The 72,089-nt window shown below is 42.6% G+C and overlaps 1 protein-coding gene across 1 annotated transcript; it reads left to right on the top strand.

Annotated features, from left to right (window-relative positions):
- The first annotated feature begins 9,949 nt into the window (after positions 1-9,949).
- LOC134571259 (putative methyltransferase DDB_G0268948) lies at positions 9,950-28,543 on the top strand. The gene is made up of 8 exons (XM_063429432.1): positions 9,950-10,016; positions 14,510-14,582; positions 22,380-22,490; positions 23,709-23,869; positions 23,992-24,205; positions 24,742-24,842; positions 25,951-26,088; positions 28,170-28,543. The coding sequence occupies exons 2-8, from the start codon at positions 14,511-14,513 to the stop codon at positions 28,258-28,260; spliced, it is 888 nt and encodes a 295-aa protein (XP_063285502.1). The 5' UTR covers positions 9,950-10,016; position 14,510; the 3' UTR covers positions 28,261-28,543.
- The last annotated feature ends 43,546 nt before the right edge of the window (positions 28,544-72,089 follow it).

Here is a 72,089-nt window from a genome sequence, read left to right on the forward strand (position 1 = left end):
GACTTCAGCAAAATATATGTATCTTTAATCAGCACAATAGTTTTGAAACAGTTATCCTTTTCTGCTCCACCTTTAATCCTTTAGTTACAGAGTTAAATAATACTGTATGGGTATCCTGCAAGGCTGGATTTACATCCCAGGTAACTTCATGAATGTAGCTAGAGGGAGAACAGGAGCTTGATTAGTTTACTGGAAATATGGCATTGCTCGTAGATACCAGTGAATGTAAATCAATATTCTTTCAAGAATTCTCACTTGCTTTTATGTGTATCCTCTAATGTAAAATAATACATATCTTTTTCTCTGTATCTTTGTGTGTATACATATACACAGACATACAGACTTTTTCTAACCTCTAAAATCAGTATACTATGTAGTGTTCATGTGGAAGTGCATATTAAGTTGTCAGAAAGACAACATTTTGATACAAAACAGAATAGATGGATAAAATCACACATGTATAAATGTGCAAAGCTTTATACATAAGAAAATCGAGGGCAAAGAAAACAGGTAGTGATGTCGCGAACACGAAATTTTCGGTTCGCGAACGGCGAACGGGAACTTCTGCAAACGTTCGCGAACCGGCGAACCGTGCGAACCGCCATAGACTTCAATGGGCAGGCGAATTTTAAAACCCACAGGGACTGTTTCTGGCCACAAAAGTGATGGAAAAGTTGTTTCAAGGGGACTAACACCTTGACTGTGGCATGCCGGAGGGAGATCCATGGCAAAACTCCCATGGAAAATTACACAGTTGATGCAGAGTCTGGTTTTAATCCATAAAGGGCAGAAATCACCTAACATTCCTAAATTGTTTGGAATAACGTGCTTTAAAACATCAGGTATGATGTTGTATCGATCAGGTAGTGTAAGGGTTACGCCCGCTTCACAGTGACAGACCAAACTCCCCGATTAATGCACCGCAAACAACCGCAAACAGTCCATTTGCACAACCGCAAACTCCCCATTTGCACATGTTTTAGTGCAAACTAGTCTAACTACTAATATAGTTGAAACATGCTACTTTTATTCATGCCATACAACCATGCAGGCCAGACTAACAAACATTCCAGGGCCAATCATAGTTAACCACCTCAGATAGTAACATGGCTCCCTCTATATAAAGAGTAAACATGGCTCCCTCTATATACAGTGTAAACATGGCTCCTCTCTATATACAGAGTAACATGGCTTCCCTCCATATACAGTGTAAACATGGCTCCTCTCTAAATACAGAGTAACATGGCTCCCCTCTATATACAGTGTAAACATGGCTCCTCTCTACAGTGGCGTACACATGACCCATGGGGCCCCGGTGCGAAAATTGATCCGTGGGCCCCCCCAACCCCCCGCGCTTACTCTGGCGGACCGGGGCCGCAACACATTGCGGCGGGCACCTGGTCGCAGGGGTTGCAGGGCTGCGAACCCTGCGACCGCGGTATGTACGCCAGTGCATACAGATGCACACACACTTAAAGGACCACTACAGACACCCAGATCTACGCCGCTAGAGGCGCTTCCGCGATTCTAAGACACTGAACGTCCATAGAAAAGCATTGAGTAATGCTTTCCTATGGGCGGTTTGAATACGTATTCGGAGCTGAGAGGCGGAGGGATCCCCTGCGCCAAGGGAGTCCGGCGCTGGAGAAAGGTAAGTGCTGAAGACACACACACACACACTCTCACGAACAGACGCATACACGCTAGCTAACAGACACACACATTTACTGACAGAGACACACTCAGCGACAGACATACATACACACTTACAAAACATACACTCTCACTGACAAACACACACTCACTAACAGACATCAAACAGACTCACTAACACACACACAAACACACTCAGTAACAGACACACACAGTAACACAATCACTGACACTCACTAGCAGACACACACACACTCACTCACTGACACTAGCACACACACACACACAAACACACTCAGTAACAGACACACACAGTAACACACTCACTGACACTCACTAGCAGACACACACTCACTCACTGACACTAGCAGACACACACACACACTCAGTAACAGACACACACAGTAACACACTCACTGACACTCACTAGCAGACACAAACACTCTAACACACACACTCACACACTAACACTCACACTTACACACTTACACACTTACACACACACACACACTAACACACACTCACACACTAACGTGTTTTTTTTTTTTATTTAATCCCCCCAGCCTCCTTACCTTTTGGAGTGCTGAGGGGATTCCCTGGGGTCCAGTGGTGCTGCTGGGCTCCTGGGGGGCCGGTCACCCGGCGGGCAGTCAGGCTGGCGGGCGCGCGAGGGAGCACTCTCCCCTGAGTGCTTCCTCTTCAGCTCCCTCGCGCGCCGCGTACTGATACCGGCGCCGGAAGATGACGTCATCTTCCGGCTCCGGTATCAGTGCGGTGCGCGAGGGAGCTGAAGAGGAAGCACTCACGGGAGAGTGCTCCCTCGCGCGCCCGCAGGACCAGCCAGCCGGGTGACAGCAGGGCCAGCCTCGGGGGGCCCGGAGGTGGCCGGCTCCTGGGCCCCCCAGGAGAAGAAGCTGGCCCAGTGGCTACATACCGGGTCGCAGGGGCGGCCGGGCCCCCTGGTGGGCCGGGCCCGGTCGCAGCCGCGACCCCTGCGACCCTGGTATGTACGCCACTGCCTCTCTATATACAGAATAACATGGCTCCCTCTATATACAGTGTAAACATGGCTCCCTCTATATACAGAGTAACATGGCTTCCCTCTATATACCGTGTAAACATGGCTCCCTCTATATACAGAAAAACATGGCTCCCTCTATATACAGAGTAACATGGCTTCCCTCTATATACCGTGTAAACATGGCTCCCTCTATATACAGAATAACATGGCTCCCTCTATATACAGAGTAACATGGCTTCTCTCTTTATACAGAGTAACATGGCTTCCCTCTATATACCGTGTAAACATGGCTCCCTCTATATACAGTGTAAACATGGCTCCTCTCTATATACAGAGTAACATGGCTCCCCTCTATACAGGGGCGTACCTGGAGCATTTGGCACCCGGGGCGGATCCTTTATTTGGCACCCCCCTCCCCAACTTTGAAATGTAAAAAACAACTGCAATTTTTTTTAAATGTATGTTTATGCAGTGTGTGTATAGTGTGTACAGTGTGTGTATAGTGTGTGTGTGTATAGTGTGTGTATAGTGTGTGCAGTGTGTGTAGAGTGTGTGTAGTGTGTGCAGTGTGTGTATAGTGTGTGCATAGTGTGTACAGTGTGTGCATAGTGTGTACAGGGTGTGTATAGTGTGTACAGTGTGTGTGTATATTGTGTGTAGTGTGTGTATAGTGTGTGCAGTGTGTGTATAGTGTGTGCAGTGTGTATAGTGTGTATATAGTGTGTATGCAGTGTGTGTATAGGGTGTATGCAGTGTGTTTCTAGTGTGTGCAGTGTGTGTATAGTGTATGCAATGTGTGCAGTGTGTATTCAGTGTGTGTAGAGTGTGTATAGTGTGTGTATAGTGTGTGTATAGAGTGTGCAGTGTGTGCATAGTGTATGCAGTGTGTATGCAGTGTGTATAGAGTGTGCATAGTGTATGCAGTGCGTGTGCAGTGTGTGTAGAGTGTGTATAGTGTATGCAGTGTGTGTGCAGTGTGTGCAGTGTGTGTATAGTGTGTGCAGTGTGTGTATAGAGTGTGCAGTGTGTGCATAGTGTATGCAGTGTGTGTATAGTGTGTGCAGTGTGTGTATAGTGTGTATAGTGTGTGCAGTGTGTATAGTGTGTGCAGTGTGTATGCAGTGTGTGTAGTGTGTGTATATTGTGTGCAGTGTGTATGCAGTGTGTGTATTGTGTGTGTATAGTGTTTGCATAGTGTATGCAGTGTGTACAGTATGTGTATAGTGTGTACAGTGTGTGTTTATAGTGTGTGCAGTGTGTGTATAGTGTGCATGCAGTGTGTGTATAGTGTGTGCAGTGTGTATAGTGTGTATATAGTGTGTATGCAGTGTGTTTATAGTGTGTATGCAGTGTGTGTATAGTGTGTGCAGTGTGTGTATAGTGTGTGCAGTGTGTGTATAGTGTGTGCAGTGTGTGCATAGTTAGTGCAGTGTGTGTATAGTGTATGCAGTGTGTATGCAGTGTGTGTAGAGTGTGCATAGTGTATGCAGTGTGTGTGCAGTGTGTGCAGTGTGTTCGCTGGGAACTATTCGGACATCACTAAAAACAGGTCATGTTTTGTACATGTTTTATTTCTTCTATGCTCTCTATGCTTTCTCTATGCTGACTGCCAGGGGCTCCGCTTCAGAAAGACTGCCTGACAGCCCAGGCAGTCCTCCCATGTAGTGATGTCCCGAACAGTTCGCTGGGAACCTTTCGCTAGCGAACATAGCGTGTTCGCGGTCGCGAACACGCGCAATGTTCGGTCCGCCCCCTATTCGTCATCATTGAGTAAACTTTGACCCTGTACCTCACAGTCAGCAGACACATTCTAGCCAATCAGCAGCAGACCCTCCCTCCCAGACCCTCCCACCTCCATGACGAATAGGGGGGTGGACCGAACATCGCGCAGCTATGTTCGCTGGCGAACGGTTCCCGGAGAACTGTTCGGGACATCACTACTCCCATGCCAAATCAGGTTCCTGTAGGCTATGCGATTGCTCTCAAATAGCGATCACATGGCAGACATAGCTGCCTGCAGATCTGCCTGCAGAGGGACTGCCAGGGCTGTCAGGCAGTCCCTCTAATAGTGAAATAGGTGAAAAGATAATTAAAAAAAAATAATTACAACTATATATATATATATATATATATAATTTCATACTTGTATTTTAATATAAATACATATATGAATATTAAAATACACTTAGAATGAAGTTACATATACATAAGATATATATATATATATATATATATATATATATTTAATATACATATTTTGTATAGATATTTATACTTATAATTACAATAATAAATTAATAAAATAAATAAAATTATTAAAAAAAATTATATACACAATTTATTTAATATAATACATATGTAATTTCATTCTAACTGTCATTAATATATATTTATGACATAGTGAGCATGGGAGTGAGCGCATTACTTATCTTTCTGCATTTGTATCCATTTTTTGTATCACTCAGCCTTGTTACAATGCAGCCGCCCATCCCATGTGTTCCCTATTAAGGGTTAATAATATATAGGGGTGTATATAAAAAATACCCCTATTCTAGCATTTCCTGTTGCTTTCCACCCTAATCTTCTATGCCAGCTGTGTATGCATAAGTATTTATCATCCTTCTAAGCATTCCAGGTGTAGGTCTTTTTTTTTTTTTTTAAATTCTTTATTTTGACGTGCATGAGGGTAACAAGCATTCTCGCTATGCCACAACAGCACTTGCGAGTGAAAGGTAAACAATGAAGTTAACAATATAGGCACATTGATATGTCAGTGCACATTTTTTGTTTTTATAGAAAGACATAGGAGTAAGTTAGTTTATCATAACGAGTATATTGAGAAAAATTCTATAGGTCAGCATCACATCAGCCTGTTCTCATTTTTCGCTACAGTCCGACCTCGGCTTGATAGGTCGCATACTTTGAACATTATACCCGCTCCGTCAACTATGTGTATCATCTGGGTGATTAAAGTAGGACTAACATTGTCCCCAAGAAACTACCTGATATGGCATACATTCTGTCTAGCAATGTACAGTTAGTCACGTATGGGGTACGGCTAAACAGTAGACAGGTCTAAGAAACAAACATAACTAGAACATTGATATCCAGCTGCATAAACCTATTACTGTCCTGCAATTAGTCTAGCTTATGGGAGGCTATATTGGCTGTGGCTTTGAGGAGCCAACATGAACTATGTACATTTTAGCTGATATTTAACTTATTAAAGAGGAGTGTCACATGAACCCCAAACCATGGGTTAGCAAAAAAACAAAAACAAAAAACAAACAAAAATAAAGTACTTAGTGGGTGATGCCCCTTTGGAGCCTGGGTAGTCCTGCTTCGCCTCATGTTGTGACCACCGCATTGGTATCCAAGCGAGCCCTCTGAGGGACAAACGGGGCAACCCTAGAGGGGTCCCAAATGTGCGCGGTGGCGGTATAGCTCGAGCCAGATTGGGCTAGCGCATCTCGTGGGAGGCCGATGGTTTCCAGCATGGCCGCTGCTTCCTTAATGTCTCTGACCGCGTGCACGGAGTCTCCTTTCAGGATGTGGAGTAGCCGCTGTGGTCTCCAGCGATATGGGATAGCATGGGTGCGCAGCCGTGAGGTAAGTGGCTGGAGAGTCTTCCTCCATTTCAGAGTGTCCCCAGATAAATCTGAATAAAACGTGAGCGCCATGTTTTCAAAGGAGAGTGGCGAATTCCCTTTAGTTGCTGCCTGTACCGCTGCTTTCTCCCTGCCGTTGCTGAATCTGACCACCAGATCCCTGGATGCGGTCTCGGGGGCTTTTTTAGGCTTTGGTATGCGAAATATCCCGTCAGTCATAACGCTTTTTGCCTGCTTGGGCGTAAGTAGCGATCCTAGCAGCCTTCTCACCAGGTGCGGGAGTTCTGCGTCTGGGATAGCCTCTGGGACCCCACGTATCTTGAGGTTGTTTCGGCGCCTGCCGTCTTCCATCACAGCCAATCGTTGTTCCAAAGTGGCTTGTTGTGCCTGGAGAGTCTGGACTGCACCAGAGAGAGTGGTGATTGTCTGGGTATGTTCAGCTGCTGTCGTCTCCACCGTCCCCAAGCGGCCTACCAGGCCCGTTAGGTCTGCTCTGAGTGAGGCCATGTCGGCTTGCAGGGTGAGCTGGAGGCTGTGTAGTAGCTCCTTCAGGGTGGCATTTGTCACCGGAGCTGAATCAGTGGTCTTTGGAGCCGTCTGGGGCCGCGGTGGGAGAGGGGCCACGGCGGATCCCATCCCCAGTAGTGAGTCCTCTGAGGAGTCTGAGTACTCATCCATCTCGGCAGCCATCTTGGGCCTGCCTGAACCGTGGGCCTGCCGGAGTAGATCTCCTATATTCATGCCCGCTTTGGGCTTATCGGGCTTTTGCTTCTTCAGCTTGCGGCCCATGACCACTGTTAGCACCCGTGGTCCGTTTTGCCAGCGGAGGTAAGGGGTTAGATATTGCCAAAATGCGGCGGTAATTGTCGGAGCTCATCCGACATGCGTCCGTCTCGATCAGTAGCTTGGCTCCGCCCCCCCCAGGTGTAGGTCTTTTAATGTATGTCTTATATCTCCTGTCTTTTCCTATGTATTATATACATCCATCATGGCCTCTAGCCTGTTCAGCCACTGTGGCATTCTAGAGGCCTTTGTTCCCGTTTTGATTCTGTCTTCCAACAACTCGTTTAATTGGGCTCAGTTTTATAAGTGTTTATATACAGTTTCTGTTCTTTTCACCATTTCATAAACTAGATGATTATTCGTAACTATTGGGTTCTCTACCATCTCATCACCAACATGTCTTAGCTACATACACAAACTCCACAACCATTCTCCGATTCACATCCTACCTTAACCCACATTAATCCCAACACAGCCCACACAGCCACCCTGAAATTTGGGATACAAATCAGGATAGACATATTTCCTACTCCTAGCATCACTATGACTTTATAACATGTGTTCATATGCCCTGTAATGGGCAACCTGCCACAGGCTAATTCGGCACCTCGTTTGGGCATGTCATTGAAAACATTTATAGATTTTGGATTAAGAATATAATGTCTTGTTTTAGGTTCTGGGTAGTACACTTATAGGCACCTAGTATATGGATATCACTATTTTACAGTTATGTAGTGGTAATATTTCCTCAATCTTATTATCATAATGCCACAAACAGGTATTACCTTCGATGTGGAATATTAGATGAGTTATGATAGACGATACGCCTTGGGCCACACTGTCAAAACTCTTATACAAGTTCAGATATGATTTTAGCCAAGATGGCTCCACCGCAATATATACCTTTTTAGTGAGTAGGTTTTACTGGTGGCCAATAGATGTTAAGTTTTTGGCATCTCTGCCTTGGAGTTAGTGGTCCTGCGAGACCAACACCCATCCTCCATGCATGAGGTATTACACACCCCCCCACGGGCCAAAACATAGTTAGCCGCCTCACACAGTGGCATAGAGAGGGCCTCACTTGTCACACCCAATCTATCTCATGATTTAAATGTCACAGAGAGGCCAACACCCCGCCACAACGTTCAGTGGCCATGAATCCCCTTGCGCCAAAGCATAGACAGAGCCTCTCAAGCCACTTGGCAACTAGCAGGACCTCACCTGTCACCTACCTAGTTAATTGCTTTGCCACTTGGCACTAGCTAGCCAGCCAGTAAAATGATCCTGATCCAAGCTAAGTATTAATATATTGCAGTATGTCTCAGATCCCTGTAAGAAGGTGATGACATGTCAATCCCCAGTACTCCAGTCTGGTCCACTACACCTACACAAAAAGGTGACACCAATCAGGTTCCATCAGGTCATGGACCATTCCTCGTATTACGGCTGAGCTACACAGACACAACATTCTTTTCCCAGCAATGACCGGTAAAGTGGAACTGTTCAGGCTCATGCATACCAATATGGACAATGCTGATGTTGGAGAAGGCACGAGTTGCTCGAGCAACATCAACTTCCATGCAACATTCTCAGCACTCATGTCCTCTAAGGTGTAAATAAATGAGAGACTGGAAAGACTAGAAATACATTGTCGAACCATGCCATCAACTGGATGCTCCTCCGTATGCATACGATCATAACACAATTCAATATTGAGCATGTGCGCTAGTACGTTCAGATATCCAACGGGATATTGACTTTCTGTCATGCTATCTGACTTTCTGTCTAAAGTTTTTACACTAATAGGTGAATTAGGATATAGATAAGTTGTGATGCCACACCTATCAGACATATTGTAACATTATTATTATTATACTAAAACATGTCAACTTTAAGTTGAGCTGGCCCTACCTCATACTCATAGAAGTCGCCATGGTGGGCCTGCCACGGCTGATTTAATTGTTTTTTACTAACTGTATGTTTATTCTTTCAAGGTGAATTTCACTACTATCATATTCAGCATTTCATTAAAACGTAGCTTCACAGCAATGCCTTCTTCAGCTTCCGGTATAAGGCCCCTTACTGGAACATATTGACTTCTATTATATGTCTTGGCCCCCTACATTGCTAAGTGTTGCTATTGACTGGATCAGTCATGTCAAGCCCAACTTAGTTCACAAATATAAACTAACTTGTATATACATTCACTGTACTTACATTAACTACAACCCTCATTGGACTAATCAGCTAACAAAGGTTTACTTTGGTTTAGTTAAACTAATTACGGGTTGTTGGTTGGCTTCTCATACACTTGTTAGCTTGAATTGTCCACTGTTATGGTCCTTGTAGGTTCTTGTTGATACTGATACTAGTTACCTATGCAAATTTTTGTTGGGGTTTTCTTCAATATTTATACTTTTCCGATTCCCAACCCTTTCTACTCTATTATTTCCCCTATATAAGTTGGTTTGTCAACTTCGCCCTCGCTATATTAATCACTTATCTATGTTCATCACTACATTCACCTGTCTCCGGGCTATCCCATTATTTTCAGGCAACAGGGGCTTATACATGTGACAGGTTCACAATTCACTTACTTTCCAGAGTTTCTGCATTATTAAAATTTTGCCATATGCCTTAATGCTAGTAATTTAAGTTTGACGTCATATGCTGGTATTTTCATATTCATGCCACCTGGTTTAGTCTAAGTTCCTGGTTTAGTCTAAGTTGCTTGTGTTACCCCTCAATTGTTTGCAAGGTATAAATTGGTTGTCACTTACCTGTTTACAACTATTTCCTTAGCCCTCGTAGGGCTCACGTGTCTGGCAGATTCCGCTATTTCAATGTACACGGTATAACAACTCTAGGTTATAAGGTATTTCAAGTTGTGCCGTTAGTGGTCTCCCAGCAATTGCTGTCACCAAGTCTTTCCAATGCTATTCACATCAAAGGTAAGTGGTACTTCATTACATAATGTACCAACTATTATGTCTCTGGTTGTGTTCACTACTTTGTTTTGCCACCTTCAATTTAGGCTATATCACTATACCATCAATTTACGCTTGACTGGCATCTAACATCACATGTTTCTCTACTTTCCAACAAAGCCAGTTCATTTCATCCTATCCAATCAGACTATACTTAAGGGTATCCAAAATATGTCTAATTTGCTAGATTTAGCCCCTTTATAACCCCTAACTAATTCTGAAACCGCTATTTACCTGGCTTTTACAACTTCCTGAGGCTACAAGTATTCACCATCAGTGGCCAACACAATGCACAAGGTTGCCTTCGAAGCTCCTACCTAATTAAACATCAGGATCGTTGCATATTGACTCTACCCATGACCAAAACGAGTCAATTGGGTCAACCTGTCCACATTCCATACTTTCCCATGAATAATATAGGGGACAGTGAAGGTCTTCGATTCCTAACTCCTCACCGTACCGAATATGGGGACTATTCTCACTACCTCTAAGTTCATGTTATATGTACAGTTATTGTTAATAAGGCTCAGTATGAACCCTAGCCTTTATTCAGGACACTCATTTAGGATAGGGGCTGCATCCCTGGCATCGAGCCAGAATGTTCCAGTCCATGTCATTAAAACTCTAGGTCACTGGAAGTGATCAGCATATACAACATATATACCCCAACCAGTACAAGAAATACAAAGGGCATTCGTTAAAATGTCATCTTTATGTATTATGTTGTATTATGTTCTTTACTCAATAAATGTTTTTTTTTTTTTTAGTATGATATGTATTACTTTTTGCCTGCTTTTCTTACTGGCCTAAAGCATATGTAGGTTTCGGCACAACTCAACTGACTTTTTCCTATCACAGGTTTACTAACAACAATCTTACTTCATATCATAATCAATGTTGCCCCGAACACAAATATAAATATATTAAAAACAAAGAGAACGTTACCTGCACTCTGGCCTAAATCCCAATGTACATTTAAACAAAATGGAGGCTCTTTAGTTTTATTCCAATGTCCATTTGAATATATAAGCTCACCTGCCACGTCAAGGCAACCCTCAAGAGGTGAGTCCTACTCTAGCCATTATATTTGCTGATATCAGCCAAGAATCTCCAATAAGACAGGAAGGAGTATTTTATAAACCCTTTCACATTTAACCCTTTATAGGGCTTCTACACATGCAATAAACTTTGCTGGTATCAGACATTGTGTAAACATCTCTAATGAGACATGAATGGGTATTTTATAAACCCCTACATACCCTGAATAGGGCTATAACATATAAATCACCTTGCCGGTATCAGCTAAAAGGCAAATTTATCTGTTGAGACAGGAAGGGGTGCTGCCCCTACATACTTATAAACTCTTAATAAGACAACCATGGGGTGACTGGCAGCAATGTAACATAGCTGTGTGATACAAACATCATATACAAACACAAATATAAAGCACCTCGCTTACAGCAGCAGTAGCTTAGTATCCAACAGCTCAAAATACATAGTAAAAACAAAGAGAATGTTACCTGCGCTCTGGCCTAAATCCCTATGTACATTTAAAACAATAATAATAATAAAAAAAAAAAATATATATATATATATATATATATATATATATATATATATATATATAAAGAAGATACAATACCTTGCACCCTGGCTTCAAAATTACATGGCTGGGTGCACTAACAGGGCTCCAATATCCAAGTTAATTTGAAATCCCCTATAAAAGGGCTGCCAATCCTCTCTCACCTTACCGTTGATGGTCTGGCTAGTCACCCCTCCCACCACTCCCTCTATTTCTCTATTTATATCACCCTCTAAGGTGGGCCCACTTTTATTACAGGCCTACTGCTTTGTCGGTTCCGGCACACCACAACCGACTAGTGTAAAGTTATATATGTTATGGTTATAATATGCTAGGTTTTTACGGCTATATTGCCCCGACTACAAATATATATGTATATATATATATATATATATATATATGTAACAAAATACACTTATTAAACGAATTAAATTTGTTATATATTTATCTATATATAAATAAATAAAAATAATTGCAAATATATACATATATACATATATATAATTACTTAAATAATTACATAAGTAAACATGTAGAATTTAAATACATATGTATATATATATTGAAATTCTACTTGTATATTTATGTAATATTTTAACATCATTATGGCAGAACGGCCAGCAAATTTAATTTGCAAGCCCTATATTTAGCTCTGTAACTTTCCAAAACACCCTAAAACCTGTACAAGTACTGTTGCACTCAGGAGACTTCACTGAACACAAAGATGAGTGTTTCAAGACAGTAAAATGTATCACAATTATGATATCATCAGTGAGAATGCTTGACTGCTGACTCCTTCGATCACCAAATACCATTACCCTTCCATTCCCAATAAGTAACGCAACACCATGTTAAGTGGGTAAGGGCAACGGCCACAGCTTTATTTAAACCAGCATAACCAAATACTGTCAGCTGCTGGTTTTACCCAGCAGAAGGTACACTTTAAACTTCTTCCAGAGCCTCTTCAGCCTGTCCTTCGTCATCAGCCAAATTCAGGCTGCGACTCCCCAAGCCTGTCATTTACCACACTTGCTGGCGCAGGAAACCCGCAGCTGTGACAAAATGAGAACAAAGAAAACACAACACAAAACAACAATTCCAGAACAGAACAGTTGGGGAGGGTGGGTGGGGAAAGACACTGCCAGGCTCCCTCAGCATTGTTCACCAGTAGTCTGGTAATTTTTCCCAGAATTCCATGCTTTCAACTGTAAAACCAACTGTATCCTTGTTGCTATGCCAACCCCTCAGGGCAGCAGTCATGCTCCCTCCTCCCTATTCGCTCCGGGGGTTGGCCTGTTTTTGCTAGCAACTAATATGAATGCTAACTTTGGCCAAAATTTGTGACTAGGAGCCTACGAAAAAAGATTGGACATACCCATTTTGAATTCCCTGGGTTGTCTACTTTTTCAAAAAGTTTTCTATGATGGGGGTAATTGTCATTGCTGGGCTACCATACGGTCTCAAAGGCAACATAACTAATTTAAAAAATGTAAATGTGCAAAAACAGAAATGGGCGAGTCTTATATTTGACCACTTAACTTTCCAAAACACCATTAAACCTGTACATGGGGGGTACTGTTGTACTCTTGAGACATTACTGGGCACAAATATGGGTGTTTTAGAGCAGTAAAACATATAATGCTGATGAAATCATCAGTGAAAGGTCAGTTTATTTGTGAAAAATGCAAAAAAAACAAATATGATAGTTATTTTTGGCCAGTATTTGTGACGAAGTGGCTTTTTTCCCCTGGAAGAGCCAGCCCTTGGCGAAACGCGCATCAGGATTTCTGTTAGCAATGGTTAGGCATATTATTATTGATGATGCTGCAGCTACTTCGTCTAATTAGGACCAGCCACCACGCTTAGATTTATATTTGATCTATCATCATTTACTTCTTTTATTACTTTTTGTTGCTGGAGGGCACGTGGGATTAGGGATATTCTCTATTGATTGTGATTTACAGAGTGGGAGCTTGGGAGGCTGTTGGAGCATTAGCTCCCATTGGGAGATTTTTTTAAGGGGTGCCCTCGAAGGCACACTATGGCACATCAGATAGGAGTCCTTTTTTTCATTGTTCCCTCCCCTTGTCTACTTGCAGTTTGGTTATTTATTTATTTATTTTGACCTCCTGCTTTCCCTCCCTCCCTCTTTCTCAGCAACTTTTATGTTTAGGTCCCTGTTTTCATGGTAACTAGTACGTATTTTGGATCAGCTATCATTGGATTTTAACTTCAGGGGGAGATTGTTGTTGTACTTGTGAGACATCGCTGAACAAACATATGTGTTTTTCATTATAATAAAAGATAACAGTTTTATGACATTCACAGTTAAAATGCCATGCAGAACTTGAAAAATAAAAATCTTAATTTCTCAAAGTTTTTAACATTTTATACATATTAAATTATGTTTCATATATAAATACTCCTGAAAATTATATACTGTATAATAAGTGTGGTTGCACTTAATATGACAGAGGGGAATTATGGTTGAACAGACATATAGGGCAAATTCCCTTTTTTTGTTTACGTTTTGTAATTGACTCCACACTTAAGGGGTTAACCACTAGATGATATTAGAAACGTAAACAAAATTAAACAGATCTTACAAAGCCTAAAAAAATAAAAAAAAAATGACATGTCTTTTCAGAGCATTTTGCCTTAGTGTCTAGAAAAGAATGAAATTATGTAGTAAAAAAGCTATTTCTATTGGTGTTTTTTCCTTTTCCAGTCTTTATAAAACATTCATTGGAGATGCTAAATATCTCTACAAAGCATGACTTACATAATACAAGTGAATTTAATTGACATGGTAATTGACAGTTTGACTGTTTAATTGAGATAGTAACTGGTTTTTCCAGCCTTTGTCAATATAAAGAATGCTGCTAGCGGCCACATATAAAGCAGCAGACTTGCTTTGTGGAAATTACTCCTCCACCAAGATCACACAGGTAAGCCAGAATCTTTTGCTATGTTTAGTGCAATACTGTTACTATTTGATGGCTCGAATTTATAGGGATGCTCTAGTCACCAAAACAACTTGAACTTAATGAATCAGGTTTGGTGTATAAATCATGCTCCTGCAGTCTCACTGTTCAATTCACTGCCATTTAGGAGTTAAATCATTTTGTTTATACAGCCATAGTAACACCTCCCCGCATGTGAATTACACATCCTTCCTAAACACTTCTTGTAAAGAGTCATCTAATGTTTACATTCCTTTTATTTAAAATTATGTTAAATTCAGAATTTCTCATCTTTTCACTCTAAATACCCCATCCCCTTTGGATTATCTCCTTTTAAATCTAGACTATTAGAAACAGCTGTCTAGTATACGATTGAGGTTCTATAATTGTGGCGTTTTCCTCTTTTTATGCTAGGCTCTCAGTAACTGTGCGGAAGTGTAAATTGAACAGTCATTTGGGAATCATTGCAAGCTAAAATTTTCTGAAACTTTAATGAAAATATAAGATGAATCTTTCATATTAATTATACATACTATGAATAATGTGCATATTTGAGTTTAATTATAAATCGAAGGCTATGGGCGTGAATCAGCTAATGTTTGTAACAATCCAAGTAGAATCATAATGTTGTTACAAAGTCTCTCCTGCGAACAAGATTTGATACTTTATAACCAAGTTACTATCTTTTTTTAAACATACCTCAACATCCTGTATGAACTCCAATTAATTTGCTAAACCTATTGAGATGTAGGAGTTCACACTTTATATCAAGGTCTCCTTTTATCTATTAGCTTACTATTTAAAATTGTGATTCCGGTTCCCTCCATTTTTAATCACTGTTTTCTTCACCTTTTGAATCACTTTGTGTTTTTTATGTCAGATCGTATCAACAATCTAATGTTATTTAATAAAGGTTGTTTTGTTTTATTAAATATTGCTTAATGAAAGATTAATGTTTTAAGACTTGATCTCCCCTGTGTGTTAGGTCATATCTTATTTTGTTGTTGTTGTAGTGTTGTAGTTTTGAATACAGATGTTTTATGGTGTGAGGGGCTATGTGATCGGGTCCCTTTTGGCCAGTAGGACATTCTGGTATGCCCTGTTATTTAATGCATGGCAAATTACTTTTTGCACCAAAACAATGCATTAAATGAAAATATCTAAATGCCAGTTGAGATCAGTTGGTATTGCAGTTTATGATGCCTCACAGTGGACTAATGTAGAGAAAGCCCTGATGCAAGTTTGTTGGGGCCCCCAGTGCAAGAGTGGACAAAATGTAGATCACCATCTGTCTTACAATTCCCACAATGCTATTCCAGCTTAGGATCTACCATTTGCAGGATTGTGTTTGTGTGCATATATAGGTGTATATGTGTATGTATATCATTTAAGTGTTTTAATACAGGGGGTGTGTTTGTAATGTTTGGGTTTTATTGCATTAGTGTGTTTGCATGTTGTGTTTGTATTTGCTTGGATATATATTTGCTTGGATATATGCACATACACACATACACCGCCACATGCATGCATATTTACAGATATACTATATTTATGCAGATATACATACACATTATTGCACAGAATATACACATATAAACACACTGATACATACACGCAAATTCATATACACACGGACATATGCACACACCCTGACATATACACACATGCAGATGCACACCCTGACACACAGACACACACAGATACACAACATTAAGCAAATGCACGCAGAGGTGTAACTAGAGGTGAAAATTGCCCCAGTCCCTCCATGTGTCTCATTCCCACCCAACCCCTTCATGTTTCTCATTTCCTCCCTTCAAAGCACCTCCATGTATCATTCCTTCCACAGCCCCTCCATGTGTCTCATCCCTCCAAAGCCCCTCCATGTGTCTCATTTACTCCCCCCCAAAGCCTATCCATATGTTCCATTCCCCCCCTCCATGTGTCCCATCCCCTCATCCCCCAAAGCCCCTCCATGTGTCCTATTACTTCCCCCTCAGTCATTCCATGTGTTCCATTCCATTACCCTAGCCCCTCCATGTGACTCTCCCCAACACCTCCATGTGTCCCATTCCCTTCCATCAGCTCCTCCATGTGTCCCATTCCCTTTCTCCCCCAACCCCCTACATTTGTCTCTCCGCCCTCCCCACCTGTACCTGTTTCTTGCCGTGGTACCCGTCTGTCAGGAAGGGCTCTCTCAGTGAGCACTTCCTATCAGACCGCTCAGCCACACTACACACAGGCAGGAGGGGAGCAGCACAACACAGGTCTCCCCTCCTGACGCTAACCTAGCAACTGCAGCCAGCCCCAAATTTATGCCCTTAAGTTATACCAGTGGCCCACGGTTGCTGCTGCAGCCAGGTCCCCAGGAGTGCTGGGCCTGGTCACAGTGGCCACCCCTGCGACCATGGTAGGTATGCCACTGGATGCACACACATGTACATGTATACATATACACAGATGCACACTCTGACACACACATACACACTGAGCTACATACTTACATAGATATACATACACATTAACACACAGATACACATATGTTTACACTGACACACTAAAACAGACACATAGATATACACACTAACACAAACACACTCACACACAGACTCAAGTGCACACACACTAACACATACACACACTGTGACACAGATACGCACACACACTCAATCGGAGTGCTCCTTTTCCTCATGCTGCCTGTGTGTGCCTCTTACCTACCCGTGTGGAGCTCTCTAAGAAGCTGGGAGGAAGTGATCGTCTGTCACTTCCTCCTGGCAGGAGCTATCAAAGGGGCCCGGTCAGACTCTTAATGGGCCACGCAACCCAACTGGGCCCATTTTAAGCAGAAAAGCGATATTACTCTTTCGGTGGTCCTAAGTGTATGGGCCACCCGATTGGCCCCCTGGGGTTAGTCTTACAATTAAAGGCCTGGAGATTTTCTCTCTCCTAAAAGAGAAAAAAATTTGGGGTGTGGGAGGGGGTTGAGGGGGGAGGGTTTTGGTGCATGTTAAATGCCTCTGTTTTTCGTATGCCTTAGGGCAGTGGTTCCCAACCCAGTCCTCAAGTACCCCCTAACAGTTTAGAATCTAGGGATTATCAAGTTGTGTCTAAGGTGATTTAGGAGAAGAAAAACAAACACTTTAGACACAACAGGTTAATCCATAAATACTGGACTGGTACTTGAGGACTGGGTTGGGAACCACTGCCTTAGATCATAACTGACTTTAATTGTTCTGGTATTTGTATTTTGGGTTACCCCCTTTATAGGTCCTTTCAGACCGCCATTTATCATTTTAGGATAACATATTTCTGTTCTGCAAAATGCATCAATTATATTCTTTTGCCTTATATATTTATTTTTTTAATGCTCAGCATTGATATGTTTTGCATTAACACAGTTCTCTATTAATTCCCTTTTGCCCTTTTATTTATAAATCAAAGAAATATAATTAATTTATTTACAGATTTTAAGACATCAAGAGGAATATCCAGAATTAAGGGTAAGTGAACATTAATTTTTACCTTTACTTTTCCGTAGACATAACTTTTATATTATATCCACCTCTGAGGAACAATAAATGTAAAGCAAATAGTCCTAAATAATTAATAAAACAAAATGGGAATTTTCAAATCTTTAAACAGTACAGCTTGGCGATATTAATTCAATCAGTTAAAGAGAAGTGAATCCTAAAGGCACAATTCAATTAACAGTCCGAGTAGAACACAGTAGTTCAGTCAGGGATTGAAAGGTAGATGAGAGAAAGTGTAATCCTTTAAACTGGTCCGGTCTCATAACTGCAACTGCAACAAAACAGAATATGAGAATTCTGATAGCGGACTAAAGTTTAGAGGAACTCAGTAGCTTGCCCTTCAGTAAATCCCTGCTCAAGTTTCAAAATATTTTTTGTTCACTTGTGCCATCACAGAGAAAACCAGTTCCAGGTATGATAACAGTAATTAAAGTCAGAATTTAGGGAAACCCACAATGGTCAAATAATAAGCCCGGTCATACATGAGCAGTCGTATTCTTGTGATGCTATTCTTTTTTTACTGATGAAGCAATGGGGCTCTCAAAAGGATTCTATAAGCATCAAAAAGATTTAGCATATTGTTGCAGTATTAGTATATATGTATCATGCCCCTGCATTCTCATTGCTCAATTCTCTGCCATTTAGGAATTATATCACTTTTGTTTCTGTTTATGCAACTCCAGCTACACCTCCCCTGGTTATTACTGACACAACCTGCATTACAAAAGAGTAATATTTTCCATAAGACGTTAGCTTGCTTTAGACATTTTTATCTCCTGCTCTGTAAATCGAACTTTAATTACACACAGGGGGCTCCTGCAGGATATAGAAGGCTATTAACAGAGTAGGAAATACATTAAATTGAATGTGCAATTTAAACAATAGATCTCTGTTTACAGGAACTGTTAACGAAGGCTGTATAAGTCATGCAGTGTGGTGTGACTAGGGATGCTTAAACAAAGTGATTTAACAGGCAGAGAACTAACTAAGGACGCATGACGGAAAATTTCCGTAAATTTAATAAAGTTAACCCCAGATGGCCGCGATCGCTGGGTTAACGCTCCTCTGATCCTCCAATCTGACAGCCTGTCAGAGTGAGCATATGTGCTGCAGGGACTTCTGATCTGCCTCCGTGCTTCCGCGTCCAGTGTGATCTTTTCCCTGTGTGAAAAAAATAAAGTTAGTTTCAAATTCCACCCCCCCTTTACCAATTTTAAATAAAAATGATCCCCTTCACTGCCAATTGATCACTGACTTCAGTAATCAATTGGCAGGGACTACATTTTACTGTGATTAACCTTCAGGGGTTAAATTTATTTTATTAATTAATTGGAATATTTTAAATATATATTTAGCTAGCTGGGGTGGGTGGACGTTAGTGCTGAACTGGGGAATTTGGTGTTAGGCTAGCTAAGGGTTAACGTTAAAGAACGTTTTAAAAAAAACTTTAAAAGTTTACTTTTTTTTTTTTAAGTTTGAATAATGTTTCAAAAAAGTAAAAATTAACCCCTTCCCTGCCAGTTGATCACTGCATACAGTGATCAAAATGCAGATTACATTATTATAGTATGATCTGATTTTTTTTTAAAACCCTGAGGGTTAACTTTTATTTTTTTTAACCCTCAGGGGTTCAATTTATTTTATTAATTAATTAAAATATTTTTCAATTATATATATTTTTTGCTAGCCGGGGTGGGAGTTATGGGAAATTGGGGCATTTACTATAAGTGCTGCTTACTGCTAGTTAGGGGTTAACGGTAAAAAAAAAGTTTATACAAATTTTAAAAGTGTAAAAAAGTTTTAAGAAAGTTGTAAAAAGTAAAAAAAGTTTTAAAGAGTAAAAAAAAATTAAAAATGCCTACCGCTACACCTGGAACAAACTAGTGAAAAAATTATCCCATGCTAAGTTTCAAAATATGCCTTTTGAAATACCTCATGGTGTATTCTTTAAAAAATGGTATGCGGTGGTGGGGAAGTGTGAATAAGCAACCAGCTAAACTACTCTGAAATGGAACATGGACACAGCATACAACTTCAAAGTTAGAAGAAAAACTGAATGGCTGTGTCTCAAATGTGCCCCTTCAACATCCACATATACCTGGCAAAGATACATATGGTTTTATTGATGTACTCAGACAACATAGCTGAGCAACATATTAAATATTTTACAGCCATAGCACACATAAGATTTCCAAAATATACTGTGCAAACTCACTTTGTCGGTCAAAAAGGCAGAAAAATACTTATTACCACTTCACTTGGTACATGCTAGCGGAAAAATTATCCCACGCTAAGGTTCAAAATATGCCTTTTAATTTACTCTAGGAGGTCTTCTTTAAGAAATGGTATGCCAATATGGAATAGTTGGAATATTTAGTCTGCTTAAATACTGCTAAAAGGGACCTGGACACAGCGTAAAAATTCAAAGTTTGAAAAAAACTGTAATTGCTGTGTCTCAAATGTGCCCCTTTAATGTCCACATATACCTAGCAAAGGTACATACGGGGGTATTGCTGTACTCAGATAATATAGCTGAGCAACATATGAAGTATTATACAGTCGTAGCACACATAAGGTTTGCAGAATATAATGTGCAAACTCACTTTGTGAGTCAAAAAGGCAGAAAAAATGCTCCCACGCTAAGGTTCAAAATATGCCTTTTGAAATACCCTAGGATGTCTTCTTTAAGAAATGGTATGCCTTTATGGTGGAGCTGGAATATGGAGCCTGCTCAAGTGCTCCAAAGTGGGACACAGACGCATCAAAACCCTCCATGAAAATTCACACTTAAAATCCTGAACTTGTCATGTCTCTTTTACAGCACTGTAACTTTACAAAATAGTGTATAGGTCATACATTGGGCATATTGTTTTACTCAGATGATGTAACTGAGCATAATTTTAGGGATTTTATGACAGTGGTACATATAAAGCGTAAGAAATACTCTGCAAAAATGCAACATGTATGTAAAAAATCCATTTTTTTCCCCCTCACTACAAACATTGTAATAAATTGATGAAAAAATGGTGACAAGTTAAGGCACAATATAAGATACCATGGGGTGTCTGCTTTATCAAATGGAAGCCCTTTGTGGGCTTATTTGAACAGTCAAAAAACTATAATACCCCAATTGTATACCCCAATATTCTAATTCTAAAATATACATTCCTTTGTGATGTTCAGCAGCCATTGAAGATGTGAGAATCAAAGAGTCATCCTAAAACTATTAAGGTTTTGTTTATTGATATAATTTTTAATATTAACAGGGTTATTTGATAAAGTGGGAATTGTTGTGAATCTGAGTGCGCCGCAACTATTTATTCTCTCATTCATGAAGTTTTGGTCACAGCGGCAGCACCTTTCATAAAAAATTCAGGTCTCGGGAGTGCCCCCTATCCTTTCTCTGTTTATATTATATTTGGAATTCATGAATTCATGAATGAGAGAATAAATAGTTGTGGCGCACTCAGACTACAAAAAAATATAAGAAACAAAGAAGGCTACTAAATGCCACATGTGTGTATATATAGGAGGAGTTTATCAATAGTCAAGTCACTTTTATTATTTTTTCCAGCTAGCACAGTCATCTGCATTAGTGAGTATACTCATTTTTAGCACCAACACATTAACTATTTAGTTTTAACACTGTTTTTAATTGCTTTCATCACTTATGTTTGTATACTCACTATGCTCTTACTAGTATTTAATTTAACACTTTTATTTTTAACACTATTACTATTTATTTGCCCCCCACATTTTAGTGTAGGACCCACCAATAATGGGGCACTTTGAAAGTAGTGGTGGGCTTAACAACATATGGCCATATGGTGGAACCAAATCCCCATATTCATACTTAGTTAGGCATTTTAGTAGCCTTCTTTGTTTCTTATATTTTTTTGTAGTCTGAGTGCGCCGCAACTATTTATTCTCTCATTCATGAAGCTTTGGTCATGAAGCTTTGGTGAATTTCATACAAAATTCAGGTCTCGGGAGTGCCCCCTATCCTTTCTCTGCTTACATCAATAGTGACCAAACCATAGATCCCCAGAAATTTTAAAAATACAACCTCCGTGAGGTGTTGCCATTCTAGGGGCTTTCAAAACATCATACAAATTGTAGTTTTACAATATCTGGGCATTTACATTTTAGGCCCCATGATTGTACATCATGTATAGGAAATGTGGTTATATTTTAGTGTTTATGGAGTTAAATAGGGAAAAACAATTGAACATTTTCTCTACCAAATTCCATTCAGATGACTGATCATTTATTTAAAAGCAAGGCCTTCTCATCCGTGTACCAGCAGTATATGGTTCCTGTGTCCAGTGACGTCATGAATCTGATTTTCTCATATTTGAAGGAGAAGGTAACTTTACTCACTCACTGAACATTCCATTTTACAAGTAACAATGTGTAGTAGATGTTTGCTAACAATTTAATGGAATTTTCGCATTTCAGTTTTAATCTAGAATTTTCAATAATTGGTTTTGTATTGTATTTAACAATAATAATTATTATTTTTTTCATTGTATTGGCACAATACAGGAGTAGTGGCATAATGATATAGTGAAGACAGAATTGATTTTCTTGAATAAATATTCTCATGACATAATTTTACTCTCTGGAGTGGGTGCAGGTGTTCATCAACCCAGTATTCCTGTAATATTTTGTAATCGTCACTTCACTTATTATTACATTTCCCCATTTCTATAATGTTGTAAAGAACTGTGTAATAAGTTGGCACTATATAAATGCTAATAATAATAATATTAATAATTGGGAACACTGGGATGGAGAGGTGGAAAGAAATAGTACCATCTCATTTACCACAGTGTCACCATCTCCAGACTTCAGTTACTAATTATGAGAGAGATAGGGAGAAATGACACTTGCGTATAGATATGTCAGACACAGGGCCTCTGGGATAGGAAATGTATGACGTTGCATTTTCTCTACCTTTACAATTACTATCTATATAACTGTTCTCTGAAAGACCATGTTGCACAGAATGAAGATCTAAACTGGTGGAGTAAGGAAGAGGCTAAAATTGAAATGGTTCATCCAGTTCTGTTCTGGTTTCAAGCCCCAGTCATATTTGGAAAAGGGCAACAAGCTAATTTTCTAGCAATGTTGTAATCCTGAGAGTCCTGGTTTGTATCCAACATAACTGATCTCATGTTTGTCTCCTGAAAAATAGTGTTTGGTGATCTTATTTTACTTTTTATACATCTCAGTTTTTTCTACTTGGCATCTTATACTGTACTTTAAAACAGCATCCGAGGCTTAACATTGGTGATTTTTTTATAGTGGGTTTAGTTTTATGTCTAACATTTTAATAGAAATATTAGACTAAGAGAACTGGAAGCACAAAATGGCTCAGCGTAAAACTGGTTTACATCACTCAGGGCTCCATAATCTACAATCACCGTAAAAGTTGTGTTAAAGACCCCTCATAGTACAAATTGTTTAACAGTTTTAATAATAACAAAAAGAAATGGAGGAAATAAAAGTGCAAACATCTAAATAATTTTAAGTAGTGTACAACATTAAAATCTATAAATAAAGCCTTTTTCCTGTTCTGCAGAAAAGTAAACCGTATGATACAGCAGTCGATGTTGGCTGCGGTACTGGGAGATATACAATGCCTCTAGCAAAAAGGTTCAAAAAGGTTATCGGTGTAGACATCAGTGAATCTCAGCTTGAGGAAGCCAAACAATTCTGTTCCTTGGAAAATGTAACTTTCCAGTAAGTACTTAAAATCCATTCATCATTATAACCACCTACACTGAACAGCAGAGAGAAGACTTTATCCCTATACACCAGATTCACTAAATAACTTTGTGTATGTATTGTGATGTCTCTTGTAGGGTGGCTGCTGCTGAGAACTTACCCCTAGAAGATGCATCTGTGGACCTTGTAAATGCAGGACTTGCTGCTCATTGGTTCAACGTGGAAAAATTTGTGCATGAAGCAGTTCGAGTTTTAAAGCCCAACGGCTGTCTGGCAGTTCATGCTTTTGTTCCATTTTTTCAATTACAAGATGGCAATAATGATGCAGCGCTAAATGTTGTTATGAAGCAGGTAAAAAAACTAAATAGCTTTCAGTAAATATTCCATTGCAACTTGATGGGTACATGGTTCTGTTCTAGCAATTATAGAGCTTTCTGTATTACTCTACTTCACCTACATGATCCCACAGTCAATACTACTTTTATGCCAGACCACATGTATACACATAGAAACTGATAGAGGAGACATGGGATATTTGGGATAACCTGGAGCAGGGCAAATGAGCCTAACAAAACTTTGACCAAATATAGGAAACTGTGGTAAAGAATATTCTCCAGAATTCAGGACAGTCTCCATTGAAGACAGTTCCTTGTTCAGTCTCAGCAGTAATTCCTCAAATGCCTAGGAAAAAAACACCTGAACTAAAGCATATAATTGTGCCTGACTTGTAAAGTGGTTATGGTGTTTCAACAGACCTTTGAAAACAGTGTGAATTTTCATGTGCTTGTTGTGTGTGTGATAGTAGGTTGTTTTTCTTTGTTTTTTTTCCTCTCTCACAATAAGTAGTTTAAGATCATCCTCAGCTGACTAAACTATTTCCTTTGCAGTGTTTAGACAAAATGTCAGAATTTAAGTACGAAAACAACAATATTATGCATCACCAGTATGAAGAGGTGTTCAATGCTATACCATTAAAAGACAAGGAGTGGTAAGTACATCTGTTATCTCAAGCTGCTGTAAATATTTTGTTTTCCTTAAAATGCCTAGAACAATGTTTTTTGTAGTTAACATTCAGCACTCCCTGACATTGCCTAATTATTTTACATTAACACACATTTTACATAGGACAAAAGTGAAATGATAGCACATTTACATCCATTGCACCCCAACCCAAAACCCGCCTGATTTAAGTACTTTAGAATGAACAGCTCCATTAATCCAATAAAGGGACACTGTAGGCAACCAGACCACTTCTGCTCATTGTGTCTTAACCCAGTGTCTTAACTCTGAAAAGGTAATTTTGCAATTGTGAATAAACTGCAAGAATTACCTGCTAATGTTTACTCCTCCTCTTGTGGCTGTCAGTAGAGGTAGAGGTCAGTAGAGGTACTTCTGGGTGGTTAGACAACTTTTCGGCACCAAAATGATGCTGGACGTCTTCACGCTATGCATGAGGACTTCCAGCATCACCGTAATCCTTATAGGAAAGCATTGCATAATGCTTTTCTATAGTGAAATCCTAATGCGAGCGCAGTCATTGCCACTCATGCGCATTAGGTCTTTCCAGCTGGCTGACATCTGCAGGGTAGGAGTGAAGACGGACTAACATAAAGTAGTGACATCCATGAGAATGTATATAAGTTTCTATTTTAGAAAAAAAAAATATATACATATATATATGTTCCTATACATGGGCATATCACATGTTGCGATTCTTGTGAATAATGCAGCTTTTATTATATTGATGAATTTTACACATGAGCAAATAACAGTTAAAAAATGGGGTAATTTCACTGTAAAAATATTTTGACTTCTTAATAAAAACATAATTTGAATGCATATTGGTCTCCTATGCTTGCAGGGGTCATTGATGCTTATAACTGGTACACTTTTAAAATCTTATATGACTTTCATGATTTTGTATCAAGGTATTTGCAGTTCCCATTCGCTTGCTATATTTGACTGTCCCCTTTAAGATTTAAACTACAAAAATCCAAATGAATGGTCCATGAGGTATCTAGAACCATGTACCCATACCCAGAAACCACTTTGTATGGTACATGACAGTCCTTATAAATACATGTTTTATCTTACAGGGTTACGGACATCCCCGTTGTATTTGAAATGTCTGTTGAAGAAATAATAGGATTTTTTCAGTCTATATACATGTATCAAGAATTCCTGAAACATGATAAAAATGCAGCCATCAGATTCCTGATGCATCTTGAACAGAGGTGATGTATACAGAGTAGAATTGTGATGTATACAGAGTAGAATTGTGATGTATACAGAGTAGAATTGTGATGTATAGAGAGTAGAATTGTGATGTATAGAGAGTAGAGTTGTGCACAGTGGGAAAAATTCACTCTAGCCAAAAATAAAACTACTTTTTTTTACCCCAAAATATTTCATTTAGTTCAGGACCTCAAGCTCAAAAATTTACTGATAAAAAATGGGCCAATCAGTGTAGTGCAAAGTATATACACAATAGAAATACTATCTATATGATTTTCAGTACATTGATTGGTACATTTTCCCAATGCTTTGGTACAAGAGACAAAAAAAAATTACAAAATAAAGGGGGGGGGGAGCAGTTTAACTCCCCCGCCCCCCACCCCCCAAAAAAAAAAAACTACATTGTGTGTGTGTGTATATATGAAACCAGGGGGCTGTACTCATCTGAACATGCATAAATGGGGTGCTGCTGGGAAAATTCATACAATACACAAGATCCAGCGCACTCACTCATCTACTCTCTATATATATAAATATATAGATATATACAGGTGCCTCATTCCAGAGCCCTATTTAGCCTTGTACTGCAGAGCAGATTTCTCCCCTCCAAGCAAGTGGGTTAAACTCATAAGAGCAGATGTTAGGTTGTTAGAGTAGGACCTGCCAAATATGGGGTACATTGACGTTGAGGCAGACTTATGCAATGCATGATCAAATGTTTAAAAAAAAAACCCAAAAAACTAATAAAATCTGTGAGCTTGGAAGTTGCTGTTTAGTGAATGAGTGTGTGTGCGGGATCTTGTGTAATATATATCATTTTTATAACATTTTTTGCACCATGGGTAGAATTAAACATGTTTGGCCTTTGTAAACCCACATGGTGGTGATATATAATTTGGTTGAACAGAGAATGCACAAGACTAATATACATTTCTTAATCAAACATTTATATAGGTAATATAGTGACCACAAACTGTCCTCTATCAAAATACTAACTTAAAAAGTATAAAAGTTATTTTCACTTAGATTTCCTAATTCTCTAAAAATTCTAACTTTAGTATATAATCTGACAATAATTTGGGGCTTCTAAAAGAGGTGGAATTTAGGAAACAACAAAGTGTTTTGCAACAAAAACAGAGAATATGAGAACACTGAGAATGGGCAAAAGCTTTAATAAACTCAGTAGCTTGCCCTTCGGTTAGTCCCCACTCAGGTCTCAAAAATGTTTTTGCTCACTTGTGTCATTACAAAGAGAACCTATACCATTTACAGATCATATTGATCCCACCCATAAGGGCAGTCAAGAACCAAAATACCGGCAAGTTTCTTTGCACAAGTGATAAAGCAACCCCGGCAGTGGTGTATTTTGGATTTGTGCTGCCCTAGGCACGACTAAATTCGGACACCCCCAAAATCTAAATTTTGTCCCCGCAATTCGTGTCAAGGTCACTTTTTTTTAACTGACAGACACATGCCCTCATTGATACATGCACTGATATACACTCACTGACAGATACACAGTCATTGGTACACGCATACAGTCACTGGCACACACTGTTTATCCAACACACACTTTCACTGACTGACACACCCACTCACTGACATGCACACACTCTCAGATACACATAACATGACATACACACACTGACACACACTCACAGGCACACCCATTCTCACTGAAACACACACACACTTTCACTCGCTCACAGACACACACTGACAGCTATACTCAATCACAGTAAGGTGGACAGCCCCAGAACACGAGGCATACAAGGCATTTGTCTGGGAGCCTGGGGTGGCGTTTTTTGGTGCCCCCCTGAAAGTGTCGCTCTAGGCAAATGCCTCGTTTGCCTTGTGGTAAATACTTCCCTGAACCCCGGGACACTGGGGAGGTATGCATATACCAGACAAGGACAGACTGGGACTAATCTGGGTTTTTGGCTCATTGAAAGGCAATTCACAATAAAATGTTATATGTAACCTTTATATAACTGTCACTATGCATGTGTTTGTAGCTTGCAATGATTTGTATGAAAGCATGTTTGTTTTTCATTATGCTGACCCATATCTCCCTCTACAGGTTCCGTGACATTCTAGGAGATGGATATGAGTCAGCCCTCATTAAGGTCCATATCAAACACTATTGTGTCCTAGCCTGCAAATCATCATGAGTCTGGAGAAATAATGGACTGGGGAAGAGATAGTGTAGCATGTGTCAACACTTTCCTCTTGTATTCAAAATGTGTAACATATTTAAAGCTCAACAGCAGAACAAGGAACATTTAGCAGATAAATACCATTATTTTCTGCCACATGATAATATTCCATCACACGATGGAAGAGCCAGGAATGAGGACACGTAAGCAGGAAGATTTCCAACTCTCCATATATATTTGTTTTTTGTCTCAACTGCCACATTCAAAAAATTCATTTATGGACACCAACCATCGGTAACATCCCTGTTGCTTTTGTAAAAGCTCTCATGTTTACCGCATATATAAAAGGTATGTTTAATGTCATAAAACTTACAATAAAATATATGTAATACATTACAATACGTTCATGTAATCTTTAAATAAAGAAAATATTGACCTTTGTTTGAAATGCTATCCCTTATTAGATAAGTAGATATAAAGAGTTATGTCTTTATTTCAAGGATAAAATAACAGCTGCCCTGGTCCCCATAATTTTCAGGGCCCACAGTTGCATTATCTCAGGCCTAGTTGTGTCAAAATTGCCCGGGGAGGCCTCAAGGGATCTTATAAATACAGAGTACATTGCTTGTTTTATTATTGAACAACAACCATGTTCTCAATGAACCCAAAAAACTCATTAATATCAAAGCTGAATATTTTTGGAAGTAGTTTTTAGTTTGTTTTTAGTTATAGCTATTTTAGGGGGATATCTGTGTGTGCAGGTGACTATTACTGTGCATAATTATTAGGCAACTTAACAAAAAACAAATATATACCCATTTCAATTATTTATTTTTACCAGTGAAACCAATATAACATCTCAACATTCACAAATATACATTTCTGACATTCAAAAACATAACAAAAACAAATCAGTGACCAATATAGCCACCTTTCTTTGCAAGGACACTCAAAAGCCTGCCATCCATGGATTCTGTCAGTGTTTTGATCTGTTCACCATCAACATTGCGTGCAGCAGCAACCACAGCCTCCCAGACACTGTTCAGAGAGGTGTACTGTTTTCCCTCCTTGTAAATCTCACATTTGATGATGGACCACAGGTTCTCAATGGGGTTCAGATCAGGTGAACAAGGAGGCCATGTCATTAGATTTTCTTCTTTTATACCCTTTCTTGCCAGCCACGCTGTGGAGTACTTGGACGTGTGTGATGGAGCTTTGTCCTGCATGAAAATCATGCTTTTCTTGAAGGATGCAGACTTCTTCCTGTACCACTGCTTGAAGAAGGTGTCTTCCAGAAACTGGCAGTAGGACTGGGAGTTGAGCTTGACTCCATCCTCAACCCGAAAAGGCCCCACAAGCTCATCTTTGATGATACCAGCCCAAACCAGTACTCCACCTCCACCTTGCTGGCGTCTGAGTCGGACTGGAGCTCTCTGCCCTTTACCAATCCAGCCACGGGCCCATCCATCTGGCCCATCAAGACTCACTCTCATTTCATCAGTCCATAAAACCTTAGAAAAATCAGTCTTGAGATATTTCTTGGCCCAGTCTTGACGTTTCAGCTTGTGTGTCTTGTTCAGTGGTGGTCATCTTTCAGCCTTTCTTACCTTGGCCATGTCTCTGAGTATTGCACACCTTGTGCTTTTGGGCACTCCAGTGATGTTGCAGCTCTGAAATATGGCCAAACTGGTGGCAAGTGGCATCTTGGCAGCTGCACGCTTGACTTTTCTCAGTTTATGGGCAGTTATTTTGCACCTTGGTTTCTCCACACGCTTCTTGCGACCCTGTTGACTATTTTGAATGAAACGCTTGATTGTTCGATGATCACGCTTCAGAAGCTTTGCAATTTTAAGAGTGCTGCATCCCTCTGCAAGATATCTCACTATTTTTGACTTTTCTGAGCCTGTCAAGTCCTTCTTTTGACCCATTTTGCCAAAGGAAAGGAAGTTGCCTAATAATTATGCACACCTGATATAGGGTGTTGATGTCATTAGACCACACCCCTTCTCATTACAGAGATGCACATCACCTAATATGCTTAATTGGTAGTAGGCTTTCGAGCCTATACAGCTTGGAGTAAGACAACATGCATAAAGAGGATGATGTGGTCAAAATACTCATTTGCCTAATAATTCTGCACTCCCTGTATACACACACACACCTCAGCCCCATCACTGAGTAAGCTGCTATTAATTAACAACCCGGCTGCAGACAGTAGAATGCATACAGGTAGTGATATGTTTATTATATGTATGACTAGTTATCCTCTCCTAATGCAGGTTGCTTTGCAGTTCAGATTACTCAGCACGGTCCGTGGCAGAGCAAACTATGTGTGTACAGAGGTGGTAGAATGAGCCATTGGGCAAATGCCACCCGTGCCCCTCTGGATGACTCTTAAAACAGCCACATCACCCAACCAAATCAAACACATGACACAGCACATTTAAAACAGAATGTCAAGTGTGGGATCTGGTTTGGGGGTTACGTTGAAAGGCAACCGGGTTGGGTCCTTCAGCCCTTTAATAGTGTACCAGATCTAGCCCTGCTCACATGGTTAGTGCTGGGGGTGGATGAGAGGTATTGATGAAGCCTGGTGCCTAGACTTCCATCAGCTTGGCCAAAAGGAGCGGATGCGAGCTATGTTTTTAAGATGGAATCTACAGGATTTGGCAACAAAGTGAATGTGAGGCTCAACAGTGAGGCCAGAGTCAAGTATGATGTCAAGACAGCGCGCTTGCAAGGATGGACTTATGTGGATACCACTAACTTGAATGGAGAGTGAAAGAGGAGGATCGGTATTAGGAGGAGGAAAGACAAGGAGATCAGTTTTAGAGAGATTGAGTTTCTGAATGCGGAAGGACATCCAGTCAGAGATGGAAGAAAGGAAAGCAGTGACACGATGCAGGACAGCAGGGGAGAGGTCCGGGGAGGAGAGGTATATCTGGGTGTCATCAGCGTACGGGTGGTAGTGGAATCCAAAAGAGGCAATAGGTTTGCCAAGAAAGGCAGTATAAAGAGAAAATAGAAGGGGACCAAGGACAGAGCCTTAGGGACTCCAACCGAGACAGGACGAGGGGAGGAGGTATCCTTGGAAAAGGAGACACTGAATGAGCATTGGGAGAGATAAGAGGAAAACCACGAGAGGACAGATTTACAGAGACCAAGTGATTAAAAAGTTGGAAGAAGGAGAGCATGACCAATGGTGTTAAAGACAACAGAGAGGTCAAGAAGAATTAGTATGGAGTAGTGGCCTTTAGATTTAGCTGCGATTAGGTCATTAGTAACTTTGATAAGAACAGTCTCAGTAGAGTGGAGAGGGTGGAAGCCAGACTGAAGAGGGCCAACGAGAGAGTTGGAATTGAGGAAGTGAGATACATGGGTAAAGGCAAGTCTTTCCAGAAGCTTTGAGGGAAAAAGGGAGCAGGGATATGGGAGGCACAAGACAAGGGGAGAGAGATCTGATAAGGTGAGATGGGACAGGATCGAGCGTGCAAGTGTTGGGGCGAGAGGAAAGGAGAAGCGCAGCCTCCTCTTGTTCAGTAGCCGGGGAGAAAGTCTGAAGGGTAGGAAAGGCATGATCTACGTGTTGTTGAGAAAGAGAACGGCATGGTGGGGAGAATTCTTTCCTTAACTGTTCAATCTTGTCGGTAAAGTAACATGCAAAGCTATCGGCTACAAGGTTAGTTTGGGGAGTGGTCACAGCAGGGTCGAAGAAGAGAGTTAAAGGTGTCAAAGAGATGTGTATATATATTTATATACCTGATGCTGATAAAAGACCCAGAAGGGGACTGAAACATCAGTCCATCCTATTTTAATTATCCTTCAATAAAGAATCTTAATTTTATCTTCACAAGTCCTTGAGTACCAGTCATACTCCTTTACTGGATATATCGTTTCTCCCCCAGACTTTAAGCACCCGGCCACTTTTACTAATAGCCTGAGTGCAAGAGAGAGAGAGAGAAGACATTTTCACTTTTAATATTGTTAGCATCTTCTGAAGTCACTATCTACCTTAAGCATTCACAGCTTATTATTATCAGTCCCACTGTTGGCAACAAATTACCTCTCTCATTCTTCCTAATAATAAGTGCAGAGGAACCCCACCCAGTGTAAGGGTCTTTGGGTACTAGTACTCTTCTTCCCTTCTTTGTGTGGCTCTCATACAGGTATGAGTGTGCTGCCCAGCACCCAGAATAGCTGTATGAGGGCCAAACAATTGTGAATTCCACATCCACAAGGGCCCAAGATCAGGGACAGATTGTCTTTTAAGTGTTTAATCCAACCAAAAACTGTGTTTTAATAGAACACTGTGCCAGCATTTTTCACCCTCTATTAAAATAACAAAATAAAGCAAATGTAATGATATGCTTCCTCTGTGTTTGTTAGTGACATCACAAATGGCATCCAACACATGTGCAACCCTACAACTAGCCTCCAAACACGTGTTTGGAGGCCACTTGTGGGGTTGCATGTGTGGAATGTTGCTTGTAATATTGTGTTCCTGTATGCCAAATGTGTTGTGTTAGAATTAGAAGTTTGCCTTGTCTCTTTGTTGCTACATAAGTAATTGTAATAATTGTGTGTGTTTAAGAAGGCTGTATGCAGTATTGCATGTGTGGGAAGGCTGATTGTGATGTGTGTGTGTGTTTAGGGAGACTGCATGTGGAATTGCATGTGTGGGGATGTTGCTTGTGGGATTGAGTGCATACAGTGAGTTTGCAGTATGAGTTTGGATTTGACTGTTTGAAATGTGTAGTTTGCAGTGTAGTATGTGAGTGGAGAGGACTGTTTGTTTTGCAGTGTGTATGTGGATAGAGGTTGTAATAGATGTCTGGTGGATACTGTGGCTGTAGTATGTATGTTTGTATGTATGGAAAGTAGGACTCAACTGTGTGTGTGGGGAATATCGAAGTTACAGTGTGTAAAAGGAGCATAGGGGCTGTAGTGTATGGGAGGGTAGGGGCGGCAGTATGGATGTGGGGGTATGGGCTGCAGTGTATGTGGGGGGTAAGGGCTGCAGTGTAGGTGGGGTGGGTGCTGCAGGGTGTGTGGGGGTAGGGGCTGCAGTGTGTGTGGGAGGTAGGGACTACAGTGTGTGTAGGGGGAAAGGGGCTGTAGTGGGTGCAGGAAGAGATAGAGCTGTAGTGGTGCAGGAAGAGATAGGGTCTGTAATAGGTGCATAGGTGCTAAAGTGAGGCATATGGGCTTTAGTGGGTGCAGGGGGCCAATGGGGGTGATGTGGGTGCATGGGGGGTCGAATTGGCTGTAGTGGGTGTAGGGGAAAACAGAGCTGTGGTGTAGTATCTTAGTTTTCATAAGAAGGTATAAATTGATCACTGGTGTTTAATGAAGCTCTTGTAGATAGATGCTTGCATTCTGGGTCAGATTATTATTACATAGTTACATAGCTGAAAAGAGACTTGCGTCCATCAAGTTCAGCCTTCCTCACATATGTTGTTGCTTTTGATCCAAAAGAAGGCAAAACAACTAGTTTGAAGCGCTTCTAATTTTGCCACAAACTAGGAAGAAATTCCTTCTTGACCCCCAAATAGCAGTCAGATATCTCCTTGGATCAAGCAGCTATTACCCCACTAATTAGAAATTATATCCCTGTATGTTACTTTTTTAAAGTATTTATCCAATTGCAGTTTAAACATATGTAGTGACTCTGACAAACCACCTCTTCAGGCAGAGAATTCCATATCCTTATTGCTCTTACTGTAAAAAAACCTTTTCTTTGCCTTAGATGAAATCTCCTTTCTTCCAGCCTAAATGTGTGACCACGTGTCCTATGTATAGCACTGTTTATGAATAGATTTCCAGATGAAGGTTTGCACTGGCCCCGAATATATTTGTATAAAGTTATCATATCCCCTCTCAGGTGTTGTTTTTCCAAACTAAACAGATTTAATTTTTTTAACCTTTCTTCATAACTAAAATGCTCCATTCCTTTTATTAATTTTGTAGCTCGTCTCTGGACTTTTTCTAGCGCCATGATATCTTTCTTTAGAAAGGCGCCCAAAATTGCACAGCATATTCAAGGTGTGGTCTTACCAGCGATTTATAAAGAGGCGATTTATATTTTCATCTCGAGAATTTATGCCCCTATTTATACATGCCAATACCTTACTGGCCTTAGCAACTGCAGATTGACATTGCATATTGCTGCCTAATTTGTTGTCTATAACAATTCCCAAATCCTTCTCGTGTGTGGTTATCCCTAACTCACTACCATTTAGTGTGTAAGTTGCTTGTGTATTCTTAACCCCGAAGTGCATAACTTTGCATTTCTCTACGTTAAATTTAATCTGCCATTTTAGTGCCCAGTCCCCCAATCTATCCAAATCCCTCTGCAGCAAAGCAATATCCTGCTCACATTCTATTACTTTACAAAGTTTTCTGTCATCTGCAAACACTGATACATGGCTTTCAATGCCTATTTCAAGATCATTTATAAATATGTTAAATAGAAGTAATCCCAAAACAGAACCCTGAGGGCAGGGCCGCCATCAGGGGGTGACAACCATAATGGTGACAACCACACACTTAGGGCCACCCGATGGGCCCTATATCTTCAGGGGTCCGGTCAGCGCTGTGGCTGTTGTATATATATATATATATATATATATATATATATATATATATATATATATGTATGTCTGTAAGTCAGTATGAATGTATGTCTGCATATTATTATGAACGTATGTCTGTGTGTATGTGTATATGGATGTCTGTATGCATGTATGTCTGTCAGTATGTCTGTATATATGCATGTATGTCAGTCTGAATGTATGTATGTATGTCTGTATGCCATTATGAATGTATGTCTGTGTATGTCTGTATGCCATTCTGAATGTATGTGTGTATGGATGCCAGTGTCTGTATGTCTGTCAGTATGTCTGCATGTATGAATGTATGTGTGTGTGTATGTATGTATGTCGGTGTCTGTATGTATGTGTCTTTATGTCCTCGTGCATGTGTGTCTGTATGTATGTTAGTATGTGTCTGTCTGTCACTATGTATGCCTGTGTGTATGCCCCAGTATGTGTGTCAGTATGTATGCCTGTATGCGTGTATGTCTGTTTCAGTATGTGTGTCTGTTAGTATGTATCTGTGTCCTTTTGTATCAGTGTGTGTGTTTGTGTCTGTGTGTGTGTATTCTTGTGGGCGGTATTTGGAGGCGGACCCAGTGCAGTGGTGGATTCAGGGGGGGGGGGGCAACCGGGCAATTGACCCCCTCCCCCCACCGAGAAAACAGACGGTCTCCCTCTCCCCTGCCAGCACATGCAGGTGCTAGCCCTGCAATGTGCCTGTGGACCGGAGGGGAGATTAGAGATCTCTCTCCCCGGTCCGCAGGCACTATGCTGGCAACCGGCGGGGGAGGGAGAGAGGACCCGGGAGCTCAGCCTGCAGCTCCTCCGGGTCCTCCTCTTGCGAGATTGGAGCGTTGCCGCGGTTACCACGGCAATGCTCCAAATCTCGCGAGAGTGAACTCTAGCCCTGGAGCTACGGGCTAGAGTTCACTCTCCCCACTGGAACCACCAATGAATCCCACTGGGACCACCAGGGATCAAGAAATGTCCCCCCTCCTCCCAGTAAAGGTAAGAAGGGAGGGGGGACATAATTAATATTTATTTTAATTAAAAAAATGTAAAAAAAAAAGCATATTATAAAAAAAGCCCCCCATGCCTTATAACACACTCTCACACCCTACACACACATTGCCCCTCCCACACATATACTGCCCCCCCATTAACACACACTGCCCCCCATACACACACACTGCCCCTATACACACACTCCCCCTATACACACATACTGCCCCCCATACACACACACTGACCCCCATACACACACACACTGCCCCCTATACACACATACTGCCCCCTATACACACACACTGCCCCCATACACACACACTGCCCCCCCATACACACACACTGCTCCCCATACACACACACTGCTCCCCATACACACACACTGCTCCCCATACACACATACACTGCCCCCCATACACACACACTGCCCCAGACACACATACACTGCCCCCATACACACACACTGCCCCCATACACACATTGCCCCCCCATACACACATACACTGCAACTGTCACACACACATACTGACACACACACACACTGCCCCCTAACACACACACTGCACCCCTGACATACACTGTAACCTTCACACACTGTCCCCCTCACACACACACACTGCACCCCTCACACATTGCACCACTCACACACACCACTTCTCCTATGCCCTATGACAGCCCCATTTCCCAGCAGACCTCAGGTAAGTTGTCAAACTGTTCTTAAACGGTTTGACTACTTACTCTGGGAGGGGGTCCTGGCACTATTGGCACCATAACCACTACACTGAGCTGTGGTGGTTATTGTGTCTGGATTATTTAGTTAAATAATCTACAAGTGCCCCTCCCGAGATCAGGCTCTGGATCCGCCACTGACCCAGTGGGCATATTTGGAGGCGGGCCCCAGGGGGCCCAGACCCTGAGCTGAGTTAAGGGCCCAAAAATTTCTGGTGGTGGCCCTGCCTCAGGGACACCACTTACCACTTTTGTCCAGCCTGAAAATCTACCATTAATTACAACTCGTTGTACTCTATCCTTAAGCCAATGTTCTACCCAAGAACAAGAATATTAATCTAGACCAATTTCTTCCATTTCCCGAGACTAATGGTGTCCTTATAGGGCATTTTGAATTCTTTTATACAGTGGGGAAGTAATGGAAAGTCGCTATTCTGTGTATTTACAAAATATAAACTCATATTTGCTCCTAGAGCTCAATTTGTCAGGGGCAAAGTGCTAGAAACTGAATGTGGCACTTTATAATCTTCATTGAAGTTATGAACTCAAACAAAATTAGGGGCCTTATCAGGGCTGACCCAAGACATTGTGCTGTCTGGGTCCAAGATTGAAATGCCCCCCCCCCCCCCCGCACCAAAAGCATGCCAACATCTATTATGTTATGCAGTGCACGTAATGAATACAATATTGGTTTGTGTAGTGATCACAGAGCGATCACATGGTCACAATAGGTGTTCATGTGTCTGACAGGCAGTCTCCCTGCTAGTGTAGAATAAAAATAAAATAAAAAATGTAAATGTTAATAAAAAAAAAATAATAATTATATATGTGTATTTGTGTGAAGGGCTCATGATGGTATAGAGTAATAAGACCTTAATAAGTGTAGGATGGTATAAAAGTAGCCAGTCGGTTGTGGTGTGCCGGAACCGACGATGAGGTAGGCCTGTAAATAAAGAGGGCCCACCAAGAAGAAATGTAATAAAAAGGAGTTTGATAAAGAGGAGTGGGTGGGAGGGTGATGCAACGCTGACCTCGTGTCAGGATCGGGACAGGGATCCAACACGCAGAGTACAAACAGTAGCCAGATACGGATACCGGACCTTAGAATGGCCGGACTAACGTAAGTAGTACAGTAGAGAATGGTCAAAGACAAGCCGAGGTCGAGGGTAACAGAAGGCAGGTAAGCGAGAGACAAGCCGAATCAAGGGTAAGAGAGATAAGCAGAGTAGAGCAAACAAGCCGGGTCAAAACCAAAAGGGATAACTAGAATACACGAGCACTGAGTGACTAGAGCAAGCTAGAACCACGACAGGGCAATGAGCTAAAGAAAGAAGCTCCGTTAAATACCCTGTTCAGAAAAGTAACCACGCCTCCGAGGCGTCCTGATTGGTCCTGCAGCAATTGATTGACAGGTCGTTCCGGGTAGCGTCCTGACGTCGACTTCCGGACGTAATGCTGTAAAAAGGCAGTCACTCCCTCGCGGCCGGCTTTGCATGACCGGATAGACCGCGAGGAAGGGAGAAATCAGACCGTCCGGATGGAAGAACGGCTAAGTCTCTACCTCTTTCGGAGGTAGAGACCACAGGTACCCTGACAGTACCCCCCCTCTCAGATACGCCCACCGGGCGGAAGACACCAGGGCGAGAAGGGAAGCGAGAGTGAAACGCCCTGCGGAGACGGGGAGCATGCACCTCCTCCTGAGGTACCCAACTTCTCTCCTCAGGACCATAACCTTTCCAATCGACCAGATATTGCAGTTTCCCCCGGGAGATTCGAGAATCGACGATGGAATTGACCTCATACTCCTCCTGACCCTACACCTGAACAGAGCGAGGAGGGGCAATCGTGGAGGAGAACCTGTTACATATTAGTGGTTTTAGCAAGGAAACATGGAATGAGTTAGGAATGCGTAAGGCATTAGGCAACGCTAAACGATACGCAACTGGGTTAATTTGAGACAGTACCCTGTAAGGTCCAATATATCGAGGAGCAAACTTCATGGACGGCACTTTCAACCGAATGTTTCTAGTACTTAACCATACTCTATCGCCTGGAACAAACACCGGTGCTGCCCTTCTACGTTTGTCAGCGTGTTTTTTAACCAGCATAGAATTGTGCAGAAGAATTTGTCGAGTTTGGTCCCACAACTTCCTTAAATTGGCAACATGAACATCCACCGACGGTACCCCTTGAGAAGAAGGCTCTGAAGGAAGGATGGAAGGATGAAAGCCATAATTCAAGAAAAAAGGGATAGAATGCGTAGAATCACAAACGAGATTGTTGTGTGCAAACTCCGCCCAAGGAATCAAACCGACCCAATCGTCCTGGTGTTCAGAAACGAAACAACGTAAATATTGTTCAACTTTTTGGTTGGTGCGTTCAGCAGCTCCATTGGACTGAGGATGATAGGCAGAAGAGAAATTCAATTTGATGCCTACTTGGGAGCAGAAAGATTTCCAAAAACGGGAAACAAATTGGGAGCCTCTGTCAGAGACAATTTGGGAAGGTATCCCATGCAAACGGAAAATCTCCCTAGCGAATATCTCTGCTAATTCGGGCGAAGATGGAAGTTTAGGTAAGGGAATGAAGTGAGCCATTTTAGTAAATCTGTCCACCACAGTGAGGATGACAGTCTGCTTTTTAGAGATAGGCAAATCAACAATGAAGTCCATAGCCAGGCAGGACCAAGGCTTTTCAGGAACCTCTAAAGGGTGCAGAAATCCACATGGAAGCGAATGAGGTAGCTTGGTCTTGGTACAAACCTCACATGCCCCGATGAATTCTTTAATATCTTTACGTAAGTCAGGCCACCAAAAATCTTTAGAGACCAGAGCATAAGATTTGCGGATGCCAGGATGCCCAGCCACCTTGCTGTTGTGGAGACAGCGTAGCACTTCCAGTTGGAGAGCGGCAGGAACGAAGTGTCGATCCCCAGGAGTCTGTTTGGGTGCAAGATGCTGAAACTTCATGATCTCGGAAAGCAATGGGGAGTGAATCCTGAGATTTGTGTTAGCGATGATATTCCCCTTAGGAACTATGGAGGACATGACTGGTTCAGTTATAGTGGTTGGTTCATATTGACGAGACAAAGCATCGGCTTTAGAGTTCTTAGAACCAGGTCTATAAGTAAGTACATAATTAAAGTGAGTAAGGACCAACGAGCCTGCCTGGCGGATAAGTGCTTAGCCTCCCCAATATAAGACAAGTTCTTATGATCCGTTAAAATAGTAACAGGGTGTAATGTCCCTTCCAGTAAATGTCTCCACTCCTTTAAAGCCTTAATGACCGCTAACAGTTCCCTGTCACCGATGTCATATCTGCTTTCAGGCCCAGATAATTTCTTAGAGAAGAAACCACAAGGGTGTAACGGTTTGTCCACCTCTAACCTTTGAGACAGAACAGCCCCAACTCCTGTCTCAGAGGCATCGACCTCGAGCAAGAACGGCAGAGTCGTATCAGGATGGACTAGAATGGGAGCCGAGGCAAAAAGTTATTTGAGAGTCTTGAAAGCAACAAGAGCTTCCGTAGACCAGGTCTTAGTATCAGCCCCTTGTTTGGTCATATTGGTAATAGGCGCAATGATAGAGGAGTATCCCTTAATGAAGCGCCTATAGTAGTTGGAAAAACCAATAAACCTTTGAATAGCCTTGAGTCCTTTGGGCAAAGGCCAGTCTAAAATAGATTGGAGTTTTTCAGGATCCATTTTAAAACCTTCCCCAGAAATCACGTACCCAAGAAAATCTATCTGAGACTGATCAAAACTGCACTTCTCCAATTTACAGTATAGACCATGTTTCAGAAGTTTGTGTAATACCTTTCTGACTTGTCTATGGTGAGTCTCAATCTCCTTAGAGTGTATCAGTATGTCGTACAGGTAAACAATAACACAATCATGTTGAAACTCCCTAAGTACCTCATTAATCAAATCTTGAAATACTGCAGGAGCATTGCAAAGTCCAAATGGCATAACTGTGTATTCGTAGTGGCCATACCGGGTATTGAATGCCGTCATCCACTCGTGACCATGCTGGATTCTCACCAAATTGTATGCCCCTCTGAGATCTAACTTGGTGAAGATTTTGGAGCCCTTAAGACGATCAAATAACTCGGTAATCAATGGGATAGGATAGACATTTCTGACAGTTATTTTATTCAAGCCTCGGTAATCGATACAAGGTCTCAGCGTGCCATCTTTTTTCTTAACGAAAAAGAACCCAGCCCCGGCCGGGGAAGAAGACCTCCTAATGAATCCCTTTTCTAAATTCTCCCGAATATACTCCTCTAGAACCGAGTTTTCCTGAACAGACAAAGGATATACATGGCCCCTCTGAGGCATAGTCCCAGGTAGAAGCTTAATTTTACAATCAAATGACCTGTGTGGCGGCAAAGAATCAGCATTTTTCTTGTCAAATACTGCCTTTAAGTCTAGGTAAAGGTCTGGTATCTGTCTTTCAGTGGACTGAGTAGGATTCTCAGGTATGTTAATATTAGCTAATGGAGAAACCTTGCATAAACACCTATCCTGGCAGCCCTGGCCCCACGAGAGTATCTCCCCTAACTCCCAATCGATAATAGGGTTATGTTTCTTCAACCATGGGTACCCCAGAACTATGGGAACGGAAGGGGACGAAATGAGCATAAGAGATAAATTCTCCACGTGTAGGATACCAACATTTAAATTAATGGGTATGGTTTCACGAAAGATAACAGGGTCTAGTAGTGGTCTACCATCTATGGCCTCAACGGCCAATGGTGTCTCCCTTAGTTGGGATGGGAAATTGTTTTTAATAGCAAAGGCTTGGTCGATAAAATTCTCAGCAGCACCGGAATCTATCAATGCCATAGCCTTTACCACTTCCTTCTCCCAAGTTAAGGAAACTGGTAGCAGAAGCCTGTGATCTTTATAATTAGGAGTAGAGGACAAAATAGAAACACCCAAGGCCTGTCCTCTAGAGAGACTTAGGTGCGAGCGTTTCCCGGGCGGTTAGAACAGTTCGAGAGTAAATGACCTTTGGCTCCACAATACATACACAACCCCTCTCTTCTCCTGTACTGTCTCTCCTCCTCAGAGAGGCGGGTATACCCTATCTGAATAGGTTCAGAAAGCAAAGATACCGTGGAGTCAGGACTTGGAAAAGCGGGGGCTAACCTAAAAGAAGGTCTCCGGTTCCTCTCTCGAGTGTTCTGTCTCTCTCTTAAACGTTCATCTATACGAGAGATGAACGAAATTAAATCCTCTAAATTCTCAGGGAGTTCTCTAGTAGCAACCTCGTCAAGGATTACATCAGATAGGCCATTCAAAAATACATCCATATACGCCTGCTTATTCCACTTGACTTCAGACGCCAGAGACCTGAACTCTAGTGCATAATCCACAAGTGTTCGGTTCTCCTGTCTCAGGCGCAACAGTGATCTGGCTGCATTAACCTTTCTACCTGGAGGGTCAAACGTTCTTCTAAAAGCAGCTACAAATGCGTTATAGTTATATACTAACGGGTTATCGTTCTCACATAGTGGGTTGGCCCATCTCAGAGCCTTCTCAATGAGTAAGGTGATAATAAATCCTACCTTTGCCCTATCTGTAGGATAGGAGCGAGGTTGCAATTCAAAGTGGATACTAATTTGGTTTAAAAAACCACGACATTTCTCAGGAGCCCCACCATAGCGTACTGGGGGGGTAATGCGAGAAGAAGCACCCACTGTGGCTACCTCTAGACCTGAACTTACAGGAGAAATAGGGGTAGTACGTATCTCCTCTGGTGGGTTATTGGCACGAGATAATAATGCCTGTAGCGCAAGCGCCATCTGATCCATTCTGTGATCCATGGCTTCAAACCTAGGATCAGGAGAAGCAAGCTGACTGTTTGTACTTGCAGGATCCATTGGCCCTGTCGTAATGTCAGGATCGGGACAGGGATCCAACACGCAGAGTACAAACAGTAGCCAGATACGTATACCGGACCTTAGAATGGCCGGACTAACGTAAGTAGTACAGTAGAGAATGGTCAAAGACAAGCCGAGGTCGAGGGTAACAGAAGGCAGGTAAGCGAGAGACAAGCCGAATCAAGGGTAAGAGAGATAAGCAGAGTAGAGCAAACAAGCCGGGTCAAAACCAAAAGGGATAACTAGAATACACGAGCACTGAGTGACTAGAGCAAGCTAGAACCACGACAGGGCAATGATCTAAAAAAAGAAGCTCCGTTAAATACCCTGTTCAGAAAAGTAACCACGCCTCCGAGGCGTGCTGATTGGTCCTGCAGCAATTGATTGACAGGTCGTTCCGGGTAGCGTCCTGACGTCGACTTCCGGACGTAATGCTGTAAAAAGGCAGTCACTCCCTCGCGGCCGGCTTTGCATGACCGGATAGACCGCGAGGAAGGGAGAAATCAGACCGTCCGGATGGAAGAACGGCTAAGTCTCTACCTCTTTCGGAGGTAGAGACCACAGGTACCCTGACACCTCGAAGGTATGGAGCCAGGTAAGGGGTGTCCCTTAAGTAGGGAAGGGGTGTGTCATACGCCCCTCCCACAAACACAGGCCAAAAGGCCTTACTACTTGTGTGAAGGGCTCATGATGGTATAGAGTAATAAGACCTTAATAAGTGTAGGATGGTATAAAAGTAGCCAGTCGGTTGTGGTGTGCCGGAACCGACGATGAGGTAGGCCTGTAAATAAAGAGGGCAACAATAGAAATTTCAATATTTAATACAAACCACCAAGATACATACTTTTAACAAGACATGTTCTGAAAAGCATTTCTTACTTCTTGTACAGGGTTAGGAATGTATCATGTGTAAGCGGATGATTTCCAGCGCCCCAGTGTCTTGATAACATGAACCGGTATGTTTACACTGGAGGCTGTGGAGGCCGCTTCTATGCGGAAGGAGTGGCCTGAATAGTTAGCTGGCTTGAGTCCCAGCTGTGTTAGTAATGACCTGACGTGGGTCATGAAGGTGGTAGTAGTGAGTACTGAACCTCGTAGAACAAAAAGTGGTTGTAATGGCTGTGCCTTGTTATTCTCTGTATAAGAGTCCAGTATTTGGATGGGGCACCATCTGTTGTGAGTCGGATAGTACTTCTACTGGTGGTGCATGTTGATTGTTTTTGGAATGAGGTAGTGTCAGGATATAATAATCCATATGTTTGGTTAAGTGCGAATTGAGCAGGAGATGAGTGGATTGTGTTGTATTGATGGCGGTAAATTCTCTAGGTCTCAAAAACCCATAAAAAGCCACATAAATTGCTGTTATGATGACTAGAGTTGTGCTGATGGAAAAGGGTTTTAGATCTAGTAGTTGTGATAATTCTTTAAAGATATGAAAATCTATAGGAAGCCTCTGTGCTGTATGCAGGGGTTCGGATCTTTGTATACCCCTAAGGATGTTCTTAATTTGGTATGATGACATAAAACTTGAGTTGTTGGGTTGTAACGTTAGCATGTGATGTTGGATGCCTGTTAGATATAGTTTGATTGTGTTGTAAGAAAGTTTGAGTTTGATGTGGCAAAAAGAGGCAAAACCTAAAAATGATGTCATGATGAACGGTTGTAATATGTTGTGTTCCAAAAGGAATCTTTTAAATAAAATGAAAGCTCTGTCGTAGGTTTTCCGGGTATTTGTAGATAGTGCTAGTTGGGACAACGTTCTGCTATGTTGCATGATAGCGTCTAGTCCATTACTAGCTAATGGAACAGTGGAGTGGCCGTGGCTGTGAGCGCGGCTGACAGGAGAAGTTGATGAAAGGCCTGGAATTTAAAACGAGACAAATTATCAGCTGCCTCGTTACATATACCTGGAATATGAACACAATGCAAGAAGAAATTATGACATGCTGCCAACCAAGTGAGTTTCCTCAGAAATCTCATGATAGTAAGTGATTTAGATCGACCTTTGTTAATAATGTAACAGGTTGCTTGGTTGTCTGAGTAACACCTTACTGATGAACCTGTCCATAGATGTCCCCATGCCACGGCAGCCGCCACGATGGGATATATCTCAAAAAGAGCTGAGGTAGAGGAAAAACGCTCCAGGTCCTGAACCTCTGAAGGCCAGCTGCCCCAAAGCCATTCGTTCCCGAATATTGCTGCAAAACCTGTGGTAGACGCCGCATCTGACCAAACAGTAGGAGAGGTGTCAGACAATTGAGGGAGGAACATGCTTTTACCATTCCAGGTGGTTAAAAAGTTTCTCCACATGAGTAGGTCTGCCGTAGCTTGGGTATCTAGAGATAATCTGTGTGCATCATGTAGAAACCGTGGGAACATGCTGAGGAGACGTGAGATGAAAGCACGGCCTTGAGGTATAATACGCATGGCAAAATTGAGTGACCCCAGTAAAGATTGTAATTCTTTGCGGTTACAAGTGCGTAGTTGTATGTAGAGATTGATGTTTGTCAGGATGTTTTCTACCTTAGTGCGTGGCAGGCTAACTTGCATGTTGGCTGAGTCTAGCATGATGCCCAGGAATGTGATGACAGTATCTGGGCCTTCGGTCTTGGTAGGGGAGACTGGGACCCCCAACTGGTTGAATAGGCTGACGGTTTCTTTGAGGCTACTGGGAGGGGAAGAATTCTCCTCGACCAGTAGGAAATCGTCCAGATAATGTATGACTGTAGGGCATCTGGATATATTGAGTAGTAACCAGCATAGGGTTTCTGCAAATATGTCAAATATGGCTGGACTACTTTTAGAACCAAAAGTTAGGCGTGAGAAAAAGTAGTAGTTCCCTGCCCATTTGATGCCATGTAGGTGCCACAGTGTGGGGTGGATTGGTAGTAGTTTGAAGGCATTTGTTATGTCGGTCTTGCTGAGCCATGCACCAACTCCTGCCTGTATGATAGCCGTAATGGCGTGATCTATAGTGGAATATTGCAGGGAGAATTCCCCCGATGGTATTAGGGAGTTAAGGCTAGGAGTGGTAGAGGTGTGTGGTGCCGATAAATCGATAATAAGTCTCTGCTTGTTGGAAGATTTCCCTGTGACAACCCCGATAGGGTTTGTCCTCCATGTGGTGAAAGGAGGGGATTGAAAAGGTCCCAATAAGAAACCTTCTGTGACTTCTTTAGCTATGAGTGTGTCAACAGCTGTAGGGTTGTGTTGGGCGGATTGTAGATTTGGACATTCCAGGATTCCTGAAGGCATATGTATGATACCCGTGTGGAATCCTTCTGATAGACCAGAGATTATGAAATCTACTAAATGTGTAGATGGATGCTGTGACAGAAATGTCGCAAGTAGGAATATGTTAATAGATGTTAGGTATTGTTTAGGATACATTTTATTGGGACACATGATTTTAGCATGTGCCCTGAAACATTTTGAGCATATATGCAATAAACGACAACCGCTGTAATTACATGTTCCAACATTAAAGTTATTACATATCTGGGATTTGCCCAGAAACTTGATAGGCCTTCCCAGTTTGTCTTTAGATATTTTCTCCATAGGACCAGCGGAGCTAGGTCCTTGCAAGTGGGTATGCTCGTTAGCTGTGGTGGGACAAAAATTTGCCGAATGAGACATGGAGGAACAGTATGCACAAGCTGGCCTCCTTAGACCTGCAAAGTGTCTGCAGAAAATAACCGTGTCTATCTTGCTCCAGTTGGACCTTGTCCCGTACTGTGAGAAGGCGCCTGACACTTTCGCAGAAAAAGATCTATGGTAAACGTAGAATGCCGATCCACCATATTTATTGCCCAGGTCCACCAGCCTGTGCATATACATGTCAAATTCCTCACGCCTGTGTGGGTAAACGGCACATATGACATCCCGGTAGATGCCAAAGGCCAACACAAATTCCGGGATGGTGAGTTTCCTATTTAGGCGTGCATCCCTGGACTTGACCACCACAGAAATATCCTCATACGCATAAGTTTTATGCTCCACCACATCCTGGGAGGCAATTAGTAGTGAAGCTAAGTTGACATCTTTACCTTCCAGGATGTCTTTCTTAAGATGCTCAGGTATCATATGGGCAGGGTTAACCTCCTGCTCGTCAGAGGTGGTGGCTGGAGAAACTCGTGGCAACTCGACCAGTGGCGGAGGGGTCGCAGTGGCCCACCCAGCCATGGTAAGGGCTGTGGTGACCGATTCCAGTTTCTCCAGCCTGGAGTTTACCTTGCCCATGGATGACATGAGGGATGTTAGCATGCCGTGTATATCTGTCGGGTTAGACTGGCTAGTCCCTTCCCCTGCATCAGTGTTATCAGTTGAGGCATGCAATAATTTGTACAGTTCCGCTTTCCTGGCAGTAGCGGGGAAAGGAATATGTCGCCTCCTGAGTTCGCTGGTTATGCAAGGGATTGTCCATGACCTGAACGATGCAGGACTAGCCATGTCTTCTTCCGGTGATGGGGTATTTGGTCTAGCCGGAGTGCTCGGGATGGAGAAATCTTCTACTCCTTCTTGAGACATACTAGATGAGAAAATATATCGTTAGTGTGTTGAACCTCAGGGGATGTACTGGCGGGCTGACTATGCCGGTTAATGCGAAAAAATTAATCTTGTTCTTTGGTGACAGGTGAGACCCTGCTAGTTGCCAAGTGGTTAAGAGAGGCTCTTTCTATGCGTTGGCGCGATGGGATATTGAGGCCACCCATCGTAGTGGCAGGAATACATAGGCCTCTCGGTGACAATAAAAGAAAAACAGGGGAAGGGAGTGACAGGTGACGCCCTCTCTATACTTTGCGAGGCGGCTAACTCACGTGTGGCTCGAGGGGCGTTTGCCTCCGAAACGTTGAGGCGGGGTGTTGGCCTCGCGGACCTCTAAACTATAGGCAGTATGCCAAGAAGGGAGATACCTATTTGGGCCTATACCCCTGAATTGCCAGTACTCTATGTCCTATGTAGAGAGAACGTATGTGATACGTGAGCAGGCTTACGTACCTGGTAGTATGTATACGTATATGAGATGCGTCAGGTATAGAAAACCTGGATAAACCTAAATGGGTAGAAATAGATATGATAGTATGAGAATTGGATCCTGGGATACAAATGTAGACTAGATATGCTGTAGTTGATTTCTAACCGTATGTGCTGGAGGGGAAAATTTTGAGCATGGTAGTAACCTGCCTGATTTGTTATGGAGTATAACCGTAACGCAGGGATTTACCCTGGTAGTGGATGTGTATAATGTGTCTACATGGTGACCAAAATTATAAATATATATGGCCATGCTACTGTAGTATTCATGGTGCAGGGAGTTTTATGTGATTTATCCGGTATGGATTATATAAGCCTTGAGGTAGAAAATATGAAAATTGACCATATGCAGAAAAAGTTGACGTATGAGTGGTTGAACCGAAAGTGTGATTCAACAAGAAAGTTTGTGATGTTGGGACCGTGTTCTTGTATACTCGATATATCGTTTGAGTACATGCAGAAAGGTCAGAAATTGTACGTGCCATGTAATCGTGTGTACATGGTTGTGACAACATAATATTCAGAAATACCATTAGAGAAAGCTTATCACATTTATGTACTATACCTGCTATCTAAATTAATGTGAAACATAAACTAATATATATAGTCAAAATAACATAAACCATAATGAGATTTAAATAACATATCCTATGGATTGTACATGAAACAGGTAAATAACCAACCTATATCTATATATACATATACAGGCTGTATGCTGTATTTCAAAGATATGAAACGAATAGTGATGTGAACGACATGAGCAAACTGCCGAAAGCATATATCGCATGAATGACCAGAAACTGTATGATACAGACATAGGCGAAATATATGTATATGAGACATGCAGAAAAACCGAAAGCCAGTCAGTTCGAATGAGTACGTATGATAGTACGTAGTGGGTACTTGGGGTACTTGATAGTACGAAGTGGGTACTTGGTGAATGAGTGAATTTCGTATAGAAACGAAAGGATTTTTTTAGCCGAAAGTGTAGCTGGCCGTAAAGTGTTAGGCCGTAAAGTAAGGCCCGTTTAACAGCGCGACGCCGTGGGAATGATCCAGGTGTCGAACTTACGATTTGGAAGTCACTAGGACGTAGTCTGCGACAAAGACCGGATTTGTGAGGAGCTGGACGGGCGGAAAACCTGTAAGGAATCCTGGACACAGCTACACCAGACGAAAACCGCGGGTTTTTTGAAAAGCACGATGGCGCCGCACGTGGACCGGAAGTGGATTCTCATGCAACGCTAACCTCGAAGGTATGGAGCCAGGTAAGGGGTGTCCCTTAAGTAGGGAAGGGGTGTGTCATACGCCCCTCCCACAAACACAGGCCAAAAGGCCTTACTACATATAGTGGGAAATTGTTTCATACTTACCGTAATTTTCTTTTCCTGATAATTATTCATGGCAGCATTTATTCATGGGTTAGCTCCTCCCCTTATAGCAGAAAGGACAGGAATTAGAACTTTGAAACTGGTATAAATAGATCCTCCCACTTCCCATCAGGCAGTCTTTGTAACTAGCTTCACAACTCCTATAGTATACGGGTGGGAACGTAATGCTGCCATGAATAATTATCAGGAAAAGAAAATTACGGTAAGTATGAAACAATTTTCCACTTTCCTGACCATTATTCATGGCAGCATTTACTCATGGGGAATACCCAAGCAATATATATAGAGGGAGGGACAGAGTTCAAAAACAGCTAATAGCTATAAAACCATTATTGAGCTGTATAAATCTTAGAAGATTTTACAAAGCCAAACAAGAATCAATAGGAAATTGTCATAAAATCTGCTCAGACAAGATAATTTTCCCTAGAGGCTGCAAGGTCAGCAACCTCCTGGCATTCAATATCTGAAATATCCTGAATAGTGATGTCCCGAACTGTTCGCTGACGAATAGTTCCAGGCGAACATCGCGTGTTCGCGTTCGCCACGGACGGCGAACACATGCACTGTTCGGTCCGCCCCCTATTCGTCATCATTGAGTAAACTTTGACCCTGCCTGTACCTCACAGTCAGCAGACACATTCCAGCCAATCAGCAGCAGACCCTCCCTCCCAGACTCTCCCACCTCCTGGACAGCATCCATTTTACATTCATTGTTAAGCTGCATTCTTAGTGAGAGTAGGGACAGTGTAGCTGCTTCTGATTTGATAGGGAAATTGATAGCTAGGCTAGTGTATTCAGTGTCCACTACAGTCCTGAAGGACTTATCTGATCTCTGCTGTAAGGACAGCACCCCAAAAAGACCTTTTAAGGCTAGAACATCAGTCTGCTTTTCTTTTTCTGTGTAATGCAATTGCAGTTGCCTGCCTGCCAGCCTGTGTGTCAGGCTCACAGCATATACTGTGCCCACTTGCCCAGTGCCACCACTCACTCACTGGTGTCACAATAGCTTGCATTAAAAAAAAACAACACTTTTTTGACTGTAATGTAATAGCAGTCAGTTTCCTTCACTAGTGTGCGTTTCAGGGCCTGCCCAGTGCCACCACTCACTCACTGGTGTCACAATAGCTTGCATTTAACAAAAAAAACCTTTTTGGACTGTAATATAATAGCAGTCAGTTTCCTTCACGAGTGTGCGTTTCAGGGCCTGCCAGGGCACAGTGTCACACCAGTGCAACTCATATCTGGTGTAACAGTAGTGTACATTTTTTTTAAAAAAATAAAATTTTGACTGTAATAGATTGAATAGCAGTTAGTTGTTGTCTGCCAGTGTGTGTGTCAGGCTCACAGCGTATACTGTGCCCACTTGCCCAGTGCCACCACTCATATCTGGTGTCACAATAGCTTGCATTTAACAAAAAACTAAACTTTTTGGACTGTAATATAATAGCAGTCAGTTACCTTCACGAGTGTGAGTTTCAGGGCCTGCCCAGTGCCACCACTCACTCATATCTGGTGTGCCAATAGCTTGCATTTAAAAAAAAACTAAACTTTTTGGACTGTAATATAATAGCAGCTATTGTAGCTATTGGGACACCGCAGTGGAAGGTACCCGGAAGAAATTTATTTTCACAAAGGCAATCCCCAACCTGTACTCGATTGTGCAAAAGAAAGTAATGGCATGTATGGCGCACAGTGTTGGGGCAAGGGTCCATCTGACCACTGATACCTGGTCTGCAAAGCATAGTCAGGGCAGGTATATCACCTACACTGCGCATTGGGTAAACCTGCTGACGGCTGCCAAGCATGGAATGCGTGGCTCTGCAGAGGAGTTGGTGACACCGCCATGACTTGCAGGTAGGCCTGGAGCCACCTCCTCTACTCCTCCTACTCCATCCTCTTCCATAATCTCCTGCTGCTGCATCTTGCTCCACATCAACGGCACCCCCCCCAAGCACCCCAGGTACTATTCCACATCCCGGATACGGCAGTGTCACGCCGTCTTGGGTTTGACTTGCTTGAAAGCAGAGAGTCACACCGGACAAGAACTCCTGTCCGCCCTGAACGCGCAGGTGGAAAAGTGGCTGACTCCGCAGCAACTGGAGATCGGCAAAGTGGTTTGTGACAACGGAACAAATTTGTTGGTGGCATTGAAGTTGGGCAAGTTGACACATGTGCTGTGCATGGCACATGTGTGTAATCTGATTGTACAACGCTTTGTGCATAAGTACACAGACTTACAGGACGTCCTTAAGCAGGCCAGGAATGTGTGTGGCTATTTCAGGCGTTCCTACACGGCCATGGCGCACTTTGCAGATATCCAGCGGAGAAACAACATGCCAGTGAGGCACTTGATTTGCGACAGCCCGACACGTTGGAATTCAACACTGCTAATGTTCGACCGCCTGCTCCAACAAGAAAAAGCCGTTAATGAATATTTGTATGACCCGGGTGCTAGGACAGCCTCTGGGGAGCTGGGATTTTTTTTGCCACGTTACTGGACGCTCATGCGCAATGCCTGTAGGCTCATGTGTCCTTTTGAGGAGGTGACAAACCTAGTCAGTCGCACCAAAGGCACCATCAGCGACATCATACCATTTGTTTTCTTCCTGGAGCGTGCCCTGCGAAGAGTGCTGAATCAGGCCATAGATGAGCGTGAAGAGGAAGAGTTGTGGTCACCATCACCACCAGAAACAGCCTTGTCAGCATCGCTTGCTCGACCTGCGGCAACGCTGGAAGAGGATTGTGAGGAAGAGGAGTCAGAGGAGGAATGTGGCTTTGAGGAGGAGGGGGAAGCCCAACCACAACAGGCATCCCAGGGTGCTCGTTGTCACCTATCTGGTACCCGTGGTGTTGTACGTGGCTGGGGGGAAGAACATACCTTCATTGAGATCACTGAGGAGAAGGGACGGGAAATGAGTAGCTCGGCATCCAACCTTGTGCAAATGGGGTCTTTCATGCTGTCGTGCCTGTTGAGGGACCCTCGTATAAAAAGGATGAAGTAGAACAACCTGTACTGGGTGTCCACACTACTAGACCCCCGGTATAAGCAGAAAGTGGCTGAAATGTTACCAAATTACAACAAGTCGGAAAGGATGCAGCATTTGCAAAATAAATTAAAAAGTATGCTTTACACAGCGTATAAGGGTGATGTCACAGCACAACGGGAATCTAACAGGGGAAGAGGTGAAACTAATCCTCCTCCTCCCACAACCACGCCAGCAAGTACGCTTTACAGACGTGTTGTTGATGGAGGACATGCGGAGCTTTTTAAGTCATACGCATCGCCACAGCCCTTCGGGATCCACCCTCAGAAAACGACTCGACCGACAGGTAGCAGACTACCTCGCCTTAACTGCAGATATCGACACTCTGAGGAGCGATGAACCCCTTCACTACTGGGTGTGCAGGCTTGACCTGTGGACTGAGCTATCCCAATTTGCGATAAAACTTCTGGCCTGCCCCGCTTCAAGTGTCCTGTCAGAAAGGACCTTCAGTGCAGCAGGAGGTATTGTCACTGAGAAGAGAAGTCGCCTAGGTCAAAAAAGTCTAGATTACCTCACCTTTATTAAGATGAATGAGGGATGGATCCCAAAGGGACTGACAGTGGGGACTGACAGTGGGCGATACATTCGACTAAAAAAGGCCTGATGAGATGAGCTGCCTTGGGCTAAAAATGGTCCACACGCTGCTGTATTTTAGCTCTGAATGCCGGTTGACTTGTGTGACTTATCCGCCACCAACTAGGGTTCAAGCCGCAATGTTTTAGGGAACTTTCTGCCTGGGAAACAAACATAAATTTTTCTGGCCACTGCTACAGCAGCGGCTGTAACAATACCTAATTTTTCAGGCATGTGTACATGGGGGGTTGGGGGGGGGGGTAGTGGATAGGGTCCGGTAGCAGTCCTGTTTATGGGCCTGGTGGGCCATCGGGATGACCTCTGCGCCTGAATTGTGGTGATTGGAAACTTTGGTCCTGTCTTCTCTTCTTAGCTGGCGTGAACCAACGTTGTTTTTGGTTGGGGCCTTGAGTGTCCATATTCCCGGGTGGGGTATTCCAGTCTATGATTTGGGTATCAGGGAGGTCGAGGGCTTGAGTAAATGGTAGGGCATCCAGTGGAGTGTTGATTATGATGTTGGTGCCTTTGTGAGACACGATCAGAGCGAAGGGGTAGCCCCAGCGATACTTGATATTTCTCTGTCTCAGAAGGTCGGTAATCGGCTTGAGCGATCTGCGAGCCTGGAGGGTGTACCAGGATAAATCTGGGTATATTTGGATCGGGTGATTGTGGAACAAAAGGGGCTGGGAGGTGTCCCTAAGCGCTTTGAGTATACTCTCCTTAATAGGGAAATGGTGAAGTCGGCAGATTACATCTCTGGGAGTGTCTATGTTTGAGGTTCTGGGCCTTAGCGATCGGTGAGCCCGGTCAAATTTGAGTTGTGTATCGCTGGGGGAGTTGAGGATTAGATTGAATAGTTCCGATAGAAGTAGTGGAAGATCTTCTCCCTGGGATTCAGGCATACCTCTTATGCGGAGGTTATTTCTTCGACTGTGGTTATCTAGGTCGTCAGTGTGTCTCTGTAGTGCTGCATATTGAAGACGGTGGGAATCAATTGTTGAGGCTAAGTTGGTGATTTGCGCCTGCATAACGTCTTTTTCCTCTTCTAGATCTGCCATGCGGAGGTTGAGCTGTTGGACGTCGGATCCCATTGCCTCCAATTTGGAGATGAAGGTCGCCTCCAATTTGCTCATCATCGTTTGAAGATCAGTTTTAGATGGTAAGTTCTGAAGGTCAGTTTTAGAAGGTAAGTTCTTTAGCATTGTTCTGATGTCTGGTTCAGGGCTTGTATCCTGGGTGCTGTGAGAGCAGTCAGACGTGGCTGGGCTAACAGGTTGTTGCATATATTGTGGATCCGTGTCGGCCATTTTGCAGGCTGCATTTCCCGGCTCTGCATCTCTGTCCGAGTAATCCTTAAAATATTTGTTTAAGGAGCCTGATTTGGCTGTCGGAGATTTCCCTCCTTGTCCCTGAGTATTTTGATGTCTCTTAGGGTTGCCCATTGTGCAGTGTGTTCCCCGATTGCTTTGGATTGAATCCTGGATCTCTAGGAGCAAAATCAATGTGCGTCCATTAAGCTCCTCAGTAGGCCACGCCCCTACTAGATCATATATATAACATAATATAAGTTAAAAAATTAAATTAAAAAAATAATTAAAATTAAATAATTAAAAAATATATAGATGTGTGTTATTTCATTCTAACTGTATTGTGATATTAATATCAAAACAGTAAAAAGTATCCCAGCAATAATATCGTCCGTGTAAGTGCTGTTTGTGCGTGAAAAATGCAAAAAACGTCACTTTTACTGGCGATATCATCGTTGTAATACATTTTACTGTTTTGAAACACTAATATTTGTGTTCAGCGAAGTCTCCCGAGTAAAACAGTACCCCCCATGTACAGGTTTTATGGTGTCTTGGAAAGTTATAAGGTAAATATAGTGCTAGCAAATTAAATTCCCTATACTTTCGGCCTTGGTTGTCAGCCAGGTCCCGCTAATTGTAATTAATTAAGATACCTAATTATGTAAAAATATTACATAAATATATATGTAGAATTAATATATGTATATATATATATATGTATATATATATATATATATATATATATATAATGGAAAATTTATTCATACTTACCGTAATTTTCTTTTCCTGGTTATATGCCATGGCAGCACAACATTGGGTAGCTCCTCCCTATCCCCATTGGACAGGAATAATAATTAAGCCGTATAAGTACCACCTCCTGCCCCTCCTTCCCCAGTCACGTGTTCCAGCAATAGCCCAGGGCGGGACCCTTGTGCTGCCATGGCATATAACCAGGAAAAGAAAATTACGGTAAGTATGAATAAATTTTCCATTTTCCTGGCCATATCCATGGCAGCACAACATTGGGTAATACCCAAGCAATAAACCAGGGAGGGAAAGAGACACAGACTCAAAAATTTTATAAATGCAAAGTGTATTAACACCACAACAAGTGACAGACACAGAGATCAGGAATTGGATACAGACAGGACTGATTTAGCAAATTGATCAGACAACCCTGCTCTAACATCAATCTGGTAGCTCCTAATGAAAGTGTTAGAGGAAGACCATGTAGCTGCCTTACAAATGAGTTCAGGGGAGACATTAGCAGCGGCTGCCCAGGAAGAAGAGAAAGCCCTAGTGGAATGGGCTTTAAGACCCACAGGGACCGGATACCCGGCGGACTGATAAGCCAGAATGATAGCCGCTACTATCCATCGGCTAATGGCAGATTTGGGAGCTTGTGAGCCCTTTTTACAGCCGCTATGAAGGACGAAAAGACTGTCAGAAGAACGCCAATCAGAAGTCCTATCAATATACATCCGGAGGCATCTCACTAGATTCAGAGAGGACAGGTCAGCAGAATTCCCCATTTCATGGGCGTCCGACCTCAGAGATGGAAGAACAATATCCTCGTTGATGTGAAAGGAGGAAGTGACTTTAGGTCGAAATACCGGAACTGTACGGAGGACCACTCTGTCCTTGTGGAAGATAGTAAAAGGCTCTTTGATGGATAGAGCACTGAGCTCAGAAACTCTCCTGCCTGAGGCTAGGGCCACCAGCAAGGCAGTCTTAATAGAGAGAACCTGTAGGGAAACTGAATCAAATGGTTCAAAAGGTTTCAGCTTCATGGCATCCAGAACCAGAGGGAGATTCCAGGATGGGACAAATGGTTTAATAGGAGGTTTCATCTGAAGGACACCTTTGATGAATCTGATGATATCCGAGTCCAGTGCCCATCTATGACTGGTCAGGGCGGACAAGGCTGAAATGTGTACTTTGAGAGTGTTATAGCTCAGTCCTTTCTCAAGGCCAGATTGCAGGAAATCCAAAATATTGGAGGAGGAGGGATCTTGAACATCCACATTACTGCGAAGAGCCCAGTCGGAGAAAACTTCCCATACTCTAAAATAAGTGGCTGAAGTGGAATGCTTACGTGCCCTCAGCATAGTATCAATAACGGCCTGGGAGAATCCTCTATTCAACAGCCGGTTCCTTTCAGTTTCCAAGCCATAAGGTTGAGAGAGACAGGATCTGGATGCATTACAGGACCCTGGAACAGAAGATCCGGAACTTCGGGGAGGGGGAGAGGAGGTTCCACCGAAAGACTCAGAAGCAGAGGAAACCAAGGTCTCCGAGGCCAATAAGGCGCAATCAGGATGAGAGACACCTGCTCCGTTCTCAGCTTCCTCAGGAGCGGTAGAATTAGTGGAAACGGGGGGAACGCATAGCCCAATCTGAACCTCCAGGGGCTTGACAAGGCATCCCTTCCCAGTGCCAGGTGGTCTTCTTCTTTCGTGAAGAAAAGGGCTACCTTTCTGTTGGCCCGAGAGGCTAGAAGGTCCCCTTGAGGGAGACCCCACTTGTCCACAATCATGCGGAATACCCTGTGAGCTAGGCACCATTCCCCCGGATCTATTCTGGATCTGCTGAGGAAATCCGCCAGTTGATTCCTTTTCCCCGGGAGATGAATGGCTATAATGCCTGCCAGGTTTCTCTGAACCCACCACATCAGGTGATTCATTATTTCCATCATCTTGCAGCTCCTGGTACCCCCTTGGTGATTGACATAGGACACTACAGTGGAGTTGTCCGTCCTTATCTTCACCCATTGACCCTTGAGATGGATCGAGAAGTGTTTCAAAGCTTTGAGGACAGCCAGAAGTTCTAGCAGATTGGAATGAACCTTGCTCGTCTTGAAATTCCATTCTTCCTGCGCAAAGTCGTGGAGATAATGAGCGCCCCAACCCCACTGGCTGGCATCCGTTGTCACGGTCCTCCAAGCGATGTCCCCTAATGGAAAACCTTTGGATAGGTGCTTTCTGTTTAGCCACCAGATCAGAGAATGGCGTACCTTCAGGGGAAGCTTGATGGGCTGGAACAGGTTCCCGGATAAGAAACGACTCAGGAAGTTGGCTTGGGATGGTCTCATTCTCCACTGAGCCCATCTCGTCAGACCTATTGTGGAGGACATGGAGCCAAGGAGGCTCATTACCGCCTTTGCAGGGGCAACCGGGGATTTCAGCATTCTCCTCAATAACCTCCTGAGTTTCAGAATTCTTACTGATGAGAGCTGGACAGTACCCTTTAGAGTGTCGAAATGGGCACCTAAGTAAACCATAGATTGTGTTGGGTGGAGGTGGCTCTTCTTGGTGTTGATCTTCCAGCCGTGAGCTTGCAGAAACTGAATGCTGGCAATAGCTTGAGATGTCACAGAATCCACGTCGTTTCCTAAGATCAAGACGTCGTCCAAATAATGGTAAATAGCAATGTTTTGCTTCCTGAGCTCTGCGATGAGAACAATCAGGACCTTTGTAAACGTCCTTGGGGCTGTGCTCAGTCCAAAGGGGAGGGCCCTGAACTGGAAATGACCTTCTTCTACAGCAAACCTCAGAAACTTCTGATGGATTTGGGCAATGGGTATGTGAAAATATGCGTCTAGTAGGTCTATAGACAGCATCCATTGGTTGGGTGACACAACCTTTATTATAGACTGCAGAGATTCCATCTTGAATCTGCGAATGTGCAGATGCTTGTTCAGTCTGTGCAGATCCAGAATGGGTCTCCAACCCCCTGAGGATTTCCTTGTCAAGAAGATGTGGGAGTAAAATCCTTGAGTTCTTTCGCCTGCCGGCACTTTGACGATGACCTTCTCCTTCTGCAAGGAAAGGATGAAATTTCGTAGGGCCATGCACTTTTCCCTGTCTCCTGGCCATTTTGTGAGGTGAAAGGACCTGTTGGGAGGATGCCTGAAGAATTCTAGCAGGTAACCTCTCCGAATAATATCCAGCACCCAAACGTCGCTTGTGGAAATGGTCCATTTCGAAAGATACTGGAGAAGACAAGCCCCGACACCTTCGGTTTTGGGCCGTACGTAGTCATAGATTCCTCGGGTCCTTAGAAGAAGATGACCCGCGTGACCTGCCTCCTCTGTTCCCAGAAGGGGCACCCCTCCTCGGTTGAAATCGGGAGTATTCCCTACCAGGCTTGTAGGACCTACTGTCACGAAAGGAATGGTACTCTTTCCGGGCGCGAAAGGATCCTTTATACTTCCTCTCTTGGGGTAGAAAGGCTTTATTACCTTCAGCCGCCCTCTTAATGCATTCATCCAAATTCTTGCCGAATAACATATTCCCGTGAAAAGGCAGAGAACACAAACTATTCTTGGAGGAAGCATCGGCCGCCCAAGATCTGAGCCAGAGTGCCCGCCTGGAGGAAACCGAGAAGGACATATTTCTAGCAAGGTTTCTCACCAGATCCACTGCGGCCTCCGAAGAGAAATCAATCGCTAGACGCATATCCTTCAGGGCATCTCAACGGCTCCTGCCCCTCTTGATGTCCCCTTCCAGCTCCTGCAGCCAAACCTTCATAGCTCTTGAAACAGACGTGAGAGCAACGGCAGGGTGAAGACTCGTGCCTGAGGCCACATAGGACTTAGACAGTTAGTATTCCATCTTACGATCCATTGGATCCCTGAAGGAGCCTGCATCATCCACTGGCAGGGTAGTGCGCTTGGCTAGCCTAACCACCGCAGCATCAACCTTGGGTGGAAGATCCCATGTTTCAGCATCTTTGGGATCAAACGGGTATAATCTGGAGAACTTCCCTTTTGCAGATGATCTCCTATCAGACCTGGACCATTCTTCTTTAATAAGGTCACTAATAGTGGTATGCACAGGGAAAGCCGCTCTTTTCCTTCTAAGATCTGAGAAATAGCGGTTAGATGTAGAGGGTTCCTCCTCCGAGGGCTCTTTCAAAGTAAGGGTTTCTCTGACCCGAGCAATCAAATGATCCACCTCCGCAGGTATCAGGAAGTCAGGATCAGGCATAGCATCCTCCTCCGAGGAAAAAGCCAAGTCTCTCAGCGAAGCTGTATCCATAAACTCATCCTCCGAGTTATCAGGAGACCAATCTGACGGCTCAGAACATCTAGGTCGCTTGTGGGTCTTACCAACCTCTCTGATGCCCCGGGCAACTGCATGCTTGATAAGCTGCCTAAAGTCCGGTGTTAACTGAGAAGGTCCAGCAGCTGCTGAGAGACAATCCGAACAGAGACGTTTCCCTTCTATGGCTCTGTTATCACAGGATATACACAGCGTCCTTTTGGGCGACTTCCCTTTGGACGATCCTGAAGTCTTTGTACTTTTATCACTGCAATACACCAAATGTGAATATTAGTACATTACCACTCTTTTTAGTTATCTATGATATCAATATCAATTAGTTCCAAAAATGGATGGCTTACCTATATCGCTTAGATTGTGACCTATTATGATGAGAAGACTCCGATTCCCTAGATCTTGAGCGTGAATCCATCTATAAATAATAGATGAAACAGCGAAACTAAAACCAAGAAGAAAAACTTACAAGAAACCAAACAAAAAATGGGAAAAGAACTTACTTTGGAAGAAAAAAGGTGAAGAACCAACAATCCACAGATCTCAATGGTGCCAGAAACTCTCCAGGAAGCTGAAAATTCAAACTGACCAAAAAGGAGGCCTGGCGCTTTAAGAGGGCGTCTGACGTCATCGCGCATGCGCAGATGACCGAAAAGACGCGCGAAACGGCCTAATTAAAAAATCAAACAAATAGATTTTGCGCGAAAGCGTCCATACGTACAACGGCGTTCGCGCGGTTATGCGAACGCCAGAAGTACCGAATGCCGCGCATGCGTCCCAGAGTCCCCAAAAAAACGCGCAGGCGTCCAGGAGACCCCTACACGCCGCGCAGGCGCACAGGAGATCCCTACACGCCGCGCAGGCGCACAGGAGACTCCCGAAAGCCGTGCAGGGAAACATGAAACCAGGGGACCCCAGAACGCTTCTACGGAAAACTTTCCAAATGAAAGAAAAAACCAGCAGGTAAATACAAAGCCATATTACCTTGATTCTGGTGGGAAATACCAAACCGGAATCCAGCCACATTCCATGTTCCTTCCCATGTTACCACCGGGAAATTGGAAGGAAAAAACCCCCGGTCACTAAAGGGGTTCTCTCCAGGGGGACACCTTTGCACAGGGCCGTATACTGGAGACTTCCCAGGAGAGAGAGGGTGAACTCCCCAAGGGCCAGAGGAACCAATCCTCAGGTAAGCCATAAAAGAAAATTTAGCAGTCTGAAAAGACCGACATGTCCTAGGGATAGGACAGGAAAAAAAGACTGGGGAAGGAGGGGCAGGAGGTGGTACTTATACGGCTTAATTATTATTCCTGTCCAATGGGGATAGGGAGGAGCTACCCAATGTTGTGCTGCCATGGATATGGCCAGGAAATATATATAAAATTAAAATATTTTTATTTATATATAGGTATGTATATGTATATAGATATATATATTATTTCGTTCTGCGTGTATTTTGATATAAATATATCTATATATATATTAATATCACAATACAGTTAGAATGAAAACACACATCTATATATTTTTTAATTTTTAAATATTTTTTTAATGTTATTTTTTAACGTATTTACTTTTTTTATATTATATATAAAGAAATATATAACAATAATTATATATATTTAATCAGTATCAGTCTATGTGTAATTTGATATTAATATATATACATAATTATATATATATTAATAGTAAAATACACCTAGACAGTGTATGTTTGTGTATATGTGTATATATATACTTAGATCATATATATAGTATCCAGTTGTACCCAGCACACACACTCACAGATTGTCAAAAAATGCCGGGTGCATTTCAGCCATAGCCAAAACATATAGAAAAATCTCAAAAATAAAGGCTTGCACTCACGGTCTGTTGTTAGTATTAAAACAATGTCCAAAAGCTTGCACTCCAGTATAATCAGAAATTTATGGCCCGGTGCTTGTCGGCATCAATAATATATGTAGTAGTATGAAAAGCACTCCAAGGACTTCATATAAGGTGAAAATAAACTTAGCTTTTATTCTGCAACAACCAAGGTGATCGATCATATAATCTAAGTATATATATATTTTTTTACACTTATTTTAATTTCATTTATTTTATTTCCAGCCAGCAGGGGGACTACCTGTCATTACAGTTAGTCCCCCTGCTGTCAATGCACCAGGCAGCTAACCCGGCCATGTGACTGTGAGGTCCTCGCAATGACCTCACTCTCACATGGCCGGGGGGGCTGAAGGAGGACGGACGTGCCGCGGGGGGCTCCCTGTGAGTCCCCCAAACCGCGATCGCTGCCGTGGGATCGCCGGCGACCGGGTAAGTAAAAAAAAAAAAACGGAGGGCGTACTATTTCACCCTGCGGCATTTAGAGCCGCTTAGAATAGGGCGTAATAGTACGCCCTCTGGTTTTAAGGGGTTAACCCCATAAGGACAGAGCTTCAGAAGCTTGTCTTTCACTTAATGACAACAGCATTTTTTGCTGTTTGCGTTCAACTGCAATTTGCATTTTGCTAATTTATTGCACCGACGCATATTATATACCGTTTTTTAAAGGACAGAAAGGGCTTTAATTTGATGTAACACACATATATATATATATATATATATATATATATATATATATATATACATATATATATATATATATATATATATACATAAATGCTTATTTATTATAAAAAATACAGAAAAATGCAAAGAAAATTAGGTTAAGGAAAGTGATTAAAAATAAATTAATTTAGTTATTCTGATTTACAGAATATATAATGTGTCTGGGATTTTAAGTTTTTTTTGGTAGTTACAGGTCACAAAGCACAAGGAGTAAAATAAACTTTTAATATGGAGCGATTTTAGAATTTGGTATGTTTGTCTTGTAAGCTTAATAGCCATAAAAGAAAACAAAATTGCCACACAAAAGTATATATTTATATAAAGTAGACACCACAGGCTATTTACCTAAGGTTGTTTTGACACTTTCTACGTAGCCATTTCACCACCAACCTCTGCTAAATATTGGAGTAAAATTGTGTTTTTTGGGGGTTTTGGCACACAAACTATAAACCAAGAACTTCTCATGTGTATTTTGTAAAGTTGGTGTGTGCTATTCCTGTACAAAGTTTTATTTTGTGTTCAGTTACATCTGCTGAGTAAAATGACACCCCCATTGTATGTCTTTGGCACTATTTTGTGAAGCTACAGTGCCATATAGGAGACCTGTCCTTTTCAGTATTCACAGTCGAATTTTGACAGATTTAATGAGCCTATGCTTCTATTTGGGGTATTATAGTAGTTTGACTGTTCAAAAAAAAAACCCACAAAGGCCTACCATTTTTAAAAGTAGACACTCTAGGGTATCTCATAAGATGCATATTGTGCCTTAACATGCCCCCATTATTTCAACAATATATGCCAAAGTACGTGGTAAAAAATAATTTTGTGCATTTTTTACATAGGGATTGCATTTTTGCTGGGCATTTTGTATATTTCATATGTGCCACTAAGTTCAAACCCCCCAAATTATGCTCAGCTAAGTCTTCTGAGTAAAAGGACACACCCATTGTATGTCTTTGGCACTATTTCGTGAAGCTACAGTGCCATACAGGAGACCTGTCCTTTTCAGTATTCACAGTAGAATTTTGAGAGACGGATTTAATGAGCCTATGCTTCCATTTGGGGTATTATAACAGTTTGACTGTTCAAAAAAAAACACAAAGGCCTACCATTTGTAAAAGTAGACACTCCAGGGTATCTCATAAGGTGCATATTGTGCCTTAGCATGCCCCCATTTTTTCACCAATATATGCCAAAGTATGTGGTAAAAAATAATTTTGTGCATTTTTTTACATACGGATTGCATTTTCGCTGGGCATTTTGTATATTTCATATGTGCCACTAAGTTCAAAACCCCCAAAGTATGCTCAGCTAAATCTTCTGAGTAAAAAGGAAACCCCAATGAATGTCTTTGGCACTATTTCGTGAAGCTACAGTGCCATATAGGAGACCAAGCCATATCATTTTTTACCGAACTTTGAATTTTGACGCTGGGCCTATGTACAATTTCCAAGCATCTTCACAGGTTTTAAATTCAAACTACCCCACAAAGGCCTACCATTTCTTAAAGTAGACACCCCAGGGTATTTCAAAAGGCATATTTTGAACCTTAGTGTGGGATCATTGTTCCGCTAGCTTGTACCAAGTGTAGTGGTAATAAGCGTTTTTTCTGCCTTTTTGACACACAAAGTGAGTTTGCACAGAATATTTAGCAAACCTTATGTGTACTACCACTGTATAATACTTCATATGTTGCTCAGCTATGTCTGCTGAGTACAAAAATACCCCCGTATGTACCTTTGCCAGGTATATGTGGACATCAGAGGGGCGCATTTGGGACACAGCCATTCCATTTTTTTCAAACTTTACATTTTTACGCTGTGCCCATGTCCCATTTTAGAGTATTTTACCAGGCTATATAATCCAAATACCCCATAAAGCCATACCATTTCTTAAAGAAGACATCCCAGGGTATTTCAAAAGGCATATTTTGAACCTTAGCGTGGGATCATTTTTCCGCTAGCTTGTACCAGGTGTAGTGGTAATAAGCGTTTTTTTTCTGCCTTTTTGACATACAAAGTGAGTTTGCACAGTATATTTTGCAAACCTTATGTGTGCTACCACTGTATAATACTTCATATGTTGCTCAGCTATGTGGTCTGAGTACAGCAATACCCCCATATGTACCTTTGCCAGGTATATGTGGATGTTGAAGGGGCACATTTAAGACGCAGCCATTCAGTTTTTTTCTAACTTTGAAGTTTTACGCTGTGTCCATGTTCCAATTTGGAGCAGTTTAGATGGTTGGTTATTGAAACTTCCCCACAAACACATACTATTTATTAAAGAATACACCCTGGGGTAATTCAAAAGGCATATTTTGAACCTTGGCATGGGATCATTTTTTCTCTAGTTTGTTCCAGGTGTAGTGGTTTTGAGCGTTTTTAAATTTTTTTTTTTTTTTTTACTTTTTAAACTATTTTTTAAACTTTTGTTTTGCTTATTAATTTTGTTAAAGTTTCCTAAACTTTTTTTACTAACATTTTTCTAAGCTTTTTTTTTTTACCGTTAACCCCTAACTAGCAGTAAGCAGCACTAACAGTAAATTCCCCATTTTCCCATAACTCCCACCCACCCGAGCTAGCAAAATATTTAATTATACAATATTTAAATTAGTTAATTAAATAAATTGAACCCCCGAGGGTTAAAAAAGAAATAAAAGTTAATCGTCAGGGGTTAAAAAAAAATAGATCACAGTATAATACTGTGATCTGTATTTTGATCACTGTAGGCAGTGATCGACTGGCATGGAAGGGGTTAATTTTTATTTGGACTGGGTAAAGGGGGGTGTTTTTTTGTTTTTTTACTTAATTTTTTAACTTTTTAAAGCTTATTTTAAAACTTTTTTTAACGTTAACCCCTAGTTAGCCTAACACTAAATCCCCCAATTCCCCACTAACTTCTGCCCTCCCCAGCTAGATAAATGTATAATTTTAAAATACTTAAATTAATTAATTAACTAACTGTAGTCAGTGATCAATTGGCAGGGAAGGGGTTAATTTTTTATTAAACTGGGCAAAGGGGGGGTGGGATTTTAATTAAACTTTATTTATTTTTTTTACAGGGGGCAGGATCAGCACTGATCCGTCTCCCTGCACTTCACAGTGAACCCGGAAGTGCAGGGAGGCGGAAGGTAAGTATACTGAGCACATGTGCTCGCTCTGACATGCTGTCAGAGCGGGCACATGTGCTGGGACAGCCCGATCCGGTGCTCCCGATCTGCCTCTAATACAGAGGCAGACCGGAGCACCATTAACCCCGCGATCACCGCGATTGCGGCGATCTGGATTTAATTTTGCCGCGTGACGGACGAGGTCCGTCACTCGTCGTTAAGGCAATCCCCTGAGTGACGGACCTTGTCCGTCACTCGTCATTAAGGGGTTAAGGGGTTAAACATTACCATGCTTCATTTTGGAAACACAGGTCTCATTCTCTCCTGGGAGAGGCACTCAGGTTCAGTAACACCTGCAATCTATCTGAGGTAAAATGTGTTAATTGCTTATCCTGAAACACCTGTGGGAGAAGGAATCTAATACAAAGCCAAAAGCAGTATGTTTCCTTATCTATTTCATTTAAAAACTGAAATAGAAAATCCACAGTAGGCAATAGTTACTTACCCAGTACAACAGTGTATTTGTATTTGCTAGAATTGGGCAGTGCTACATTTCAGCGCAAAACAGACCTTAGATCATTTGTATATATTAAATCTACTAATGCCGTGTATAAAATGGGGTTATCTAATACTACCAACCTGTATACAGATTATATGAATCACATACATTGCGAATGTTTCTAACAGCACCTTATGCACAGATATATTAGTCACATATACTGAGTCTGTTTAAACAGTAATCATACATAGCCTACCTCTGCTATATACAGTGACACTATGCCTGCACACATATTAAGATTATATGAGTGAGATAAATTGAGGCTGTGTTTTAACATAACTTCATGCACATAATATACCACTCACATATACTGAGGTTGTGATTCACAACCCACACATAGAACCATAGGCGTGCGCAGCCCATTGCATTAGGGTGTGCACCCTAAAGCACAAGCACACGCGGCGTGTATATATATATATATATATATATATATATATATATATATCTATATATATATTTATATATATATATATATCTATCTATATATATATATATATATATATATATATATATATATATATGTGTGTGTATATATATATATATATATATATATATATATATATATATATACACACACACACACACACAAAGCTGTGTGTGTGCTGTGTGAGGGTGCTGTTAGTGTGATGTGTGTGTGAGGGTGCTGGTAGTGTACTATGTGGGTGAGGGTGTTTGTGTGTGCATGCTTGTGAGGGTGCTGTGAATGTACTGTGTGTCAGGGTGCTGTTTGTGTGTGTGTGTGCACTTGTGAGGGTGCTGTAAATGTACTGTGTGTGAGGGTGCTGTTTGTGTGTGAGGGTACTGGTAGTGTGCTGTGTGTGTGTTTGTTAGGGTCCTGTTTGTGTTTGTGAGGGTGCTGTTTGTGTAATGAGTGTGAGAGTGCTGTGTGTTTGTGAGGGTGCTGTGTATGTGTGTTGGTGCTGTGTATGTGTGTTGGTGCTGTGTATGTGTGTGGGTGATGTGTATGTCTGTGGGTGCTGTGTATGTCTGTGGGTGCTGTATGTGTGTAGGTGCTGTATGTGTGTAGGTGCTGTATGTGTGTAGGTGCTGTATGTGTGTAGGTGCTGTGTATGTGTGTGGGTGCTGTATGTGTGTGGGTGCTGTATGTGTGTGGGTGCTGTGTATGTCTGTGGGTGCTGTGTATGTGTGTGTGTACTGTGTATGTCTATGGGTGCTGTGTATGTGTGTGGGTGCTGTATGTGTGTTGGTGCTGTGTATGTGTGTGTGGGGGTGATTGTGGGGGGTGGAGGTGGGGGTACATTACTTAATATCCCCCCCTCCCTTCTTACTTTATGTAGGGAGGGGGGATCTTTCCTTGCTGCCTTCCCTGGTGGTCCAGTGGAGGTGGGGGCAGATCAGTTATCCCCCCTCCCTTCTTACCTTATGCCTGGGAGGGGGGATCCTGCTGCTGCTGCCATCCCTGGTGGTCCAGTGGAGAGTGAACCCTAGCCCCGCAGGGCTAGAGTTCACTCACGCGAGATCTGAGCGTTGCCGCGGCAACGCTCAGATCTCGCGAGAGGAACCCGGCGGAGCTGCTGGCAAGAGCTCCGCCGGTCCTCTCCTGCCTCCCTCACTGCCTGTGAGCCGGTGAGGGGAGGCTGAGAGCAGAGCCGGCGCTCGGATAGCGCCGGCTCTGCATGAGCCGGCAGGGGAGATCCTGAGATCTCCCCTGCCGGTCTCAATACATAGGCGTGCCGCGGGGATTAGGGTGTGCCCAGGCACACCCGGCACACCCCGTGCGCACGCCTATGCATAGAACCAGTATTAGATTGGACTCATATAGCGGATGTACTGTGGGGGTAGGGGAACTGCTGAGGGTGGTAGGGGTACTTCGGGGGGTAGGGGAACTGTGTGGGGGGTAGGGGTACTGCTGTGGGGGAGGGGGACTGTGTGGGGGGTAGGGGTACTGCTGTGGGGGAGGTGTACTGTGTGTGGGGGGGGTAGGGGTTCTGTGGGGGGTAGGGGTACTGTGTGTGGGGGGGTAGGGGTACTGCTGGGGGGTAGGGGTACTGCTGGGGGGTAGGGGTACTGCTGGGGGGTAGGGGTACTGTTGTGGGGGGTAGGGGTACTGCTGTGGGGGAGTAGGGGTACTGCTGGGGGGAAGGGGTGCTGCTGGGGGGAAGGGGTACTGCTGGGGGATGGTAGGGGTACTGCTGGGGGTGTAGGGTAAGGGTACTCCTGGGGGGAGTAGGGGTACTGCTGGGGGGATGGGGTGCTGGCGGAGGTAGGGGTACTGCTGGGGGGTAGGCGTACTTCTGGGGGGGTAGGGGTACTGCTGGGGGGATAGGGGTGCTGGGGGAGGGGTACTGTTGTCGGGGGTAGGGGTACTGCTGTGGGGGTAGGGGTACTGCTGGGGAGCAGGGTACTGCTGGGGGTGGTAGGGGTACTGCTGTGGGGGGGAAGGGGTACTGCTGGGAGTGGTAGGGGTACTGCTGGGGGGATAGGGGTGCTTGGGGGGGTAGGGGTACTGCTGGGGGGGTAGGGGTGCGGGTGCTGTGTGTCAAAATCCCCCCCCCCCTCCTTCTTACCTTTAATGAAGTAGGGGGGGCGGCACAGCCATCCCTGGTGGTCCGGTGGTGGTAAGCACTGCAGGGGGAGGGATCTGTGAATCAGCTCCCCTGTTGTCCTGCGCGATGCTGTGTGGAGCGTTGCCATGGTAACGCTCGGCAACGCTCCACACAGCATCGCGCGGGAGGACAGGGAAGCTGCATCACAGATCCCTCCCCCTGCCTCCTGACCCAGAAGCAGAGTAGGCACCTGCCGTTTCGGGCAGGCAGGTGCCTACTCTGCATTGATGGTGAACCCATGGCCGCGTGCCCACAGAGAGGGCCCGGCGTGCCACCTGTGGCACGCGTGCCATAGGTTCGCCATCACTGGTCTAAACCATCCATTCTAACTTCCTGATTAACCAATAACTGTGGAATGTCAGCAGGTTCCATTATGGCCCTGTTGTAATGTCACGATTCTGGGAACCAAACACGCTAACACACACACAGAAAAGGTGCAGTACCGGACCTTAGAGTGGCCGGGCTAAGCACACAAAGAATAGTCAGGAGACAAGCCGAGTAAGGGGAACCAGAAGACAGAATAACGAGAGACAAGCCGAGGTCAAAGGGTAGGAGAAAGTCGCAAGGTCAGATAAACAAGCCAGAGAGTACGTAACCAGAGATAAACACAAGTAGAACAGCAATACTAGAAAGCAAAGACCACAACAGGGAAGAGAGAGACAGGAAAGGTAAGTATTTAAACCCATTGCTTAACTGTGATTGGATAATTTCCAATCAGAGTTAACAATCACACGTGGGAGATATCTATACCTCCCACTGTGATTGAGGCACTGTGCCTTTAACGCCGGGTCAGGTGGCTGACCCCGGCGTTTACAAAAATGGGCAGTCTCCCAGCGTGCAGCATCATGCATGCTGCCGCTGGGGGACGAAGAGGAAGACGCGAGCGGCATCCGAGGCTTGGAGGATGCCGCTCGCCGAGCGCACGAGGAGAAGGGAACCGCGGACGGCTGGAGGGTGAGTGCCGCAAGCGGACTGCAGCCTCCCCTTGCAGCCGCCCGCGGGATCCTGACAATATCTTTACCAGAAGCTCAAGGAAGCAAGGTGAATGGCTAGTGTAGGACCCACCCAAGTGGTTTGCCTATATTTGGCAGGTGGGCATTCCCTCTAATGGCTATTGGAGTAACTAAATAACCTCCATTTGTTTAAATATACATAGGTATTTGAGAAAAAAGCGCAGGTAATTTTTTTTTCTTTGGTTTTTACTGTATGTATTGAGGCTGATGTGTACTATGGTCGTTGCTGCCGCACAAGAGTAGTGGGAGTTTGAGCGCAAGACTTTTTTTTGCATTTGTAGAATTTAATTCTGCCTATGCCTTTTATATTTTTGTTTTGGAATGCTCTAATACAAAGATTTTCACACAAAAAAGTGACATGGAGACTTGCTATTTTAGCACAACACAGAAAAAAGGCAATGATGTGTCAAATTAAGTAATTTTATACATAAGAAAATAATGCATGCATTCCAAAGAAGTGCATGTGTGATGGCAAATGTGATACCTTTTATACATACCTATGAACCATTGCTGAGAAATGCATGTTCCGGATCTGCCCCGAATTACCTTTTTTTCCTCTACTATGTAACTCCGGAGTCATAGACACATAGAATGTCCAGACCAGATTCCTTTTGGATTGAGGAACCCTGCCCCGCCACCCAGCTTCAGATGCCGCTTTGGAGGTGACCACAGGAAAGTATAAATTTGCTGAGTTTTGGGATAGTAATGTCACTTTAATTATAATTTTCATTTGGTATAGAGCAGCTATATGATATGCTGTGTGAGTATATACATCAAACCGCGATCCCTTTAATTGTTTAGTTTTGACTATCACATTAATTTAGCATTATATCATTATTATTATCATTATTATTAATAAAGAGCCAACAAATTCAAATTGGAAAGTAACAGATCAAAGAACACGGTGTAGTTAATATCAAAAAATAAAAATGGGCAGCAACATACATATACAAGCGACTAAATATGAGTGTAAGCTCACGATATAGAATGCATGTGCGCTCCTAAATAAACTATAAGGATAATCAAAATTTATACAAATAGAAATGTATTTATTATTCAATGATAAATAAAAAGATAGCTAAATAGATCTATAATTGATAAAGTTAATATAGTATTAGACATATGACATAATAAAGCTATCTAGATATATAAAAAAAAACACAATTATATAAAAATGAAGCGAAAATATAAATGAGAAAACTCAATAAAAGTACCTAACCTCGGTGGGGGCCCCCACCGAGGTATAAACCAGAGGAATGCTCGGGAGCAGGATGAAGTCCGACGTGTGAGGAGTGTAGTGCTAGACCGCGGTCGGTGTCTTCTAAAAAGACCGCGGTGAGTAGAGAAGGCACTCCAACAGGGGACGCGTTGCACCACGGTCGGTGCCTTCAAAAAAGACCGCGGTGTGTGGAGACCGGCCGGCAGCAGAACACGCCTCAGATAGATACTCACGGGGGTTCCTGCACCCGACCTCTTCCTGCAACAGCTGATCGAGGTATCAAGCTAGCAGCTGTGGCTCATCGACGCGTTTCGTCCCGCCCACGGGACTTTCTCAAGATGCAGAAACAGCCACAGTTCGAACCTTAAATACACCCATCAATTAGCCATTAAGTATAGATAGGTGAACAAATAAAATTGAATAAGAATGAATAAAGATAACGACGAAAATAATAAATACAGCTACCCATAGAGCACACAGAGGAAAAGGGTAAACCCCTAAAACATCCATATACATACATAAATTTTTTACAACATAAAAGGCAAAAATGTACCAATAGGCACCTATAGTACAGAACCCATATCACTTAAAGGGACAGATACTGATCATGCATATAAATGGCAATAAGCTTCAAAAGCGATCTAGAAACACCAGTACTTATAATATGTGATATAACTCATGATGTTTATACAAAAATATCTATACCATACCAAAGAACCGACATGGAAATATGCAAGTGTACACAAATAAATAAACGAACCAGATGGTAAAAACCTTAATATAAATCTGACTCTTCATAGAAGACACAGAAGGAAGGTATAAGCCCCTAAAAGATGTTTCTACCTTTTCAAAAAAGGGGGGGGGGGCAAAAATTACAGCAATAAATGACTATAGTATGGAACCCATATTAGTTATATATAGGGGCAAACATTCGTTATGTGTAGGGGTTTAGAGCGCGATCTGTAATCGCAAGTGCTTATGGTATATACCCCATGATATTTGCATAAAACCATCTAGTCAAAGCCCAAAATCACAGAACCAACATAAAGGTGTATAAATGTGAATAAACAGAGAAAAACTAATAATAGAGCCCTTAGAACAAATCTAACTCCTCATTCAGGCCGTTAGGTGTCATGGTATTCAACCTAAAGATCCACATGGATTCGCATTTGATAAGTTCCCTTTTCCTTTTAGCCAAATCTTGGGATGGGGGAATATGTGTTAGGCCCAATAACCTAATGCCAGAAGGATTTTTATCGTGAAAAGTAGAAAAGTGTCGAGCTACTGAAGATTTGCAGTTGTTACGAATTATAGCCGTTCTGTGTTCACGGAACCTGCATTTCAAGGGTCTTATTGTTTGGCCCACATACTGCCGATCACAGGGACAAATTAACAAGTATACCACAAAGGAGGTGTTACAGCTGATATCCGATTGAACAAAAAAATATTCAGAGCTGTTAAAGGGGCTAAAACTTGGAGTAGAATGCCAGATGTAACCACATGTCAAACATTTAGTGTGACCACAACGTTTACTTGTGAAGCCCTTTTTTGTCAGTGTCGTTTTCCTCTCTTTGTGGCATGGCAATTTGGAAGGTGCTAAGATGTTCTTCAAGCTAGGTGCCTTCCTGAATGTAACTCTTGGTGAATCCGAAATGCAAAAAGATAGCCAAGGATCTTTCCTCAAAATGGGCCAGTACTTATGAAAGATCTCAATGATGTCATCATATGCTTTACTGAAGGAAGTTGTAAAGATAGGTGTAGTACCCATACCCACTTCCTTGGTGCTGATGTTAAACTTAGCTGCCTTACATTTCGGGACTTGAACATTGTCCAGAAGTTGGAGAATCATATAATGCTCATCTGTGTGTGATTTTTGCTCGTGATATGTACTTACGAGGGATTGTCTAGAGCTGGGAAGATCCATAACATGATTCCCAAGGGTGGGGGTATCACCGTAATTAAGCCCTTTCAAATAAGCATTCAGTATTTTGTGCGATGGATAGGACTTTTCAACGAAACGTTGACATAAAACAAAGGATTCTCTTTCATAATCAGACAGAAACGAACAGTTCCGTTTGATTCTGATGAATTGTCCCAGAGGGATGTTATGAATCCATGTGGGATGATGACAGCTGTTGGCGTGTAAATAAC

This window comes from Pelobates fuscus, chromosome 8 (genome assembly GCF_036172605.1).
Source record: "Pelobates fuscus isolate aPelFus1 chromosome 8, aPelFus1.pri, whole genome shotgun sequence".
NCBI classification, from domain to species: domain Eukaryota; kingdom Metazoa; phylum Chordata; class Amphibia; order Anura; family Pelobatidae; genus Pelobates; species Pelobates fuscus.

What these genes read in the sequence shown, in the direction of transcription:
- LOC134571259 (XM_063429432.1), top strand. Translation starts at nt 14,511, where the DNA reads ATGCTGCTAGCGGCCACATATAAAGCAGCAGACTTGCTTTGTGGAAAT. An exon ending in CCTCCACCAAGATCACACAG is followed by an intron (nt 14,583 to 22,379) that starts GTAAGCCAGAAT and finishes AATTCCATTCAG; the next exon opens with ATGACTGATCATTTATTTAA. An exon ending in CTGATGCATCTTGAACAGAG is followed by an intron (nt 26,089 to 28,169) that starts GTGATGTATACA and finishes CTCCCTCTACAG; the next exon opens with GTTCCGTGACATTCTAGGAG.